Source organism: Globicephala melas, chromosome 2 (genome assembly GCF_963455315.2).
Source record: "Globicephala melas chromosome 2, mGloMel1.2, whole genome shotgun sequence".
NCBI lineage: Eukaryota > Metazoa > Chordata > Mammalia > Artiodactyla > Delphinidae > Globicephala > Globicephala melas.
Genome location: NC_083315.2, coordinates 101,143,824 through 101,211,362, shown reverse-complemented (window position 1 = coordinate 101,211,362; position 67,539 = coordinate 101,143,824). Strand labels below are relative to the sequence as shown.

Below are 67,539 nucleotides of genomic sequence, written 5' to 3'. Positions count from 1 at the left end.
AATAGTCTTCTGTTTCTTTGAGCACAGCACAGAAGATTTTCAGCTAGCTTTCTGCCAAACAGCTCACACATCCATGAGGACCACCTAGGGCTAGGACAGCTGACCGGAAGCAGCACTTACTCCTAATGATGGATGCCCTGCCGCCCTGGCATTTGACTAGCTCTGTTGTGAAACACGGTTGCGATGCTAATTCAGAAAGGAGACTGAGACTGTGAATACTCAGCTCCTCGATTACTCTGTGAGTATGCATAAGGATATCCTCAGGAGAGAGGGAAGAGGGAAAAAAAGAGAAAAATGCAAATAGAACGACAGTCCAGGGAGCTGGGTAGAGGCAAGCTCTGGCTGGAAAAGCCCAGAGGGAAACGAAAAGGACGGGCAGCCTGCAGGGCAGTGTCCTTCTCCGGAGCAGCTCTGGAGGACAGCAGGGCTACCTTGCCCCACTTCTCTGAACATCCTCCTTGCTCTCCTTGCTGAGACCTGTGGTCTTGGCAATGAGTCAACAGCCAGGCCAGAGGAGTTGGGCTGGTCTCAGATTGCCAGAAGCTTTCACGGGGAATCTCTCCAAGGAGTCTCCTCCAAGAGGGGTCCCTGACTCTGAAGCCCCATGGCCATGAGATGTCCTGGATCGTGGTTTCTAAACTCCGAGGCTCAGAGCACTATCACAGGAAATCTGGTTGCTGCACTCCTACTGGGAAGCCTCCTTCCGTACCCAGTGGCTGACCCTCTCTCTTACCAGGTCCATTTTTCTTTACTGTGTAGCTCTTTGGGGCCTGCTCAGGGAGACCGGTGCCACCATGATCTTGCTTCAGTGAGTGGAATGCCTCCCTTAGTTCCTGACTATAGGATCTGTCCTCAAGAAGGAGAGGATGTAGTCTTCAGTCCAGCCAGAGTGGAGGCATGTGGCTCCCCTCACATGTGTCTTGTTGCCTTTGACTTATTTCAAGCCTGTGTTCAGTGTCTGGACCTCCCAGGGACGATGAGGACAATGATAAAAGCAGAGCAAACACTTGCTGAGGGGTTTCTAGGTCCCAGTCACTGTTGTAAGTGCTCGATGTCTATTTTCTCATTTTTTAGCATATGAGGAATCTTCCTATTGCCCTGGCTCCATGGCTACCTTATCTTCCTCATTCAGTTCCTAAAGAGAAATACTGATCAGAGGCATAGCCCATAGCGAGCAAGTTAAGGAAAACCTCATTAAGGCCAGTACACTCCTATCCTAGGTTGAACGCAGATACGCACAAAGTATACACGAAGCCACAAGATAAATGTCTTCTATCCCAATTTTACCAAAACTATTTTTGGGGGGAAAGGAAGTAATTTAAAACATTGTTTTTATATAAAATAAGACTTTGATGGAGTATATTGAAAAATTCAAACCAACTACTTTAAAAAATAATTTTAAATGGTTCTGATTTGAAATAATTTCAAATTTATATATGTTTCAGAAATAGTACACAGAGCTCCCCTATCTACTTCACCCAAATTCCCTAATTATTAACATTTCTGAACTATATGAGACTAAGTTACAGACAAAATGCTCCATTACCCCTTTATACAGAAATGAGTATTCCCTAATTACAAGTACTCTTGCCTACATAACTACAGTACAGTCAACAAAACCAGGAGATTAATGTTGATCCATTATTACCACAAATGATGTTTGAAGATAACATATAAAACATCTTTGGGGGAATTCCCTGGTGGTACAGTTGTTAGGACTCGGCACTCTCCCTACCGAGGGCCCGGGTTTGATCCCTGGCTGGGGAACTAAAAATCCCACAAGCCTCGCAGTATGTGGGGGAAAAAAATCTGTGCATTTGGTTATTTTATAAATATTAGTTAAGCAAAAGAAAGAGGCTTCAGAGAAAGCTCATTCCTGCTGGGCATGACTTTAGGTGCTTAATTCCCCTCGGCCATTACTAGCACTTCAGGGAAAAGTCTGAGAAACATTGCTCTGTGGGCTCTAGTTGACCATGAAAACCCAGTCCTGGATGTGCCAACTTTGAGGGTAAAGAATGTTGATCCTACCTAGAAAAATGGTACAGACGAACCAGTTTGCAGGGCAGAAATAGAGACACAGATGTAGAGAACAAACGTATGGACACCAAGCGGGGAAAGTGGCCGGGGGTTGGTGGTGGTGGTGTGATGAATTGGGAGTTTGGGATTGACATATATACACTAACATGTATTAAATGGATAACTAATAAGAACCTGCTGTATAAAAAATTAATAAAATAAAATTCAAAAAACAAAAAAAGAATGATGATACTTACCAAAGATAAAATATTTTGGATGTTTCAGGCCCATCTGGAGGTCCACCAAATGGGATCTCTGCAATGTTTTCACCCTGGCCCCAAATAGCAGATGGGAAGTGAAGACTTTTGTTCTTGCTGCATGCCCTTATTTATGTCTCCAACAGCCAATGGCATCGTCCGGGGACATGCTTGACTAGTTTACCATCAAGTTCTTGGGTGCTACTTTCTTTTCCATCTCACTGATACAATGTGAGCATTCAGGTGAAGGGGATGTGGTCCACAAGTGAGAGGCAGAAATGTAAACACCTCAGGATCATGGGCACTGAACACTCTTTCTTGAATGAACATGCTTTTGTCTCAATCTGGGAACCTGCCCATTTGCTGATTGATTTGCCAGTCCAGGTATAATGAGTTTGACCTTGGAAGATGTCTGAGATCCATTTGGGACCATTAACTAGAATGACACTTTGGGAACATCACTGGACTGGTTCAAGAAACCTGAATTCTCACTTAAACTAATCATGCGATCTTGGGTCCCCTCGGTCTTATTTTTCTCATTTGCAAAATGCGGAGGGGAGGACCAGATGATCTCTGAGGTCACTGGATACAATCTCTTAAGACATGATTTTATGAATATCTACTGAAAGAGCCTAAAGCTATGCAGATGTGAAGTTCTGTCTTGTGCTAAATGCCATGGCCCAAGCAGGAATTTGTATTGATTCTCACTAGGTCAGTTTGTTTGCTTGTTTGTTTGTTTTGTTTGTTTGTTTATAATGGAAATATAGTTGATTTACAATGTTGTGTTGATTTACAATGTTGTGTTGATTTACAATGTTGTGTTAATTTCAGGTGTACAGTTTATGTTTTAAATGTGTAACTTCAACTAAGTTTCTATGTGAAGAAAGTAACAAGTGTGATGTTTTCCCATTGTAACCAATCCATTGGAAAGCAGTGGACCACCGTTGGTGGTAGTCTTGTGTAATGGAAGACAAACTAGGAAATGGAGCTGAATCAGAGGGTGGGAAAAATACAAGTGATCTTCCACAAGGGAGGTGAAGGGACAGTAAGCTTACCTAAGGACTAGTTTAAATGACTCAGGAGGGGAAGTTGGAAATGTCACTAGAGCTTTCTCTCCATCAGCTGCTGTGACAGTTGAACCCTTTGGAGAGGAGCTGGTAAGGAGGACACCCTCAAAAGTTAGTGGCCCTAAATCCTCTGCCTTCTTTCCATATCTCTGGATTCATGGAAGGTAGAGATGAGAAAAACCCCCTTAAGTAGTCTTAATATAAATACTCAGTAGCCTTTGTTTCCCCCTCTAATTGAAAGCATTGCCCCTACCCACCCCACTCCAAATTACCTTACCTAGAGAAATTAATACACATTGTCCTTTTTGTCTGACCTTGAACCCTACCTTATATACTCTTGGCTGGGAAGTTCTTTTTGGCAAGAGGAGGCTGAGGAGGAGTTTGGCCTCCTTTGTTTAGGTCCTTTGTTCTTCTGTCATGGAAGTCAGGCCTGCTCCATCCATCACAGGTTTGGCTTCTCAACGTTTGACATCACAGTAATAAATATAAATGATTACATCTCTCAAACTTTTCCTACACACCAGCCACTGTACTAAGCCCTTTATATATGTTGTCACATTAATCTGCATAATACTCTATGAAGTAGGTGACCTTTGCATAGATGAGGAAATTCCAATCTCTCTAAATCAAGAGGACTTTTCATCATGGTTGTATTTCCATTACGGGTAGACATCTTTCCTTATCTCACCTCTTGTGAACTTCCTACAAGACCTCACTAGCAATGTTTTCTCATGCCCCCATGGCTTCATGGATGCGCCCAAGCTTACTGGCTTTGGAGTCCTGCACAGGAACACATCCTGGTAAGAGCTCTGACTGCTCTTTCTATCTCTCCATGGTAGAATGCGGGGGTGGAGGTGGGCGGGTGGTGTAGGAGGAGGACTTTAAAATGAGGATCTGGAGTCTTCGAAGCCCTTTTGGAGGCCCAGCTGTGCAGGAGCGTAGGAGGAATGTGGTGAAATGGGCCAGGGTTCTCACAGAGAAGTCTCCCTGGACGCTGTTGCTGCGTTGGTCGGTTTTCTGCTGCTGTAGTTCTAAGGTCGTCCCCTAGGGCCAGAGACACTATGAAGAGGGCTGTCTGAATCAATGTGAGCAAAAGGGTTCCAGACTCAAGGGCACTTCCTCTTCCTACACGCTGCCCTTGAGATCAGGACCCTTCTCTCTCTGTTGACTCAGCTGGTCCTCTTCATAGTGTCTATGGGTCATTTTCTTCAGAGTCTGGAGACTTTGGGGAACTCGGGTCATGTAGAAAGGTATCCTACCTAGGCTATCTCAGATAGTCTCACTCCTAGAAAGCTAGTTCACACCAGCTCCAGTTCTTGGGTTACTTTCTGTACAGGACTCTGTTTCTGCTCCTTAGATCCAGGTCGAAACAATTCTCTTTAGAGCCATCTACACAAGGCTGGGCAATGCTCCCCTAGACACCCTCCTCCCCCACTCCAAGCTCCCACCCCCAGCAACAGAAATCTCATAACTAATCAGTCTCCTTTTCCCATTTTTCAATCTTTAAGTAGGAATGTATCAAGACGCAGCCTTGGTAACTGGCGCAAACCTGTTACTCGTTTTGAACCTCAGCTTCAGCCTTTGAAAGGCCGAATAGCCAAATGCTTATTTCAACATAATTCCTGGCATCCCTGAACTTGGCTGTGATCAGGATCATGTGAAGGAATGGGTGACTGTCAAATCTAATCTGTTAAAGCATCTGTATGAAAACAAGGCAGGTCATTTGGGTTCATTGTTAATATCTGAATAATAATCTCTTTCAGATATTGGTGAGTACTCTGAATGTGACTGGAAGTGAAATTCTCCTTATGAACTTTAAAAATGTTGAAATCCTATCAGTCAGGGGAAATATAAATGCATATTTATTATTTTAAGAAAAATGTTGTAATAATTAATGGTTGTAAAAGCTTATACTACATATAAATTTTATGAAGAATTTTCACATAGTTAAATAGGAAAATTAGTTGACAGTTATACAACTAATAGAAGAACATGGATTAGCTGGATAACTTTAGGAAAAAAACCTTATATACTTTTTGAACCAAAAATATTTACAACAATTTAATAATTAGCACAACTACTATTTAATTTAACAAATGGTACAAAGCAGAACAATAGAAATTAGATTAGATCATGAGTCCATGATTTCATTCTATTATAATCTTTGTGAATTGATATATTAGCATTTCTCATGTTAAACAAACTAATCCTTAAAAACTGTACTTTTTTAGGAAGATTTTTAAATTGAGGTATAATTTGCTTACAGTAAAGTACACAAATCTTAAGTGTACAGCTCAATGAGTTTTCACAAAGTAAACATATCTAGAGCAAGAATAGAACATCTCCAGCTTACCTCTTACACCTTGCCAGTTAGCACTTCCCAAGGTTACCCCTATTCTGACCGCTATCACCACACCATAGATTGCTTTAGAATTATGTTTAATGTTAAGTTATTTAATACTATTTAGATCATGAGTATTTCAAGAAAAAGCCGTATTTGGAAATTCTTCTTATTTCGAGAGGATACATTAAAAGCATAATTTTAGGGCTTCCCTGGTGGCGCAGTGGTTGAGAGTCCGCCTGCCGATGCAGGGGACACGGGTTCGTGCCCCGGTCCGGGAGGATCCCACATGCCGCGGAGCGGCTGGGCCCGTGAACCATGGCCGCTGAGCCTGCGTGTCCAGAGCCTGTGCTCCGCAACGGGAGAGGCCACAACACTGAGAGGCCCGTGTACCGCAAAAAAAAAAAAAAAGCATAATTTTAGCCACTTAAAAAGTTTGTGAGGAGGATGTCTCCAAAACCATAACACCCATAAGAAATATCATCAATAAAGAATTAAAAAAAGAGTTGTGAAGAAAGAATAAAGTGAAAAGAAAAATCAGCTACCCCTAAGAGACTTGGTTTTCTATGCACCTCAGTTGAAAATCATGTATTTAGAATGATAAATGCCCAGTACAGTGACCACAGGATATATAGATTTTACATTCAGTCATTTGGCATTTGACTATAAAGTATATTTATTGTCCCTCTACTTTCAAGACTCATCAACGTATTGACCCCTCACTCTGCTTGAATTGAATTGTTCAATGCTCTGCTCCCCTTTCTTTTCATCATCCCTTCCCTACCTTCTCTCCTCACCATCTCAAACCACCCAGCCCACCTAGCAGGACTCTGCCTGCAGACTTATTCTCCAGCCTACTCATAAACATCATTCTAGCAGAAGAAAGACCTCAAGAAGAATTGAATGGGGTATTTGCCAAAGGGGTATCTGCGTGTTTGCCAAAGGTGAATATGACTGGACAGGGCTATTGCTACTGTTACCTACAGCTAGCTATCATTATTGAATGCTTATCAGTGCCTGGGTTTGACTAAGGTCTCATAAATGTCATTTCTAAATCTTCCTGAAATCCTGTTGGGTAGGTAGTATTACTCCCATACATGGAAACATAGTTGCAAAGAGGTGCAGTTTTCTTGAGGTCATGTAGCCACAAAGGACTGAGCCAAGATTTACACCCAATGGTATCTGGCTCCAAAGCTTACTCTGACTCTGGTAAGGCATAAGGGAGCGCTGGAGTGTGGGAGAGGGATAGGTAGAGAGTAGACCCCACAGCTGGGAAGGGAAGGTCTAACAAGGTAGTATTTGGGTGCTCAAGTAGGGTGGGCGTGGGGCGGGCATGGGGCTTAGTGCAGTTTGTCTGGGACTGAGATTAAGGAAGAGAGAAAGGGCTGGAGATGGTCAAGGCTGCAGGCAATGCTGGGTGTGGGCTAGGAGTGGGAAGCTATCAGGACCGAGTCTACATAAAGCCATAGCTTCTCCAGTTCTGCTCACCAGGAAGGGAGAAGTGGTGTCTGCAGCCGGGGTTTGGAGGGGTGGGGGGGAGGACGGGGAGATGGCATTTCCACATCTCAACCCCTCTGGCCTGGGCGGATTGCCAGAGCAGAGAGCCAGGGAAGCACCAAGGCAGGAGAGATCATTTATCGGGAGGAAGGAAGCTCTGGCAGCTCCCACCAGCTTGTTTGTGACAAGCGGGCACTGGGCCACGAAGTCCCTTGAGGTCAAGGGAAATGTGATCCCGGAGCAGGGGGATGAAGTTGGGACACTCCCCTGACACTGTGCCTTCAGGGCTATAGGCAATCAAGCTAGAGCCAGGCCCAGGGCCCCGGAAGAAAGAGCAGTGGACTAGAGAAGGGGGACGGCAGAGAGGTGGGGTGGGGCAGAGAGAGAGAGAGAATTAGGATCCTTGGAGCAGCTCATAAACAGTCCCTTGGCTAGAGCGGTAATGACCTTTACTGCAGCCAACATGGGGCAACTGGCTCTTCAGAGCTCTCGGGACATTGTTTCACGGGGGAGATCTTAGCTGGTTCCCCTGTGGTCCCTGCAGAGCACTCTCCTTTTCCACCCAGCGGTAAAGTAGAAAGTGCGCTTTCTACTTTAAAGTCCAGCTGCTGCTACTAACCAAGCTGACAAGCTCTTTAATTAACAACTCTTTCTGCAATCTCAACGTCCTCATCCCTAAAGAAGATGAGTAATCCTAGTCATGTCTATCTCACAAGGGAGTCACGTGGACACACTGTGAAAAGCGTGAAATGCTATGTAAATATGAAATGGTGCTGCTTTGTCTTCTTCCCTTCAGGCCACCTCCCTGCCCACAAGCCACGTCACTGCCAATCAGAGCTGGGGAAGAGGCCTAATTTAGAAATAGGAGTGGCTCTCGCCATAAATCCCCTACACTCCTTTTCCATTTCTTTCCTCCTCTCGTCATGCTGCCGTGAGAAGATGGGGTAGGGGAAAGATGTAGGAGGCACAGACCAAGGAACCCACACCCCTAAGCTAATGAAAAAACAGCAATGAAAAGTTGAGAGATCGCCATCTCTTCTGGAGTTTAGCCTACTCATGTATCACCTCAACTCCCCACAGTCCCACCCTCTCAGAGGAGCCTGAGCTAGGAAGGGCCCCAAGAGATGTCAGAAGAGAACCTTCTGGGCTGAGGAGGAGTGGTCCAGAGGCCTGCAGAGGGATTTAAGGAGCGGCCCAAGCACGCGGCTGGCTGGAAACCTAAAGGACATCGTCCAGGTGGACAGGAACCAGCTTGAATTTCCTAGAGTCCCCTTTCTGGGGAGGGTCACAGGCCACGATGTAAGGAGCATTCAGTTGCTTCTCCTTGTACCTGCAGTCTGGGTACCTCCCTGAGGTGAGGTTACACATGGTCAGGGATACAGGCTTCTGGCTCCGGTGGCAGTTTTTACGGCCTCTCTTGCAGGTTATGTTGGGCGTCTGACAAGTGGCGGCCACACCGGAGAAGGATTCATGCACGAAGGTGTTGAGGTCTTTGCAGCGATTGGAGTACTTGTTGATGTTTTGCATCGCCGTGTTGCATCTCTGAGGCCTGGGCTGCACGTGCTGAGTTTCAAACCACCGAGCTGAGGTCATGTTTCCGGGCTTGGCACCGACTGGGTCGTCGGCCATCCACAGGCCCAGCAGCAGGAACAGCAGCAGAGGGCAGAATCCTGCTCTGGCTGGTACCATCTCTCTTAGGGGGAACAGTCAGAAAGGAGGGCTGGGGTCTCTGGGCACAGAGGAGGTGGAAATTAGCCTTGCTAAACCTGCTCCTTCTAGCTAATCACCATCTCCCTCCCCTGCTGTCTCCTTCCTCCCTCACCCTGTGTCTTTCCGCTCCCTTCCCCTCCCTGTGCCCCAAACCACTAAGACCCCACCCCCTAACCCTAGGGCTCCATCCCCCTCACCCTGAATCCCTATCCTCCTTCATTCTGTCCCTCATGCCTCCCACTCCTTGCTCTATCTCCTCTCCCTCAGGTCCATCCCTCTGTGTTCCCATGTCCCTATGTCCTTATTCCTTTCTCTGTGTCTCACGCCCTCCATGACCCCATCCCCATCTCCTCCATAGCCCCATTTTGTGCCTCCAACCCTCAGTATCTCTCTCCTCTCTCCCCTGTGTGTATACTCACCCCCTCCACATTGAGTCCCTCCTTTGTCCACCTTGTCACTCACCTGAGTATACTGTTCTCTGGCCAGAACCCATCCCTTCCCTGTCCTCTCTCCTCACTCACGTCCCGCCACAGGCCTTACCTCCTCCCCAAATCCTCGTGTTGTGGCTTCTGCTCACCGGGACGCACCTGCCTTCCGCTGGGCCTCAGATCTCTGAGGGCCTCTTCTCACCACCGAACTCCTTAAGAGCTGGCCTGGCTTGTGGTGCTTCTGTTTGGGGGCAGGCTGGGGAGTAGCCGTGGATCAGGAAATGAATCAGGTTCATGCCTCTTCACTTACGTGTCCCAAGTAAGTGGATATCTGTGGAGCTGGTACATCTGCCTAAACATCTTCAGCAGTGAGGATGCCTGAAGCCTGAATCCTCACACTCAGAGGCTAGACCTGGTCCCTAGCCACATGGTTCTAATGACTAGTAATGCACCTGACTCAGGTGTCAACCCCGAATGAGAGCTGTCATTTATCATCTCCTATATACACCTCTGGTTCTGATTCTGGGAAGAGCCAATCACTGTGGTGGTAAGGATTGCTTTTTCTGATCCGAGATAAAGATGGAATAGCCTGGAAAGTTACTTCCTGTCATCAGGACTTACTGCTGAGCTTTTGGAGGAGATGGAGGAGACAGGGAAGTGGACCAATCACCAGAGTCACAAGGCGCAGCACCATCCCACCTCAGCTATTCTACAATGATTCATCCCTCTGGGTCCCTCCCGTTCCAGGGTCAAGCAAGGTCATCTGGCTTTACCTGGAGATGGCGCCCAACACCTGTCACCCTTCACTCTTTCCCTTACTACTTTATTAAAATTTGCAACGCTTAGTGTCCTAATTTGAAAATGCTATTGGTGGTGGTGTGCTGTACAGCCAGCCTAGACCTTCCTCTACTGTGTATTCCCCGTTCCTTGTGGCAGTTACAGTTGTGTGGAGAGCTTGGGTCCGCGCTGCTCCGGCGGCTCCAGTGAGCTTGGCATGGGAGACTCAGAAGAACTGAGACACTGAGGAAGAGAAGCATCACTATCTGTGGATGGGAAGGCCTGGAAAACTGAGATGAACAGTGTTCTTGTTTTCAGGTTTCACCTGTAAGTAGTAGGTGGTCTCAGAATAGTGGTTTCAGGTTCATTCACGTAGTCAATATTTATTGAGCATCTACTATGGGCCAAGGTGCTTGGGATATATCAGTGAATAAAAGATACAAAAATCCCTACCTTTGGAATCCTTACATTTCATTGGAGGAAAGGTAGTAAAAAATACACCATTGCTAAGGAAAAAAGAACAAATGGAGATTGGTAGGCAGTGATTTTTATTTTTATTTATTTTTCATTGGAGTATAGTTGCTTTATGCTATTGTGTTCGTTTCTACTGTACAGCAAAGTGAACCAGCTATACTTATACATATAACCCCTCTTTTTTGGATTTCCTTCCCATTTAGGTCACCACAGAGCAGTGAGTAGAGTTCCCTGTGCTATACAGTCGGTTCTCATTAGTCATCTATGTTATACATAGTAGTGTATATATGTCAATCCCAGTCTCCAATTCATCCCACCCCTCCCTTCCTCCCTTGGTATCCATACATTTGTTCTCTACATCTGTGTCTCTATTTCTGCTTTGCAGATAGGTTCATCTATATCATTTTTCTAGATTCCACATATATGCATTAATATACAATATTTGTTTTTCTCTTTCTGACTTACTTCATTCTGTATGACAGTCTCTAGATCCATCCATGTCTTTGCAAATGGCACAATTTTGTTCCTTTTTATGGCTGGGTAATATTCTATTGTACACGTGTACCACATCATCTTTATCCATTCCTCTGTTGATGGACATTTAGGTTGCTTCCATGTCCTGACTATTGTAAATAGTGCTGCAATGAACATTAGGGTGCATGTATCTTTTTGAATTATGGTTTTCTCCGGGTATATGCCCAGGAGTTGGATTGTTGGATCATACGGTAATTCTATTTTTAGTTTTTTAAGGAACCTCCATACTGTTCTCCATGGTGGCTATATCAATTTACGTTCCCACCAACAGCGTAAGAGGGTTCCCTTTTGTCCACACCTTCTCCAGAATTTACTGTTTGTGATTTTTTGATGATGGCCATTCTGACCAGTGTGAGGTGATACCTCATTGTAGTTTTGATTTGCATCTCTCTAATAATTAGTGATGTTGAGCATCTTTTCATGTGTTTGTTGGCCATCTGTATGTCTTCTTTGGAGAAATGTCTATTTAGGTCTTCCTCCCAGTTTTTGATTGGGTTGTTTGTTATTTTGATATTGAGCTGCATGAGCTGTTTGTATATTTTGGAGATTAGTCCCTTGTCAGTTGCTTCATTTGCAAATATTTTCTCCCATTCTGAGGATTTTTTCGTCTTGTTTATGGTTTCCTTTGCTGTGCAAAAGCTTTTAAGTTTCATTAGGCCCCATTTGTTTATTTTTGTTTTTATTTTCATTACTCTAGGAGGTGGTAAAAAAGATCTTGCTGCGATTTATGTCAAAGAGTGTTCAGGCAGTGATTTTTAAATAGGGTCATTAAAGTAGGTGACTCTGGGACAAAGATTTCAAGGTGAGAGTGAACTTACGCTTGTCTGGGGAAGAATGCTCCAAGCATAGAGGACAGCACTGTAAAGGCCCTAAAGCAGATGGATGCCTGGGGAGTTGGAGGGACAGTAAGGAGTCCAGTGTGGCTGGAGCGGATGAGTGATGGGGTCGGAGAGGGACCAGAGGCCAGATCATGGGAAGCCTCAGAGACCATTAGGAGTTTTGCTGTGCACACAGTGGGGAGCCCTAGGAGGGTTCTAAGCAGAGGAATAAAGGGAGTTCCCTGGTGGTCTAGTGGTTAAGATTCCCGGTTTTCACTGCCATGGCCCAGGTTCAATCCCTGGTTGGGGAACTGGGATCCTTCAAGATCCCACAAGCCATGCGGCATGGCCCAAAAAAAAAAAAAAAAAAAAAAGAGGAGGAGTAAAAGCTTTATCTGTTTAAAAATACCCTGGCTGTGGGACTTCCCTGGTGGCGCAGTGGTTGAGAGTCCGCCTGCCAATGCAGGGGACACGGGTTTGAGCCCTGGTCTGGGAAGATCCCACATGCTGCGGAGCAACTAAGCCCGTGAACCACAACTACTGAGTCTGCGCTCTACAGCCCACGAGCCACAACTACTGAGCCCACGTGCCACAACTACTGAAGCCCGCACGCCTAGAGCCCGCTCTCCACAACTAGAGAAAGCCCACGCGCCGCCACGAAGACCCAACGCAGCCAAAAAAAAAAAAAAAATCTCCTGGCTGTTGCATGGATGTGACTGCAGAAAGGCCCACGCAAACCATATGGGTCATACAGTTTGTGTTCCGGTCCAGAAGTTAGGATTTTGAGTCAGGAAGATGCGTGTTTGTTTTGAGGTCAGGGGACATCATTTTAGCAGATAGAGAGCATAGCTGTGGGTCAGGATGAAGTATCTTTGGAATAAAAAATGGTGTTGGAGGGAGAAGCACCACTAGGTGGCAACAGAGAAGCAGGAGCCAGTGCACACAGGCCTCTTGCTCCTCCGGTTCCCGCTCTGTGAGGCCTTGGCTGGGGAGCGCATTCACTGCTTTGTTCAGGTGCCTGAATCTTTGTAGTTGGAACTTCTGGGTAGAGAATTATGCCTCTGCTGCTGTAGAAATGCAAATGTTTGGAGATAAAATCCATGGTTTAAAGCAGACTGTGGACAGAATGTGGATCAGGCCAGCCCTGGACTGGAGGCTGGGGTGAGAGGAGTGGGTGGGAGGCCAGGACCTCATTTGGATTCCTCGCCTGCCCGGACTCCTCCTCACTTCTCATTATTCTAGGGTGAGATGTTTCCAAACCATGGCTTGAACTGCCCTCTGCTCTTGTATTTTCCTGTCATTATAATTATCCCAGTTTGCCCTTTAACTTCATCATGCGGGGTTCTCCAGAAGCCTTCCTTAGTGCTCTGTGAAAGTCAACACAGCCATGCTGTCCCAGTTCAAAGGGAAGAGGGAGTAAAGGGTTAGGTTTGCGTGTGAAAACTGAAAAGTCGAACCTACTATTTGCACAGTTCAAGCTGAAACCCTTATTTCACCTCCATTATTTGGATAAGGCAGGTGATTTTGTTTATTTTTTCGCTGAAACTATCCAGCTTCCAAGACCCACTTCACTTTGCACTCGGTAGGATAATTTTGCCATGTTTCCTTCGCTACATTCATAGGGCGAGAGGAAAGGATGGAGGAAGGGGAACAGGGTTAGGGAGAACAAAAGGAGTCAGGCATCAGGCCAAGGACTGGGCAGGGAGTCTGGCAGAAGAGAGAAGAGAAAAATTAAAGAAGGGAGAGCAGAAGACAAAATGGTGGGAGACAGGCTTCCCTGGTGGCGCAGTGGTTGCCAATGCAGGGGACACGGGTTCGTGCCCCGGTCCGGGAAGTTTCCACATGCCGCGGAGTGGCTGGGCCCGTGAGCCATGGCCGCTGGGCCTGTGCGTCCGGAGCCTGTGCTCCGCAACAGGAGAGGCCACAACAGTGAGAGGCCCACGTACCGAAAAAAAAAAAAAAAAAAAATGGTGGGAGAGAAGATGGGGGAAGAAAGCCCCTCACATGGCAGCCTCTATCCAGGGATGTGAGGTAGCTCCCCAGCCTCCTTCTCCTTCTAGCGGCATAGTCACTGCTCTTGGCCTAACCTCTCCCCAGGCTGCTGCTGCTGCTGCTGCTGCTGCTGCTGTGTGTGTGTGTGTGTGTGTGTGTGTGTGTGTGTTTAAAGTTGTTCGGGTGGGTGTTGTGAAAATGCCAATAGTGCCAGGTGGACCTCTGCCTGTCTTCCCCACAGGACCACAGCTGCTACTTCCTCTAGCCTGCATTGGGAGGGGGTGAGGGGGGCTGGAAGAGACGAGGGCCAAGCCTGGATTGGTGCCCACCCTTCAGAGCCCAGCCTCTCTCTCTTCCGGAGTTCCACACAGCCTCTGGATACCGACGGAAAGCCCGTGAGAGTTTCCCTCCAAGCAGGAGCAGATCCAAGTTCTGTTATCCTGATTGTGTTGCTCCCAGGATAAATAAAGGTAGTGGACTCATTTTTGTAGACGGGGAAAGTGAAAAAAACAGCAAGTCGGGGTCAGATGTGGGATTCACTTTGGGTCTTTGAATTCTCATGACCTTTCCTGGAACAGCTGTGGATCTGGAGGAAGCAGCAGGGACAGAAAGCTGGAATCTTTGGCTCCCAGACCAATGCCTTTAGACAAGCCAGGATGTAGCAGTGGGGGACCTGGTCTGGGATTGAGAGGCCTTACCAGGTCACTCTGTCTCATAAGCCATTGCCAGTTCCTCATTTATCTCTAGAATAAAATATAAATTCCTTAGCCTGATATTCAAGGTCTGCCGTAATCTGGCAAACCCATCTTTCTAACTTTATCTCTGACTTTTCTCCCACTGATTGCCTCAACCCCAGCCAGGCTGGTTTTCTCTCTTTCCTCAAACATACCTTTCATAATTCTCTTTATCTCCACTTAACTCAACTGTTCCTTGAGATGTATCCCGAGGTCCCAGGTGACTCCCTCTCTCCCCAGAAAACTTTCTCTGACCCTCCTAATTCAGAGGGATCTCTCTCACCTCTAAATTCCTACAACATTTACTGTCTTCAAGATGTATAATTTTCTGCCTTGAATCATTGGTTATTTCTTCATATATATGTATTGCTTTCCTCCCGTTTAGACTGTCAATTCCCAGAAGACAAGGACCATCTGTTATACTACTTCTGTACCTCCCACAGGATGTAGCATAGTGCCTTGCATATAAGGGACCCTAAATGATTCAAATTCTACATTAGAAGGCATTCATTCTGCCCTTGAATGATCCCAGTCCCAGTTGAGGAACTAACAAGGCACCTCCTGAAATTTAACCCTGGGGTGGAGGTGAACCTATGACAAGAAGGTTGAAATGGCTGAAGCAATCCTTTGGGTTCAAGGACAACCCAGGACACAGTTTGCTATTTGAACAATATGAGTTGGACAGGGCAAAAGTGATGCCACTGAGATTGTAGTGGGCTCACTTGGGGCAAAATCTTGGGGCACCCCCTCAATCATAGGGAATCATCCCTGCACTTGTCACTCTAGCCAGTGGTTCTAGAAATCCTACCATTGGGGAGGGGAGGAGGGAAAGAGTGTGTAGATGGCTATACGCAGAAAGTCACTTCTACGGGAAAAATAACAAAAAGTTGTCTCAGTGATGAACTATCAATAATCCTTTTGCTGGTAGAAGAACCAGCACCATCACAAGCAAAGTCTAACAAAAATATTTCTAAGTCTTGGATATTTACCAATCCTTTTCAATATATAAAGTATAAATAAGTCTGCTTTTGCTAGGAAATCTGATTCTCTCATTAGACCAGAATTTCTCAACCTCAGCACAATCGACATTTTTGTCTGGATACTTCTTTGCTGTGGGAGCCGTCTTGTGCAATGTAGGATGTTTAGCAGCATCTCTGGCCTCTACCCACTAGATGCCAGTAGCACCTCCCAGTTGTGACAACCAAAAAAAACGTCTCCAGACGTGATCCAATTGCTCCCCGTTGAGAACCACTGAATTAGACATATGACCTCAAGCAAGCTACCATCCCTCTCTAAAACTTAGTTTCTTCATCTCTAGGATGATTCTTGCATATGTAAAGTCCAGTATAATGGGGTAACAATTCCACAAATCTCAGCCTTTGTCAGAATGGATGAAGCAATCCTATGGATCAGCTCCTCTGGGATAGGATTTTAAAGACCAGACCAGTAGGACTGTAGGTGGGAACCTGAAGGCCATCGCACACTCAGCACTTTTCCTGGTCCCGTGCTCATGCCTTTGTAACATACGTTCATACGTGTGTTGTTCCTACTGAATTGTAAATTTAATCTGTACTGGAACTGTCTTATTTACCCTTCTATTTTCCCCAACATTTGTCATAGTGTTTTCAGATAGTATTCAACAATTTAAAGTATTTAAAAGTAATCAACGTGGGGCATGACTAATAGAAAGCTTGGTGAAGATGAATTTAAGTCAGGTGTTAAAGAGGGCTCTAGATTGGCAGAGTGGGGATGTGGGGAGGTCACTTGGCTCATTTGGGGAATATAAGACTTTACAGGGCTTCCCTCGTGGCACAGTGGTTAAGAATCCACTTGCCAATGCAGGGGACATGGGTTTGAGCCCTGGTCTGGGAAGATCCCACATGCCGTGGAGCAACTAAGCCCGTGAACCACAACTACTGAGCCTGTGCTCTAGAGCACATGAGCCACAACTACTGAGCCCACGTGCCACAACTACTGAAGCCCGCACGCCTAGAGCTCGTGCTCTGCAATAAGAGAAGCCACTGCAATGAGAAGCCTGCACACTGCAAGGAAGGGTAGTCCACACTCGCCACAACTAGAGAAAGCCTGTGCACAGCAACAAAGACCCAACGTAGCCAAAAATAAATAAATAAATAAGGCATTTGCAGATGTTAAGTGAGTTGGAGAAAAAAGTGAGTTGTTATAAGACCTAGGAGACCATATCCAGTTTTCCATTTATATATTGTTTAACGGCTAAAAGTCACCTCCATATTGACCATCTCATTTTATTCTTGCAGCCTCATGAGGTAAGGAAGGCTTCCATTTTATAGAAGAGGAAACGGAAGCTCAGTAGGTTATCTGAGATCAAGTCCTAAACTCTTTCCTCTACTATGTCTGTAGTAACTGTGTGCAGAGGTGAGCGGTGGTGGGTGGGTAGGAATGAAGAAAGAAGAAGACCAAGAGGGATGAAAAGCCCGTTTCTCTTCCAAGGGAAGCTGCAGCCTTGAGCAAATAAGGAAGAGGTGGCACACTCTGAGCCTGGGGCCACAAAGTGCTAGCAGCTTCCTCACACCAAAGACTTGAGTCAGCCGGGCTCTGGCAACACCCTGCATGGATTCCCACTGGGTGTTGGCTGATACACCAGCCTGAAGGACACAGATGAGCCACCTGCCTGTGTGGGCTTTATCCTCCCTTACTTGGCTGTGCACACTTCCCTGGGGAGGTGCTCCGAGCAGACGCTTCTTAAACAGGACGTCCGGCATGAGCTGGCCCAGCGGAACTGACGGGGGTGAGAGCGGGAGGAGAGAGCAGCATGCTGGGTAGAGGAGATAACGTGAGCGGGAGGTGGGGTGGGCACCGCTGGGGGAAGCAGGCAGAGATGGAGATGCAATTGGAGACATGGTGGCGGCCAGGTCATGGAGGTCTTCTGTCCTATGAGGTGTAGAGTCCTCCTGGAGTTGGAGAGTGTGTGGTGTCCAGGAGAGGGGAAAGCCTGAGCAGGGGAAGAAATAGGAATGGAAGAGACTGGTTCGGGAAAAGTTTTAGTTAAGATTGTCAGGGCTGGGACTTCGCTGGTGGTCCAGTGGTTAAGACTCCGTGCTCCCAATGCAGCGGGCCTGGGTTCAATCCCTGGTCAGGGAACTAGATCCCGCAAGCCACAACTAAGAGCCGCATGCCACAACGAAGATCGCCTACGCCACAACTAAGAGCTGGAGCAGCTAAACAAATAAATAAATATTTTTAAAGAATTAATTTAAAAAATAAAAAGATCGTCAGAGCTGCGTGACTGATGGACTCATGCTCGGATTGAGTACTCACCGTGTGCCAGGCCCTGGGCTAAGAGCTCTTGATATGCATCTTAACGAATCCTAAGACTGCCACGAGGTACAGAATATTATCTGCATTAACTGATGAAGAAACTGAAGCTTATACCGGTTTAGTGAACTTAGACTGATGGTGTACAGCCTGGAAGCAGTAGAGCCAGGATGCAATTCCTGGTCTGTTTTACTCAGAAGCTTTGCTCTGAGCCACCATGCGGTACCGTCTCCAAACAGGTGGGATTAAGGAGAGGGCGGGGTCGAGGACCACTCTCAGATTTCTTGCCTAAGTAACTGAGGAAAGGGACAAGGCAGGAGGGAAAGCGAGTTGGGGAAGGATGGGTTCAGCTTTGGACTCTGCTTTGTGATGTCAGAAAGAGCAAGTTTAAGGGGGCTGTGAACGAGGAACACCCACACGACTCTCTCACGCGCCCCCCCACCCTTCCTGAACTACACACTGGCCTTGGGACACTCAGTGTTCTCTGTTTTGATTCTCTTCTCCCGCTCTCCAGGGAGAGAATGGTAAGCTGTCCTAAGCCCACAACCTGGACAACAGGTGCGTGGAGGCAAGGCTGAGACGCCTGTGGGCATCAAGGACTGTGGCTGGCAGGCTCTGGGGAGCCAGCTCTTTGGTTCTGATGAAGGGGCAGGTGTTGATGAAAAAGAGTTAGGAGCCTGGCCCTTTTTTCCAACATGACAAACTACAGCAAGATCTGCTGGACACAGGCGGTCCACACCCCCTCAAGTCCAGGCTGTGTTGTCTAATCCCACCTGACAAGTTTGAGGCTTTGGGGTCGGCATGCATAGGTTTCCAGGAGTGCTGTGACTCTGAGAGGGCCTGAGGTTACAGGTGAGAGTGTCAGTGTGATCACGATTGGAGTGAAGTTGATGGTGTGGGGGGGTCCACACCGAGGTCTTTGATTCTCAGCCCAGCACTCAGGCGGGAGGCCCTTGCGTACCTGGCCTCCGGGGATCTAGTGAGTGGGATGAGAGAGCGGAAGACTCTCTGTTCTCTGAGGGTCAGGAATAAGCAGCACTTTGTTGCTCAGGAACATGACGGTGCTTTCCTTGTCGCCTTTCCACAGGATCATGGCCTGTGAACCAGAGAAGACATCAAAGGAAACCCAAGAACTTCGGGACTTCTTGCAAGGAGGCTGGAACTAAGTGTTCTGATGACACCAGAGAGGAGGAGACCAGAAAGCAATGTCTCTTTCCTCCCCCCCATCCACCCCCGTCAGCACAGGGGCTCCTCAAACCCAGGGGACACTCCATCGTCTCAGACTGGTCTTCATCCAGAAACCTTTCTAGCCTCTTCTTACCTTTGGGCTGTCCTTGGCCTCAGGAAGGAAGAATCCCACCCCTGCCCTGCTGTCCTCCAGCTCCCGTCCTTCCACTTCAGTCAGAGAAGTGTAGCTGAGCCTGTCCCTTCTGGAATTTCTGCATTTTTACCAGAAGGATTAACTGGGCCAGGGATAAACGGGAAGCGTCTCTCACCCAAGGACCAGTTGGACCTCGTATTTCGTAAGTGTTACAGCTCCCGGACTGGGTGAGGCTGAGACCCTAAAGTAGACCAAGCTAGAGGTGGCTGACCAGATGGGTGACCTTGGGCAAATGTCTCCTCTCTCTGAGGCACGAAGACTTGGGCCGGATGATCTCTGAAGGACAGTCCGGCTTTGAGGGCATAGGGGAAGGCACATGGGGGAGACTGGGGGCACACTGGAAGCTCTGGGAAGGGGCGGAGAGCCACTCGAGACCCACCTCTGCTTCCAACCACCTTAACTCTGCCAGCAGGAAGAATGGCACCCCGTGTGGTCCAGCTCCTGTTCCTCCGGCTTGTTCTAGAGCCAGCTTTGGTCGAAAACATCCAGCTACAGCTCGCTATCACGAACTTCCGTACCTTACATATCGACTATCCCAAGGTTAACTACGCAAAGCGTTTCCGGGGCTACTGTAATGGTCTGATGTCCTATGTATGGGGCAGACAACAAAGCTGGTATTGCCCAAAGATCCATTATGTCTTACATGCCCCGTGGACAGCCATCAAGAAGTTTTGCAAGTACAGCGAGAGCTTCTGTGAGAATTACAATGAATATTGTACAGTCACCCAGGACTCCTTCCCCCTCACAATCTGCTCCCTGAGCTCCAAGCAGCCACCCACCAGCTGCCACTACACCAGCACCCTAACCGACCAAAGGCTCTATCTGCTCTGCTCCCAAAAGTATGATGCTGAACCGATAGATATCATGGGTCTCTACTAGGGATGGGACATGTTAAGTCTGAACTAGCCCCCCCTACTGCCGCTACAGACCAGCCTGTCCCCACTCCTGAAGCTCTGATCCCTGGTACAAGGCTTCCTTCCTGGCTTCAGATGTAGGCAGGATCCCCTCCCAAGAGACCAGGGAGATAGGAAATATGTCCAGAGCTTTGGTCACCATGCAAATTTGTACTGTCTTCTAGGCTCTTTCTAACTTGTTTATCTCCCCCTATCACTCCTGCCACCACCCTCCCTCTCTCACAGACAGTTTCACCCACCCAAGAAGCTGACTGTGTCCAGTTGGCAGTGACAGTCCATCTACTGGGCCAGATCCTGTATCGTGGCTGGAGGCCCAGAGCCTCAGCTCACACCATGGTACCAGTTCCGAGTCTCAAATCCCCTTCCCTGCCACCCTTCCCTTCTCAGTCTTCCCCATTTCCCTTATGATTCCCTCTACTCCCTCACCCACATGGTAGGTATCTCCAGCTATAGGAACCTCCCTGAGCGTCTTAGAGTCATATTAGCTTCATTTCTCCAGGCCACGCTCCCTCCCCCGAGCTCTCAGTCTGTTCCTCTCTATGGAATCACTGATTTCCTTTTCATGTAACCTGTCCTTTCTGTCCTCCTTCCACCACGGAGCCCATTGCAGTCTCTTCCCTACACACCCAACCTCTTTAGTCACCCTTTATTCTTCTCTGACCTCTTTTCCTTCCATCCGTCTCAGCTTGGTTCACTGGATTTCCAAATTATCTTCTCTGACCTATTCCCCCCAGATTCCTGCATCCTTTTATTTCCCAACCTCCTCCTAACATCCCCCAAACTCCAGAATCTGCCTCTGACAAGGCAGGGGTGAAGTGGGCCCAGCTGTAGTCACAGAAGGATTTAAAACCATATCTGAATTATGTAAGATATAACCATTGGATGAAACTGGATGAAGGGTACATGGGACCTGTCTGTACTTTTTGCATCTGCCTGTGAATCACTGCAAAATAAAAAGATAAAAAAACACATCTGAATTAGTTCTGATTTCATTCCTTTTTCCTCAGTGCACCAGAACTCCTACTCTCAGAGTCCTGGAGGCCACCCACCTCTGGCCATCTTCCTGGGCTACCCTTGGCAGTCAGTAGGATCTTCCATTCCATGTCTACCATGATGGAGGTGGGGTGGGGTAAAACTCACTTCCAGGCTGGGTGTTGAAAATGGATTCTCCCTCCCCATCAGCTCTAGAATAAACTCATAACAGGAGTTAGGCTAAGTAGATCTTTGGCCCACCCTCTCTGGTTTCTATTTCTCCCCAAACAAAACATGGATTGCAACAGATTAGGAAGGTGGAGGGACCGGGAAGGGTCTAGTTGCTAATACCTGGGTCCTACTAGCTCCAATCAGGAATTTCTACTCCCCTTTGGCAGGTCGAAGGGGATGGATATCAGTATTATGTGAACACAAGTAGCAAATACTTTTGCCTCCACATCTAGCTTCTCTCTTATCTCCAAATATATTCCTCAGCCGTGTTCTTAGAAGCTGCTGTTGAAGGGGATGCTACCTAATGGTGGGGAGGCCAAGTAGAGTAAAGGGGGTGGTGCTGAGAACACCCATCCTTGGGTTTCTCAGCTCCTCTCTCTGTCTCTGCACCAAGGGGCCCCTCTTCCCTCACCCTGGTGGAAAACAGAGCCCATGAGCTGCTGCACACACAGATGTTTATTGTCCCCCAAGCTTCCCGGTGTTAAAGATGCAGGGTCGAGGGCCGGCAGGCTAAGATGACGCTACTCCCTAGTTGCTGCCCTTCTTATCATAGGTGCCAGCACCCTTGTAGCCACTCACGTAGCCTGAGTTGTCAGTCACGTCCTCGCGTCCCGCGATGCCTTTGCCCTTGCCGCTCTGGTCAAAGCGCTCCTTGTGGGTGCCCGTGTACTTGCTGGTGTCCGTCAGGTGGCTCACCCCTCCCACCGTCACTGCTTTCTGCAAGCCAGAGGATGAGGCGTCTGAGCCCTCTCCCTTCCCCTCCACTGTCACGCCCCTTCTCTAGAGATGAACTTCTAGCAGTTCAACTAGTTCTCAGAGCTCTTGTTCAACCCTTGGCATGGTGCTGTTTGCTTAGGGCCCAGGTGCAGCTGGAGGCAGGAACTATAATAAGAACCATCCACTTGCGAGGAAGAAATCTGGTTTATGGGAATAAGTGGGGGGAGGTGTGTGTGTGTGTGTGGATTTTTCTGCTTCCAGAGGAGCTAGTTTGACTAGGCTGCAGCCAGAGGACTTCAACCCCAGACCTAAAACACAAAGTCTGTCCTGTTGGGAAGGCCCTATTTGAAACCTAGAATAGGAAGAGCTTTTAGTAGAGAGGGGACAAGTAGGGAGCAGAGGGCGGGTGACAGGGGGGAAGTCAGATATTTCACCTTACATAAGAGCGAGAAGAGGAGTGGGGATCAGGTACCAAGTCGTCTGCACTCAGTGTCCCCCCAAAGCCGCCAGGCCCTAGTTGCCTGGCCCAGATCCTGGACGCTTGGGAATGAGTCTAAGTTTTACTATTAAAATAGCTGTGGACGTTGGGTAAGTCATTTCCTCTCACAGTTTCCTCACCTCTGAAATGACTCGATGATCTCTAAAGCCTGTTTCAATACCAACAGTGCCCAGAGGCCTTCTGCCCTATCTCCCTGCAGTGCTGCTGTTGGCAGGGGTTAGGGACATCGGCATGGAGGAAGGGACACAGGAGCAGCAGGGACTCAGGGAAGTAGGGTCAGGGGTCAGGAATGAAGACTCACTCACAGTAACACCGGTGGTAGCTGGCTCCTTGCCCTCCATGAGTTTATAAATGTTCTCCAGGGCTTCATCCGGGCTTTTCCCCTTGAACTGCTTCTGGCCCAGTTCTTTCATTGCTTCCTGGAACTGTTGGAAAGTGATGGTTCGGGCATTCTTGGCCCTGATCAGTCAGACAGAAATTCAGGAACTCAGGAACATGAACTCATCACCTTCCAAGGTCCAACCCTCCCCTTACTCAGACAGGGCCTCTACACACTGAGTGCCTTGAGGATAGGGGCTAGCACAGTGCCAGAAGCCCTCCCGCATCCCACCACCTCGTTAGTTCTACTCACCACCCCCCGCTCCCGTCTCTGGTCCCTTACTTGACTTTGCTGAACACGATGTCCACGTCAGTGGAGGTGACCTTCTTGTCATCCATGATGCCACAGTCTTTGCACAGCTTGGAGAAGTTCCTGTTGTTCATTTCAGTGCCACTGCTTGACGATCCTCCAAAGACAGCAAACCGCTGGAATGTTCTTTCTGCTTCTGACGCCATGGTCAACTGGAGGTGGGGGAGAACAGTATGGGGGGAGACTCGGGGGTGAGGGAGGAGGGGAAGGGAGGATTAAGGAGTAATAATGATGAAGGTTCAAGTAAAATCAGGGGCTTCCCTGGTGGCGCAGTGGTTGAGAATCTGCCTGCTAATGCAGGGGACACGGGTTCAAGCCCTGGTCTGGGAAGATCCCACATGCCACGGAGCAACTAGGCCCGTGAGCCTCAACTACTGAGCCTGCGCATCTGGAGCCTGTGCTCCGCAACAAGAGAGGCCGCGACAGTGAGAGGCCCGCACACTGCGATGAAGAGTGGACCCCGCTTGCCACAACTAGAGAAAGCCCTCGCACAGAAACGAAGACCCAACACAGCCCTAAATTAATTAATTAATTAAGAAAAAAAAAGAGTAAATCCTATAAAAACAAAAAAGTAAAATCAGAATCAGCAACAGGAACAAACCCCCTTTTCCCTCTCCCTCCCTCCCCCCTTCCCTCTGATTCCCATCTGACCTACTGTTCCCAGTACAAGCGATACTAGTGTGGATCCTACATACTGAATAATCACCACCACCACCCACTGCCCCATCACTTCTGTGTACCTGAGAGTACCCAGATGGTGTCTGACCCTTCCCAGCCTTTGTAAGTAAGTGTGTGCAGATCTGTGAGAGCCGGCTGGCTGGGGAGACTATGTGGCAGTGGGAAGACTGGGGAGAAGAGGGAAGTTCTATGACCTCAGCAGTGTTTCTGTGACATAATTTTCAGCCCTTGCTACAGCCCTAATCTTTGGGGGTGGGGTTCTTAGGTTCCTACCTTGCATGCTGCATTGAGCATGTTGCCAACCTCCTGATCTCTGCAGGTGATCAAGCTTCCCTCATGGTTTCAGCCCCGCTTGACCCAGTCCTCTGGGTCTTGATCAAATTGCCTTATGCTCTGTCCCTCAACAAAAGCTGAGGAGAGCTCAGGGAAGGAGTTAATGGAAACAGGTTGACATCAGTCCAACATTGTCCTGTTTTCTAGTCTCCAGGCCCAGGTTCGTGACCAACATGGAGAATCCCGCTGGGTTTGGCAGACCAGGTGTAATAGGAGCTTAAGTGGCTTCCAAAGTTGGGCCCCACGTGGAAAGAGCACGGGCCTTGGAGGGTCACACATCTGGGTGGGTCAGGGTGAGGTTGAGCCTCAGACTCTAGATAATTTTCTGTGCAGGTCAAGGATGTTCCTTTTTTGTTTGTTTGTTTTGGGCTGCGTCGCATGGCTTGTGGGAACTTAGTTCCCCGACCAGGAATTGAACCTGGCCCCGGCAGTGAAGGCACTGAGTAACCACTGGACCACCAGGGAATTCCACCCCCCGACTTTTCTTTTAAAGTAATGCTATAATTTTATTCAGTTTTTTCTAAATGTGTTGTTTCTTCTTTCAGAAGGGGTTTCTCTTTGGCCTTTTCTCTGGCTGGAAACCATACAGATGAACGAACTTCAGGGCCCCTAAAAGAGAGGAACTAGGTTGGTGACTTTCCTCTCCTTCCCATCTAATCAGTCACCGATTCCTATAATCTCCCTTGTCTTACAAATCCACTCCTTTCTTTCCATTGCTATTCCTCCCACACTTTATTCAAGTCCCTGTCATCTCATATCTAGTTGATTATCCTGGCTTCTAAATGACCTCTTTCCTAAGTCAAATGCTTCACCCCTATCCACCCCATAATCCATCTCTTTTAATCCCCCCATCAGATTAATTTTCACAGAACAATTATTTATCCATTGCTCCTACTCAAGAACACTCTATGGATCTTCAAACCTTTCTGAAATGCCAAACCTTTTTACCTGTCATTCAAGGACCTTCACACTTGGCTCCACTCTACCTTACCAAACATCACCCACCTTTCATCAACATTACTCTTCATCTGGGGCCATAATGGCCTAATCATTATATGCTTCAGAAGCTACCTGAAGCCTAGTGGAGAGGGAATAACCTTGGAGTGGAATGAATCTGGGGATTTCAGTCTTAGGTAAGTCATCTACTAGCTGAGTGGCCTTGGGCAAGTCACTAAACATCTCTCAGCTTTAATTTCTTCATCTGTATAGTGAGGACAATAGTACTTACTTTATATAGTATTAGGGGATAATATATGGGAATTACCTTGCACATAGTAGCTACTATTCAATTCATCCTAGTAACTTGTGTATTTCTGTCCCAAAACTTTCCTTCATGATCTCTCTCTGCCTGGATAGAATGCCCCTCCTTACCACTCAAGTACTCCATTGTTGTACTCTTCATAGGGTTTACCCTAGGAACTTTTCCTGGGACTTCCCTGGTGGCACAGTGGTTAAGAATCCACTTGCCATGGCAGGGGACACAGGTTCGAACCCTGGTCTGGGAAAATCCCACATGCCACAGAGCAGCTAAGCCCTTGCGCCACAACTACCGAGACTGCGCTCTGGTGCCCGTGAGCCACAACTACTGAGCTCGCGAGCCACAACTACTGAAGCCCGCGCGCCTAGAGCCCGTGCTCCGCAACAAGAGAAGCCACCACAATGAGAAGCCCGTGCACCGCAACAAAGAGCAGCCCCCACTCGCCACAACTAGAGAAAGCCCGTGCGCAGCAACAAAGACCCAACGCAGCCAAAAGTAAATAAGTAAAAAATAAATTCATTTAAAAAGCCCAAAATGAAACAGCTTGAGCACTGGTTGCTTTAAAAGAAAACAACCCTTTTCCTCCTCTGAATTATACTAAGATAATGGTTCCTAGCCTGTGGGCTGCAGCCTCCTGAGGCAAGGGTTTCTGAGTTATTGCAAGGACCTCTGCAATCTGTATGTACACAGAAGACTGGTTGTTGAGTAAATAATAAGCTTTGCACATGTAGGTGCACAGATGCATAGATGTTGCGATTATCAGAAGACTGAACAAATTTATTTGAAAGTATTGCTGAATTCACGGTTTGTCCCCATCAGGGGATTCTAAAACCTTCATTTGGAAATGGAAATCTCTGATCTCCCACTTGAAAAGGGTGGGAAACTATTGCTATAGGACTTATTGTCTAAACAATTAATTTATATTTACATCACTTCTTAATTTTTTCTATCTTTATACCTTCACTCAACTACTGGATCCTATGCTCTAGAGAGGGTATGACTAGACATCACACTTCTTTGAATTCCATCTATACAGTGGCTTGTATGGAGCAGGTACTTAAAACTGTGGCTTACTGGAAGGTATAGTTTGAAGCTGCTTCTGGCCCAAGAGAAGGAAATTAGAGACAGAAGTATTCTTGTTGGGCCACTGACACTGGGCCAGGCTGAGACCTGCCCTGACAAGGAGGAACCCCATCTTAGATCAGAAGCAGCCTCATTACTGCCTGTGGCAGGCTGAGACCCCAAGCCTAGGACGCAAACAGATCCCAGTGGAAATTTCCCAACTCCTGTCTGCCCCTGCGTTGGCCCCTTATCAGGTTCCCCCTGAGTCATCCTGACCCAGAGACGAATTTAGATGCTGGAACCTCCAGGTCCTTCCCTCCCCCACTCCAAGTAACACTACTTCAGACACATCAGAGGAGGCTGCCGGCAGAAGCTCTCACCCTAGGCTCTCTTTCTCCCCCAGTTGCAGTCGGGCTGGAGAAATCTCTCTTCTGTCTTATGCATCTTTATCTACAGTCCCAATTCCAGCAGGCTTTTCCTTGTCCGGGAGAGTGTTAATATGACATCCAGAGGGGAGAGGGGACTAGGAGAGGAGCCAGGGTACCCAGCTTCTGTGCCAGTTTCTGGGTAAATAGTTATGAAGGGAGTGGGGGAAAGGAATGGAGGAAAACTTGGGTGCTCCAAATTGGGGGATCTAGGGGAGATCCTTTAGATGTGGGGCTGCTGAAAGCTGGGCTTGATCCTGACCGGTTCTACTCTGGGTCACCTCCTCCCTCTTGGGCCCTCCTTTCCAATAGACCCTGCCAAGTGGGGATGAAAGGGGCATTGATGTTCCTTGGATGGGATTGGGTCGTGAGTGGTGAGGGTGGTGGTGGTGGGCAGTTCCCAGGCAGGAGGGGGCAGGCAATTTGGGGGTCTTGGTGGGGGCAGTCTGAGCTGGTGTTGCAGTTGGCAGCTCCAGTTCCATTGGCCATTGTTCCCAACTGGCCTGGGGCCCAGCCCCCGAAATGGCAACTCGGGAGCCAGGCTGAAGGAGGACAGGGTGGGGACCTCAGGGGGGGAGGGGGCCTGGAAAGGGTGCAGGTGGGGAGAAATTCAGTCTGGTGTCCTTTTGTCTAAGACAACTTTGAATCCCTTTAGCCACATAACGATCCCCTTCTGGGTGGATTTCCTCTTAGGGGCACAGGGAGGGTGCATATAAGTGGGGGGAGGGCAGGGCGAGTGAGGGGTCCAGGACGTCAAACCCACCCAGGCCCTGAGAGACACAGCAGTGCCTGAGAAACCAGCGCCTGGGCGATGCGATTCCGCCGGGCCGAGCTGGCCTCACCGTCCTCTGGGCCAGACTAGAAGGGGTTAGCTCGGAAGCCACAGGGTCTCTTGGGTCCCAGCCCAGGACACTGCGTCCTCCCCAAGCCCCCACTCCACCTCCACAGAGTTAACTCCACCCCTGCGCCTGTTTACCCAAGAGTCAGAACCCCTGGGGGTCCCTGGCCCCTCCTCCGGCCCCCCCTTGGGGCCTTGACCCGGGAGTCCCCGTTGGCCATCCTCTCCCCGCCTCCCCCCGCTCCCGCGATCTCCCTCTATTTATAGCAGCCCCCCGCACTCCCCGTCCCCCCCTCCCCGCCTTGTTTTCCAACTCCTCAGGGAGCGGCCGGAGAGAAGGCGTCGGGACACTGCGGAGAGAGAGGAGGTACCAAGGGCCCTGGGAGCCCCCGAGCTGGAACTCCTGCGCCCTCGACGCTCCCACCTCCAGCCCCCACCGCCCAGTCCGCGCAGGCACACCTTCCCCTCCCAGCGGGCGAGACCCCCGCCTCCTCAGCAGCGATCCTCCCTTAACCTAGTACTCTGTTTCCGGGCGGGTGGAGTCAAATTCGTGGGATGCCAGCGCCCTGGATTCGCCTCCCTTTTACCCGTCCCCACCTCGGAGTCTGGGGGCGAAGTAAGGAGCCTGAGTGCGACAGGCAGAGCCAGGTCACGGGCGGGGGCAGTGCTGCGGGCGGGCGTGGGGATCCCCCGCGGGATTAAGGGATCCCCGCGTACCCCACAGCCGCCCCGTTGCGGATAGCCGGGACCGGAGCCTGGAAGCACCCAGCAGTTTGCTTTCCTTAGAGCTCCCTTCGGGACCCCAGCACAGGCCCTCCCAGAGCGGCAGGCAGCCTGGGGCGGGGGGAAGGGGGGCGTGTTTACAAGGGGTCTGGGGCGGATCTGCTGGGATCCGGCGGCCCGTGGGCGGGCGAGGGCGGGCCGGGGGCGGGTCTGTGGGGAGCCCGAGCCGGGGCGGGCCGGGGAGTCAAAGGCAAGTGAAGGTGGAAGCGGCCGCGGCGGCAGCGGGTAGGGGGAAGGGCGGGCGAGGGGCGGCGGGGCCTGGCTGGCGCCGAAGGGGCCGGTGGCGGGTGGAGGGCGGTTTGATCCCGACCCCTCGGAGATGACGGCTCGCGGGAAGGGGCCCGCTGGGAGGGCCGCTGGGCCGCCGCGCACAAAGGCGGAGGCTCCGCGGGCTGCAGGGCGTGTTTGGGGCGTGCGCGAGGTTGTGTCCGGGGTCCAGGGCGCTCCGCGCCAGCCGCGCGAGCGTGTCAGTCCCCACGCGGACGCGCAGCGGAGAGACTCGTAGGGACAGGTCCCGGGGTCTGGGCCCAGTCAGTCCCTTCTGTCCTACTCATCCCTTCCCAGTCGGCGCTCGGCCTTTGCAGGTCGTCGGGGCAGGCTGGGAAGAGATTGTGGGACCGCCCCTCACTCCCCGCTGCCTCACCCCTTCTCCACTCGCGGACCCACACCGAGACTGCGTGGAGGAGAGAAGCGAAGGCACGAGGCTTAAAAAAAAATTTTTTTTAAATAGTGGAGAGAAACAGCCGTGCTCTGCTACCCCATCTCACTCGAGAGCTGTCAAAAATCAAGGGGATCCCCTAGCCCCCACTTGTAGTATGCAAATGAGAAATTGAGGGCAAGAGTAGTGACAGGCTGAGCCAAGGTCACACTGGTAGCAGCAGAACCTCGGACTAGAATCCAGAGGTTCTGACACAAGCCATGCTCTTTCCTCCACATCAGCACTTCCTTCTCTCCTCTCCCAGCCGCCCCCCGCTCCCCGCCTGGACTGATACCTGCTCTCTGTGTTGCCCCGAAGACCCCTCCAGCCTGTACTGATTCTAGCTGAAGCCTAGGGAAGACTTGTTCACTGGACTTGGGGGTACAAACTGGGGAGGGTTAGTGACCTGGCAAGGGTTGGTGACTCAGGTAGTCCAGGTCTTGGCTTAGGCTTTCTGTCCCTAAAAGACCCAGGGTCTGTCTCCCATGTCATTCACCTCATTGCCTTGTTTTCTCAGACCCCAGAGCCAGGAGGAGTGAGAACCCTGACCCTTAACCCCACTGCATACAGCCAATAGGAGCCCAGTAAGTGACCCCACCCCCAGGCTGCTGGCCCTTTACTGTGCTGGTCTGCACAGGTGCTCTGCTCCTCGCCCTGGTCCCAAAGATTGAATATATGCTAATTTATTCACAGTCAGGAAGAAGAGTCTTGAGAGGAAGGGAGGCACTGAGTCAGTTGGACACAGATGTCCCTTGTCCTTCTTTTCTTGTTTCCCCCTCCCCCTCTTGGTCATGTTACTCAGGTCATTTTTAGCCCCTTTCCCTTTGCGCTGCTGACTTTGGGGCTTTAGTTGAAGGTCACAGTCCATGGTGAACTCTCATTACCCATCCTTAGTATCTTTAGAGTACCCAGTCACTGAGCCACGAGTTTCACCCCCTACCTAACTAACTAGGAGTGTGGGGTGGCCCCTAAATATAGCCTGGGACACCCGAGCTGCACTGCTGCCCCACTCAGGTATTTCCATCCAGGACAGGGGAGAGGGGTCCGGAGGTGTGGGTGTTGAGGGGGGTTGGGGATGGCCAGGCTAAAAGGAAGTGGTGTCCTGAGCCCTCCTGCACAAGCCCTCCTCCCCAGATGCCTGGATCTGGAGTTGGGGGCAGGAAAGGCTCTCTCTGTGTCCCGGAGTAGTCCTCAGCTCCTGGGGCCCTCTGAGCCCTATTGTCCAGGGCTGAGAGAGGAAGCCAGCTGTTCGAGGAGGTGCGGGGGTATGGAGCCAGCTTCCCCAGTCTCCGTGTTTCCTCACCCTGCCAGGCCACCATGGCGGAGCTGCAGGAGGTGCAGATCACGGAGGAGAAGCCGCTGTTGCCGGGGCAGACACCTGAGGTGGCCAAGGTTATCAGAGACCCTCTGACTCCCAGGCCCGAATTCCAGACCTTCAGGCATCCCCCTCACTCCTTACCTTCCCAAATTCATGATCTCCGTCTAACCACACCCCTGCTTTCTCCACGTCTACCCGCGTTTCTCTCCCCATACACCACAATTGAGAGTCCAGGCTTCTGTCCTGTAACTACGCTAACCTTCATCCTCTCCGTGTCTCTTTTTGTCAATCTCTTTCTGTCTTTGGTCTCTGTTGTTCTCTTTACCTACCTTTCTTTATCTGTATCTGTCTCTCCATCTGACTCTGCGTGGCTGTGTGTTTCTGTGTGTATCTGTCCGTGTGTGTCTTTCTCCAGGAGGCTGAGTTAGCTGCCCGAATCCTCCTGGACCAGGGACAGGTAACAGCTTGGGGCAGCCGCAGGTGGGAGGAGGGGCTGTCCTCTCCCCAGGAAGGAAAGGGCCGCTACCTGGCTCTCTCACCTCTCTGCTTCCTCTCCTTCTATTCCAGTCCTTTCCTGTCCCCATCTCTCCCTTTCGTTCCTTCTCCTCCCTTCTCAGAGTTCCCTGATGCTCTGCGATCTTTCATTATTCTTTTCCACCCTCAAAATCATCTTCCAGTGTCATTTTTACCTAAACTGAAATCTTGCCGATCCTGTTTCTATTTTTTGGTTCCCGTCTCCTCTCTTTCCCCGCCTCCCCTCAACTCCCTGACTTTTGTGGAGGTTCCTCCCCTGCCTCTTTTCCTCTTAGCCTAACTCCTACCTGATGGTGTGACCTGTTTTCCTGCAGACTCACTCTGTGGAGACACCTTATGGCCCAATCACTTTTACTGTCTATGGCACCCCCAAACCCAAACGCCCAGCGATACTCACCTACCACGATGTGGGGCTCAACTGTAAGGACCTTCACTTCCCCTCCCATTTCTTTCTGGGAAGAGGCTGCGGGGAAGGGTAAAACCCTGGTCGGTGTGAGGGGAAGGGTCAGTATGGGAAGGGAGCCATGTGGCACGTCAAGGAAAAGTTCTCTCCTAGCCTGACTGTGGCATGAAAGAAAGAGGGTGGGTTCTGACTTGGGGACATTTTCCCTGTCTAATTCTACTGTTGGGGCGATGGGGATTCTCTTTAGATAAATCCTGCTTCCAGCCGCTGTTTCAATTTGCGGATATGCAGGAAATCATTCAGAACTTCGTGCGGGTTCACGTGGATGCCCCTGGAATGGAAGAGGGGGCTCCCGTGTTCCCTTTGGGGTGAGAATTAGCTCCTTCCCTCCTCATCAGACTGTGAGGCACATGGCAGGCATGGAGAAGATTGGACCGGGGAAGAAGGAAGGGAGGGCGAGTGGTAATTCTGGGAGAGGAAGAGTAGGATACTTGAGGTGGGGGCCGTAAGGGCAGGTTGCTATTTTCCTCAACATTCCTTTCTTCCCCAGATATCAGTACCCATCTCTGGACCAGCTTGCGGACATGATCCCTTGCATCCTGCAGTACTTAAAGTGAGAGGCCTGGGGACCCCTCCAAGCCAGAGTTCTCTTTCCAGCACAAGGTGGCCCTTAGAGCTCCTGTGCCCACCATGGCTCCTGGGCGAGTTCTGTGTGGACTAGAAGTACCCTCCCTTCTCCACGCTCCAATCTGATTGTTGAGAGGAAGTGGGTGGGTGTGGAAAACTGACTTGAGTCAGCAGAGTAGCCCTAAGGGATAGAGGAGAAGAAAAGGAAGCTGTGTGCCTGGCCCTGCCTCAGGCTGAGGAGGGGCTTCTCTGATCTGGAAGCTAGAGAAGAAAGAGGAGGGGGTGGCACAACCCCCGAGGAACCAGACAGACCTGTCTTTCCCTCCCACCCCCTCTGCCTCCTCCAGACACACACCTGGTGCCCTCGGCACCCTGTGTGTGAGGGGAGTGGGAGAAGGAAAAGAAAGAAACCAGGCAAGGCCTCCTTGCTGCGCATGTAGTGCTGATGATGCTGGGCTCTGTCCTTGGCTTGGCTTTTCCTGGGCACCAGGGCCCTGGGCAGCTCTGGTTCACCCTTTGGCTCTCTTTCTCCCCATTCTTCCTGTTGTTCACTAAAGTAGTATCTTTTATTTAACATCTTGCTTCAAGTTCCCTTCTTCCCAGTTCCTCTAGAGGAACCAGGAACTAAAACAGAACAAGTTGAACTAGCTCCTGAAAGTTGAGGATGGACAAACAGCTACATAAGAAACAGTGTCTGGTTGGTTGGCGAACAGGTGTTTCTTTTCAAGACACTCACTCTCCCAGAGGGAGCTGGGGGAAGACTTCAGGGACTGACGCTGACCACCAGTGTCCATTTTTAGCTCCTTGGCACCTTCTTTTACAGCATCCCCCAAAGGAAGGTCCCTTTCTGTCCTTTGTGCCCGTGGCCTTGGGAAGGAGGGTGAGGAGTTTGGAGAGTCAAAGTTTTGGACACCAGGACCCATTAGACCTACATTTCCCTTTCACAGTTTCTTCACAATAATTGGAGTCGGTGTTGGAGCTGGGGCCTACGTCCTGTCGCGATATGCTGTAAGAAATAAAAAACCCCAGACGAGGGAAAGGCAGGTCCAAGGCCCAGGCAGAGTATTGTTTACTAGTGTGTGTTTAGGGGGAGGACGTGCGTAAGAGGGTGGGGAGACAGGCCCCGTGCAGCCTGGGGTGGATGGAGCTCACCGGGGAGGGGTAAGGCCATGTATGCCTCTGATTTCCATTCCTTCTACTGCCCCTCAGCTTACCCACCCGGATACTGTCGAGGGTCTTGTCCTCATCAACATCGATCCCAATGCCAAGGGCTGGATGGACTGGGCAGCCCACAAGGTTTGGAGGGGCCTGTGCGCTGAGATCTAGGGCGGGCTTCCCCCGTATGGGTCCATTCAGGCTCTAACAACATAACTGATTGGCCTGTGAGCTTCAAGGAGGGAGGATGGAGCAGGAAAGAAGCCATGTCACTTTGCCTAGGTCTTTTCTCCACCTAATGTCCTGAGCTTTCTTACCTGCCCTTTCCACGTAGCTAACAGGCCTCACCTCTTCCATTCCGGAGATGATCCTTGGACATCTTTTCAGCCAGGTAAGTGGTTGTGGAAGATGGAAGAAGTAGAGGGGACCAGCAGGGACTGGAATGCTTGGGGTGACTTCCTTACTTGGGATAGGATCTGGGGAGGGAAGAGGGCTTGCCTCTTCGCATCCAGTAACTGTTGACTTCCCTTCCCAGCCCTAATTATTCTCCCTCTTCTTTCCTTCAGGAAGAGCTGTCTGGAAATTCTGAGTTGATACAGAAGTATAGAAATATCATTACACATGCCCCCAACCTGGAGAACATTGAACTGTACTGGAACAGCTACAACAAGTGAGTGGGCATGTAAGAGAAATGTAGAAGCAGTAACGGGGGTCATGGGAGGCACAGAGAAGGGGAGGGGAGGCTGGGAAGTAGGCCGTGCAAGGCGGGCAGGATTCGGTGGGGAGCTGGGGCAGCTGCAGGACAGACCCGGGGGGAGAATTAGGAGGAGCCGGTCCCCTTGCTCCTGTTACTTCCTTAGATTTTTGGATTCGCAGAAGTTAGATGATCTCGTGTCTTTGTGCCCTTCATCCCCTTCACTGCCCTCTGACCAGGGACCTTGGGCACAAATGACCATAGGGCTCATGCTTGAGGCCTGTCTGCCACCTTCTCCTTCAGTTCCCACCTGTAATCACCAATATTTGACTCTAATTTTGGGGGACCTGGCTTCTGTCTGGATGGATAGCACTACTTGCCTAAAATTCCTACTCTTCTTTTGCACCCTCTTTAGTCGCCGAGACCTGAACTTTGAGCGTGGAAGCGATATCACCCTCAAGTAAGACTTTAAGGGATAAAGCTTTGCCTCTCTCCCTGGATCTTCCCTAGGTGCTTCCATCCTTTAGAAGGAGAGTCTTTTGCCAGGGAATTTTCTTGTCACCTGCCCCCCCGCTCCATCCTATTTAGCAAATCACGACCCTCTAGGTCTTACCACTTTGAACCCTGTTAGTGGGGTCAGTGAGGTTCAAAAGGCTGTTTCCTCTTTGGAGCCAACATCTTCCAGCTGCTCTTCTGGGAGAAGACGGGGGAGGGAGTGCCAGGGGCTCACCGCCGACTCCTCGACACTATGCCTCTAGGTGCCCTGTGATGCTGGTGGTAGGAGACCAAGCACCCCATGAAGATGCAGTGGTCAGTAGGGAATCTTGGGGTGGGTGAGGGAGGGTGGCAGTCAGAGGGCTGTCTTGCCAAGAGGCAAGCTCTGTTTGGGACAGGGAGAGCAACTTTGGGGCATAAGAGTTTGATTCCTGGTAAGAAGGAGATGGGTAGGGGGCTGATAAGAAAGAAACTGGGTCTGGGTCCCTGGGTTCCTTGTTTGAGAGGGGCCACAGGGAGTGTGGCCTCATTCATTCAGCCTCTTCCTTACTTCAGGTGGAATGTAACTCAAAACTGGACCCCACCCAGACTTCTTTCCTCAAGGTCAGTAACCGTACTCCACGCCCAGCCTGACTCCTGGCCCCCTGTCCAGAGCCATAGATCCTCTCTACATCCAGCTGCTAGGCTTCCAGGGTCCTACATGGGAGCAAGTGGGTGGGTGGAGTAAAAAAAAATAAAAAACACCCTAAAGGCCTGGAGTGGGGAACCTGGGGAAGAGAGACCCTCTTCTACCTCTCGGCATGGCTTTTTATTTATGTGTGTATCACTTTTTCTGGATGGCTGTCTCCTGAACAGATGGCTGACTCCGGAGGTCAGCCCCAGCTGACTCAGGTGAGTACCCCTGCCATCTGTGGGGTGGGATATTAGTGGCCCTGAACGATAGCCTTTGCCACACACCCCATCTCTAACGTGCCACGGCCACGAGCTCTAGCTCAGCTTCTAACCTCCCCTCGCTGTCTCCCTCTCCTCGTTTTACTTTTACAGCCAGGCAAGCTGACCGAGGCCTTCAAGTACTTCCTGCAAGGCATGGGCTATAGTGAGTATGTGGGTCAGAGGCTGTCATGAGGACAAGGGGTGTTGGCACAGGAGGAGGGAGGGGCGCTGAGGGGAGCAACCCATTTAGGCTTATTCCTGGATTTACAACCATCTGCAAAATCAAGCTCATTGACCCCCGGCCCCATCTATAACTCTCATCTCCAGCCAGGCACCCCACTCTGAGTTCCCAGCCTCTCTTCCCCTCTCCTCTCTGACTGCCTGCTTCTCCTCCTGTCTCCACAGTGGCCTCGTCATGCATGACTCGCCTGTCCCGGTCTCGCACAGCCTCCCTGACCAGTGCCGCATCCCTGGATGGCAACCGATCCCGTTCTCGCACCCTGTCCCAGAGCAGCGAGTCTGGGCCTCTCCCTTCAGGGCCCCCAGGGCACACCATGGAGGTCTCCTGTTGAATGACCCTTGTTGCCCTGGGTGTAGGACCCAGCCCTCATCTCCCCCAGCACTAACCTGGGAGGTGCGTAGGGCACTGGGCCAGAGTGAGCAAGGGAAGCGGGGCAGATCGTGTGTGGAGAGGAACTTGATCTTTGATTGCTACCCTAACCTTGACCTCTAACCTGTGATTCCCCTCAGCTCCTGGGAGAGATGTCCTAATATCTCTTAGGGACCCAGACCCCTAAATGACCCCCCTCCATCATGGTGTTAAGGCAGAGAAGGCACGTATCCCCTCTCCCCACTCTGGGTGTCTGTAGCTAAGGGATGAGAGGTTGTTGTAGTTGTCCGTGGCGTCTCCTCCAGACTCTGCCTCCTTTTGCCATATTGCAAGAGTCGGGGGCTCGCGGCCGGGGTACCACTCACCAAAGCTGATATGGCTTCTCATGAACCCTTCAGACTGCTGAAGGGCATGGGCCTAAATGAATGTGTGTCGGGAGAACTGCTTATGGGTTCGTGGTCCTCAGGATGTGACAGAAACATTCAGTGTGGAAATGGAAGCTGGAATGGGAAGTGGTGGGCAGTGAACAAGTGTGACAGAAGGATTGGAGCTGGGCAATAGGAAGGGGGCTGGGGCCATTGGCTGCTCTAACTTTGGTAGCTGTCTAGACAATGTGTGTCTAGAGTGGGAGGCGGGGAGGGAGCCAAGCTGGGCAGGGCTGCTTGGGGTTTGGCATCGCGGTGGGAAGGGCTGCCTTGGGGCTCTGACCACAGTGCGTTATGTGTGGGGGGCACCCTCCTGTCTCCCACAACTTCTGCTGTAACAATAAACTGTAGAGGAATCCGAGTTCCATTCTTCTTCTTTGTCTGAGTATGCCTGCCTCATGCCCCTTTCCTGCCCTCTCCCTGCCCAGCTCTCACATTCTCTTCTCAAAGTGACAAAAACCATGGGAGAGGGCATATATAGCATAGACACACCACAAAATGTGACCTCATAGTTACTGGTCCCTATTCCAATAGGATGGTATTGTCCTCGATATTGATAGTATTTTCAAGTTTGGGGTGGGAGGAGCTACTCAGATCTTAGGATACTTCATATCTGTGGAATGGACCATTGAGAAATGCCACAGGATTTCAGAGACGTCACCAACATCGTGATCTTAAAGAAGGAAGTGTAGAAAGCTGACTAAGTGTTCAAGGACATCTCGTGACTCATTTTCCGGCAGGATCCTCCCTAGGGTCACCAGATTCCATTTTAGACGGTTCGATACAATCAGTAGACCAGGCCTCATGCAGTTGCTAGAGGCGTTGGGTTGCTCACAGTTGATCCCAATAGGAAGACTCCTTCAGGAGAGTCACAGCCAAAAAAAGACTTCCTCTCAGAAATCTCTCCTTTGAATCAGGGAGTTAATTAGACTATGTTTGTGATTCTCTGAGAAGCTTTTCAAGTATGAACAATCATCAAGAGGACTTCAGATATTTTGTGGCTGATGCAGGCTGATTCTTGGGCTCTTGGGGCACAAGAAGTATAAATGAGGGCTTCCCTTGTGGAGCAGTGGCTAAGAATCCGCCTGCCAATGCAGGGGACACGGGTTCGAGCCTTGGTCTGAGAAGATCCCACGTGCCGCGGAGCAACTAAGCCTGTGTGCCACAACTACTGAGACTGCGCTCTAGAGCCCGTGAACCACGACTACTGAGTCCACGTGCCACAACTACTGAAGCTTACATGCCTAGGGCCTGTGCTCCGCAACAAGAGAAGCCACTGCAATGAGAAGCCTGCGCACCACAATGAAGAGTAGCCCCCGCTCACTGCAACTAGAGAAAGCCCGTGCACAGCAACGAACACCCAACACTTAAAAAAATAATAATGAAGTAAAAATGAGACGGAACCATATAGCATTATTGGCAAGAGGATTGTGGGTAGACTATTACAAGGTCATTTGCCAGACTGCCTTATAGAAACCCCACAGGCAGTTTCGTCAGTGGAACTGAGCTGAGGACTAATGCAGCTTGGTGTCTGGTGCCAACACACTGGCATAAAAATGGAGCATGGAATATGTTCTTGAACCTTGAGCTTTTCCTCACTCTCTCTCCCAGGACCAAGTCTATTTTAAATACAGTAGGCCAGGAGCAGAAGGGGGCAGTATTAGGTGACCAGCAGAGTTATACAAGTTATAGAGCTAGTTATTGATGGTGAGGGTGTTGGCTAACCACACACAGGGCAGACAGCAAGCAGTGCTTAAATGCCACACTAAAGAAAAGAGACAGCATCATTGGACTCAGTGGACCAAACAGCTCCTAGATAAACATGAGGAAAAGGCAAAGAACTCACAGCCTTGACCGGCAATAGCTGCTGTTGCTCGTTATGGAAGGGAAGGCAGGTCCTCTCGGTACATTTGCCTAAAAAGATAACACTCTTAGGGTAATCTTTTTTTTTTTCAATTTTTTTTGTTTTTTGAGGTACACGGGCCTCTCACCGTTGTGGCCTCTCCCGTTGCGGAGCACAGGCTCCAGATGCACAGGCTCAGCGGCCATGGCTCACGGGCCCAGCAGTTCCGCGGCATGTGGGACCCTCCCGGACCGGGCACGAACCCGCATACCCTGCATCGATAGGCGGACTCTCAACCACTGCGCCACCAGGGAAGCCCTGTTAAGGTAAGCTCTGCAAGAGGGAGTAAATTACAATTGTGCGTACATAGGAGAGAGCGTGTGTGTGTGTGTGTGTGTGTGTGTGTGTGTGTATCTGTCATGGAGGATGTGTGTGAAATGGGTGGTGACTGTGTGTGTCTCTCTCCTACAGATGCCTCTGCATCTATAAGAAACCCAAGAGTTAGGTAGAGGGAGAGATGCTGTCTGCTGGGAGCAAGGGAGAAGGGCTTTGCTGTCCTTGACTGACCTCTCTACTTTGTTGGTCCTGCACACTCCAGGTTAGCCCATGGGAATTCAGTGCCCCCCTGTGGTTGGCATGGTTCTTCCTAACTTTCCCCAGCTCCCAGGTCCCTTCCTGAGTCCCCCACTGTTCTTTGTGATTCTAGCAGTAGCTATGGCGGGAGGGCCTGATACCATGGTCAGCAGTGGTCTGTGGCTCCTGCCCATTCTCAAGATCGGAGCTCAGAGGCTCAGAGGAGAGGTGGGGCGACTTCACAGACGTTGAACCGCAAACTACCGCCCTTTTGTCTCGGCTTCAGGCTTAGGACTCTGTTTCTCCCTTCCTCTCATTTTCAAGGAATGTTTCCCTGACTTTAGGAACAGAAGCCCAAGATAGCTAAGCAACGGTGCTATGGGAAGGAGATTAAAACTAGAAGAACACGGTCATGAGAGCCTTGGGTTGTCAGCTTGAAAATTCTGGAACTCATAAAGAGATATTAAAGGGTGATTCTCTAAAGGAACACACAAAGCAGTGAAACTACAGCAGGAGGGCTAGATGTTAAGCTTTAATGAGTACTCCTCTAATAGGGAAAAGCCAAAGTGGGAGACATGACCTTTCTAGAGAGATTTTAGGACTAACTGGAAAGTGAGAGTCTATTCTGACCAGAGGCCAGGGGTGTGGTCAGGGTAAACCATGCCCAGAACAATGTAGTCGTTTGCACACTTTCTCCTCACCAACATCAGAATTTTCGGCCAGTTGGATAAATATACAGTAAAAGTAGAATGCTTTCTGTTTTTGACATTCAGTGAGTCTAAAGACAGTAACTCAGAATAAAACTGAAATAAAAAGGAAAGCATTGACAACTGGCGTCTTTAGATTTAGTCCTTAAGCATCCCCACAGACTGGGGGTGGGCATAACCCCTGTCTGCACCCCTTTGGCTTCACCTTTGCTAGTAACCATGGGCTCCTCCTCAGGTCAGCGGGGGGAATGTGAGGGTATCTGGCCGGTCGGCACACTCACACGTACCAGCCCACTCCAAATCTGGCAGCTGTTTCTTGTACCCTGTCACCCAGAGCCAGGGACCGTTTCCTCTGGTGAGGGAGACAAGACACTGGAAAGCTGTCGTTCAGGGGAGGGCGAAGTGGCATGAATTGTCTCCTAAGAATTAGTCTGGAGCTCTTTGGTTTTTGTTCCTGGGTGTATCTTGTTGACGTGTGTTCTCTAACTGGCCTCCTGCCTGGCTCTGGGGTATTCACAAAACTCTGGTTTCCCTTTGATGCTGTTCCCCGTCTCCCCTTCTTCACAAATTCTTATCTTACAACTGCAATATCCAAACCCAATCCTCAACTTGTAAGCAAAGGAAAGGTGGAAAGCTCCAGGCGGTTGCTTCAGAAAATCATTTATTGGTGCAGAAATGGAAAGCTGGCTCAAAGCGGGAGGGCAATTGGAGGTCTCATTCTTTTGTTTTTGTTTCTGTTTAAATATAAAAAAAATAGATGGGGTGGAGAACGAGGGATGGGGAACGGACACAGGAGTTGAGAAGACTTGAAAACTGATTCACATAAACTCTCTTGTGACTATTCCAACTAGCTTCCCCTCTTATCTGCTTTCCTAACCTGTATATCTTCGCTCCTATTTTTATCTTTCAACTCTCATGATTCTAATTTCCTTCAGTTACAACCTATCTCTCAAGGATGAGACAATCAAGGTTCACTCCTGAATCTGGCTTCTAGTCACCATGCCCCAACTGACTCAGCTGTCCCTCCTGTCCTATGGTTCTCATGCCTGTTCTTATTCCATTCTTCCTCATTTCCAGCTCATTCAGAAATCACGTTCATCTTCCGCTCCCTTAGAGCCCTCTCTGGCTCCTTGCTGGAGATTCAGAGCTTTTGAAAATGATCAAGATTGTTCCTTTTTCTGATCCTGATGTTCTCTCTCTGCAGCATTCCCTAGCTCTATTCTAGCTCTCGATACAATATAGTTCAAACTAAAGATGGTTCCAGTCCTGGTTGGTAAGGATCTTGGGAAAGGAAAAGGAAATGGTCATTGGAAGGATGGCTGAAAGCAGAGGCTACAGGGGAATCTACAGGCCCCTGGGATGGGAGGGGGCAAAAAAATGCATGACCCACCCATGCTTGAAATCTCCAGCCTCTGCTCACTGACCTCAAATGCTGATAGCATCAGTGACCCAGAAACATGTGAAAAGCCTCAGAATCTGGTTTTTTTTTTTTTTGCGTTACGCGAGCCTCTCACTGTTGTGGCCTCTCCCGTTGCACAGGCTCCGGACGCGCAGGCTCAGCGGCCATGGCTCACGGGCCCAGCCGCTCCGCGGCATGTGGGATCCTCCCGGACTGGGTCACGAACCCGTGTCCCCTGCATCGGCAGGCGGACTCTCAACCACTGCGCCACCAGGGAAGCCCGAGCCTCGGAATCTAATGTGCTTCTCCTCAAGCCTCCTTTCTATAGTCATACAAATCCTCTGTACCAGAAATGCTCTCTAACTTCCATATAATCATGTCCTTCCCAATTTCTCCTTCCAAAGTCTGGGCAAGATCACTGGAGTTGAAAGCAGCAGAGAATCGATGGTGTGTGGGACGTCTTCTGTTTGCCTCCCCAGACTTCTTTAGGATCTGCACCTCACAAGGCTAACCTGTCTGCAGTGCACCAACAGACATTTTCGTCCTTAGCTTCTTTGGTTTGGCTTCTTTCATTCTTGGTTTGGGTATGGCCGACAGGAGACGTTGGCAGTAGGTCAGAGAGTAGAAGGAGAGTGAGGGTATTCCTCTGGCTTCCTCCTGGTCAAGTCCCTGCAGGTTGCTTGCATCCCTGCACCAAGGCCACACCTCTTACTGGATGGCCCTCTAGTTTCTGGTAACTGCTCCCTCTGTTCAGCCTAGGTAACTGCATTATTATGCAGCCCCAGGGAATTGCACCATCCCTTGTTGCTCTAAGCCCTGCCCGCACCTTTCTATATACTCCCTTTATTAAACTTGCCTCACTTATCCAATGTGTTCTCTGCTTTCTTATGAGACCCTAACGAAGAAGATGGGGAGGGAAAGGTAAGGAAGAAGGGAATCTACATCTTGAGCTTTTCTTAGAATCACAGAAACACGGGTTTGAACCCCAGCTAGCTATCAAGTCATTTCACTTTTCTAAATGCACTTCCCTAGACTTAACAGGGATAAGATCTACCTGGCAGGGTTGGGAAGGGGAGATAATGTATGTGAAAGCAATAGCACAGTGCCAGGTGCTCAATGTAGAAATTCTATTATTACTACCTGTGAGTGTATTCCATGTGAGAGCATTTAATACTGAAGGGAAAATGGAATAGGATGGTGCTTCCGGGAAATTATTTCCCATGTCAGACATTTTTATTTAGCTTTGCCTGAAGCTTGCCTTCTCACTGATCCCTGTGTGTGTACGCTGGGCTGGTGAGGAGGTTTGTGTATCTTAATTTATGGGGAGGGGAATGGGATGGACAGAGGACAGACTGAGACAAGAATGAAACTCAGGAGACCTTGTCCATGTTAAGGCCACTTGGGCTTCCACACCGAAAATATGAGAAGGGGCAAAGTGGTAAGCTGTTGGGCTCACAGGGCACACCTTCTCTTTCCCAACTTCTCCACTAAGTCTGATATATTCCTCCATCTCGTGGGTCAGGGGCTGGGCAACAGCCACCCTGCTCCTCCTCAGTTGCACATAATGTATATGACCTTAGCAGCTTTTAAGAGAAGCAACACATTGTGGGAGTTACTCAACTGAAAGGCAAACTGTCCAGCAGGGAGGGGCTGGAGCCCTAGCGGCAGGTCAGGCATGCAGAAGGAAAAGCGCTAAGTCGTGGCAGAGCCAAGCGATCACCCCAGGCATTTCTCTGCTGCCTTTCTCCCTCTCCAAGCACACTGCTTCTTAATCCCTCAGCACAAGGCAGCTGGAGGGAGAGCAAGAGTGGCCCTGAAGCCACACAGGGCTCGGCGTGAAACTTAGGAACCAGATGGAAATAGGCTCCATTTAGCCTTATCTCAAGAGTCTGTTGGACACTTTGTGGGAGACTGGGAGTGGGGTGGGTGTGGTTAGCATAGGAAAAAAATCTAGATTCCTGTGGTTTCTGTTTTTTAACCTCTTCTCTCTAAATGCTGGGAACTCTGGCTCAGTTTCTCAACACCTGTACATAAGGTGGTAGTAGGTTGTTGGAATTTCAGCAACGCTCCCATGTCTTGAGAGGCATGACCTGCAACTGACAGAATGGCTGGGGGCCCAATTCCAGAAAAGAAGACTGCATCCCACACTCACCCTTCCTGCTCTCCACTCCACCACCTCCTGTACCAGGTACCTCCTAGGCAACCCGGAGAAATGAAGTATAGCATGGCTGAAGGGGAAGGATAAAATGGACATTTTATTACATACAGTAGGATAAACGGGACAAGAGTCAAATCTGGAGTGATGGTCTTTATATCAGTCCTCCAATTTACAGGCACTCAACTGAAACATCCTTTTCTCAGTCCTGCATGAGAAATGGCATCTCGCGTAGCGAAAAGTTGGGGTCCAGGTTACGCAATGATGCCTCGTGAATGTCACTTTGTCTCAGTGAAGAAATGTCAGAGGGCTAAGGTCATTTGGGAGGCATCTCTTGGGGGTAGGGAGGTCATCTTAGATCCATCAGAAAAGTCAGGAATCTCTCAGGCCCACAAGGCAATAAAGGCCATGAAAGCAAAACCGGCAGCTACACAGCCCCACTTGGCCAGAGGGGCTTCAGGACCTGCGAGCTCCCGGGGCAGAATTTCCAGGAAGGTGACATATAGGAAGGTGCCAGCTGCCATGCCTTCTAACACAGCCTGGGCCAAGCCTTGCTCCCCTTCAGAGACTCCCTGAGGCACAGCCAGCCCTAGGGCTAGGCCCAGGGGGGACATGAGAGCTAACGACAGTATGGAGAGCATGGCCCAACGTGATCCAGTGCCTACCTGCACCAGCCGCAGTCCTACACCAAACACTACGAGCCCCTTGTGAGCCAGGATGGCAAGACAGAGCTGCACGGTAGCTGCGACTGTTGGCTGCAGTCCCACAGCTAGACCTTCAAACACGGAGTGAAAGGAGAGTGAGAGCAAGAGGACGAGGGCTCGCAGGGGACCTCGTGATGGTGAGGGTAGAGGTCCGTGGCTATGGGGTTCAAGGACATTAGCCATACCCCATTCTTGCTCCTGCACTTTTGATCTTCCAGCAGCCCCAGGACAGCACTGCAATGCCAGTGACTCCAAAAGGAAGACAAAGAAGAAGCCCAGGGAGATGATGAGCTCTCCATAGGGATACTCCATCTAGGAACAGAAAGAGGGGTTGTGAGATGGGAAAGAAAGGGAAGGAATTGCATTGGATGGACATGGGATTGGGAGACTGAAGAGAATGGGAAGTGTGGTAATAGAACGAAAAAAAGGGAAATGAAGCCAGGAGTAGACACGGACATTCGACAACAAGAATACCACAGGGACTAAGGGAAACAATATCAGTAGGTTTAAAAATATGGGAAAATGATATGAAGCATGTCAAAGGGTCCAGAGAAAGAATGGAAGGCTAAACAAGAGTTCTTTCTGGGGTTTCATAAGCCCAAAAGGATTGGGTGGCTCCTCTTCTCCCCCACAATGCCGCAGCTGAGGAGCAGAAGGAATTCCTGGAATTCCACACATAAATCCTCTCAAAAAGGTCTGGGCATTAAAGGCATCTCTGGTTCTCCTTACTCTCCAGGTAGGGGCTGGTGGGAGATACTTACATAAGCTGAATCAGCATCATCAGAATTCCCCTCACTGTTTGTGCTGTTCTAGGGAGAAAAAAAAGCACAAATTAGACGAGGGAAAGAGCAGCTCAGCTTCCTGTCCTGTGCCTTCGGCTCCATCACTTTCCTTAAAGGCCAATCTGACCTGTTTCCATCATTCCGCAAGAGCTGTCATCTTCCCTGTTGTTCCTCCCGTGTCCTTGGCTTCATTACTTTCCCCCTTTCTTCATTACTCTCCCTGGTTCTGTTCATCATTCTGGCCTCACAGCCCTGCAGCTCAGCAACTCTGCTGCTCACCTGTATCACCAACTTCTGGATCTCTGATTCAATTCCCTCCAAGGCTTCAGCAGTCATGTGCATGAACCCCGCTCCCAGGAAAACGCCAGCAGAAGTGCAGCTCAGGAGGCTGAGGACCCGGCGGTGACGACCTAGTAAACAGCAGGAGTTACAATCCAGCTGGCAAAGAGGAGACAGACAACAATGACTAAAGAGCCACAGGCAGCACCCCATGTCCCAAGCTTGGGGATGATGAGAGAATCAGAGCAAGATATCAGGACAGGGTGACAAGGCTGAGTCAGACTTAGGTTATGGGGACAAAGACATGGTCGGGCTGTACCTGTGGCAGTCTGGAACCATTTGAAGCAGATGGGGAAAAGGCCACAGACCAGAGTGAGAACCAGCAGGGAAAACAGGCAGCCAACTTTTACTCCTAGTAGTGGCTCCATCCTTATGGTACAGGGTAAGTAGAGGCCTCAGGATAACAAATGGAGTGACAATCTTCGCAGCAGGAGTGGGGTCTCAGGTGGTCAAAGCCAGAGCCTCCACTCTTCTCCGTTTCAGAAGGCTATTGGGTCTTCTGGTCTGTGTGGCCTCTTCTTGCGCAGACTTGCATAGAAAACTTGCTCAGCCCCAGCTTCCCGCCCTTCCCCTACATGGAGGCCCCTCCCCTGGCTGACGCCTTCCTGAATTTAGAAATCAGAAACTCCGGACTCCCTGCCAGGCACAGCCTGGTGCTGTGTCTTCTCCTCCTTTTGAATGCTCTGACTAACCCAAGGGCTGTGGAGTCTTAGTTCTCATCTGGGGCTGTTCTAATCCAAAAAGGGAGTCTATGGTAGCTCTCCCCGGCTGTTTTGTGTTGGGGACAATCTGGTCCTGCCTCACTCAGGACATTTGATCTAAGTCTTCCATACCCTCTCTACCCCACCTCAAGTCTTATAGGTTGCTATGCTGATACCTGAACTGCACCCTTTCAGAAGGGATTTGGGGCCACTTGGGGTGAGGAGGAGGGCCTGGGAAGTGGAGCTGCCAGCACTCTGTGGGAACTAGCAGAGGAGGGGGACTCCCCTCTCCCATAACCCCAGAAAAATAGCTCCAGGCATGGAAATGTCTAGAAGGAAGATTTCTAGTATTACAACATCAATACTGTTATAACTTTTGACTATGCCTGTTTCCTGATATAAATTATAGGAGAGGGACTGAGAGTTTTAGGACAAAGAAAGTTGCTCTAGCTCTGAAACAGCAAGGCCTAAGGGAAAACTGAAGGCTCCTGCCTGGATATATGAAGGTGGAGATAGATTCAGGCCTGAGGGGAATCAACTCTTGAGAGAAATTTATGAAGTGAACTCTGAGGGAGCTGAGAAAGTTGAAAGGAAAGGAGAAAAAAACAGAAGCCAAGCAGCTGCTGATTCCCCTATTCAGGTGGCCTGCCTAACAACCCTGAGACCTGTTGAGCCAGTTCTCAGGGAGCTGGGGATGGCTTCCCCCACTACTCCAGATTATCTCCAGGACTCCGTGGGAAGTCCTGGAATCTGGTGGCAGCAGCAGGATTCTTCCAGGACAGGGTGAGCTGGAGATGTGTGTGGGAAACACTGAAAATCTGAGGATTCTCTTCATTATAGGATAGGCCATGACAACAGACTTCTACACCTTTTAAGAATCACAAGATCCACTTCCATTCTTTGAAAACTTTTAATTATTATTAAAACCTAAGCAAACACAGCTATATAGGGGTACTGTTGCTGAAACCCAGCCTCTGTTCACCAGTGCTGAACAGAGACACAGAGACAGAGTTTTCGGTGAAGTATAAAAGAGTAGCTTTTATTGCTTTGCCAGGCAAAGGAGGCCACAGCAGGCTAATGCCCTAAAGACCGTGCCCTCCCTCAAGAGAGAACAGCAAGGGGTCTTATAGTTTGGAAGTGGAAAATAGGGCCATAGATAAGGATAAGGGTAGATGCAAGCTTGCATTCTTCACTTCTGGAAAATTTCAAAGCTCGTGTTAGGTGCTCTCCTCTCCAGACTGGTTCTGGTGGTCCTTGAGATTATCGCACGGTGACCTTCTTTCTGGAATGAACAATGCTCACAAGGGAAGGGAGTGTTAGGGAGTGTTTCCTTGGAGGAATAAACACCAGGTGCATAGTACAATTCTAGCTAGAAGGCAATCATTTGCAAAGTGCAATTAAACAAGAAAGAAAAGCATCTGTGAAAGGATGGCCGAGTGAGCTAAAAGAATAAGGCCTACTATAATGGAGGCTATTTTAACTAGTTTTTTGCTGTAAAAGTACCAGCACTCCCATCCTGGATACCAGGTAGCTTCAGCCTTGGCAGTCATGATAGAAGAAAACACATGTTACACATCCTTGTCAACTCTCAGGGGGATCTTGAGCAGGTGATGGAGGAAGCTCAGATGGCGTGATCACAGGTAAACGATCTCCCCAGGAGCTGACACGGGCACAGCGATACAAATCCCTATATAAAACAGAGGGTCAATGTGGGCTGCAGGTTCTTGCTACCTTCCACTAATTTTGGTCACACCCTCTATACCTGCCATGTCTGCGGGCTGTGATCACAGCATGCTGCATATGCCCATCTGGACAGCACAGGTGACAATGCACATGGCGTGGCCGTTTAAGAACAGGCTGAGTGATTCGGGGCCAGCGATTAGCCTCCTCCGGAGACCCTCGAGCAAGGATTACCATCGAGAACTTTTCCTCCTTTGGCTTCTTGTTCTAAGATAAGGATATAGAGATGGCTTAGAGGTAAAAGACAAGGGAAAAAAAATTTTTGAACCCCACTCACACAGCGCTTTTCATATTCTATAAGTCATGCACATTCAGGGCCTAAAATCTCCAAGCTATTCTCTGAATTTTCCAAATCCTCCCACCTCTGAGTCTTTTTCATTGTGCCCTCCCAGGCTACTTTATCCCTACCACAGTATTCCCAGAGTACATACCCAGCTGAAGGGGATGGGATGGTAGGCCTGGGAAAAGCTACAGGCCAGGGGCTTAGAGGCTGTCAACTGGGGACAGGGAAGTTCATGGGGACACTGTGAACACAAACAAAAGACATGACGTAAGACAAAAGAACAGATCATAAAACCGAAAAACTAAGGGTGAGAGTCAAGAAGGGCTAGGGATAAGGGAGCACAGGAGCAGAGGGTAGGAAAGCCAGAGGAATCACTAAGAAAGAAACTGGACAGGGACACAAAGTAGTGGAGGTGGCTTAGCTTTACTCTCTTACTTTTCCTGGCCACAGCTGAGTTCAGATCTTTGCATGCTGGGAAAGGGAGAAGTAATACTCACCGGGGCAAAGACAAAACCAGGTCGAGGGTCCAAAGGTGACTTCTCTTTTCCCTGAAATCAAAAAAATTAGGTTGGGCCTGAGGGGTCTATTCTCATAACTCAATCTCTGCACTCAGTAAATTGAGGACTCCTCTAACATTCAATTCTGGTAATTATTAACTATGTTCTTTGAATTAAGCTGGCTGCTTCTTTAATACTCCAGACAAAGAACTTTCTCTTTGCAGCAGGAGAAAGGCAGAAACTTGGCACATAGTATGGTGCTCTCCCTTGTCAGCAACCTCCACTCTCAAAAAGATCCCACTCTAAATAAAACAATTAAATTTATGATTATACACTGGCTCATACTGTCCCAAAGAGATAAGGTTCTCGGCTCAGAAATGCCCTGGATCAGGAGTCGGCAAACATGTTTTTTTTTAAAAGGCCCGGAGAGTAGGCAAAATGTTTCTTTTCTAACTATTCAACTGCTGTTTGTACTGTGAAAACAGCCATAGACAACAGGCATACAGCCACAGACATACAAACAAACACGGCTCATATAAAAACAGGTGGCGGGCTGGATCTGACCCACAGGCCCAAGTTTGCCAACCACTACCCTATATCATAATGACTTCATATGCCTACTATCTTGAGAATTATCCTCACCATTGTATGACAGAGTCCCTTCAGTTTTCACAGGCGTGCCAGTAACTGGTGAGAATAGGTAGGGTATGGAGGGTAAGGTGAAAAAAGAAGAAAGAACCTTACGTTAAGGACCAGGTCCCTGGCGTCCATGAGAAGGGAGTGCCCAGCTTTTGTTCCATTCTCCACCAATATCTGATTACAAAAGCGGAAAATAAGAAGCCCCAAATTACATGAAAACATAAATGTCAGTAGCTCTGTAAGCACATTCCCAGATGGAATAGGGATCCTAAAGAAATGGGCATTATATACAAGATGTGGATGGGGACCCTACAAGAGGGACAAAGGGATCTATATAAGAGAAAAATGGTCAAGAATGAAGACAAGCTCCAATGGGGAGAAGGAAAGCCATGAAACCCATGAAGCTGTTTTAAAACTTGAAGGGAAAAAGGGGTTTCTACTCACCAGAAAATGACCTGTCTTGCGCCACAAGGTTTGGACTACGTCAGTGCGGTTGGCCTTGCTGGGCAGTTCACTGAGAGAAAAGGCTGATACCACCACATCAAATTGTACCTGGTGCACAGGACAAGGAACATGACAGACCTGACATCTCCCTCTTCTAAGAGTACAACAAAGGTCTATCCCACTAAATTTCTTCTGCTTTCTTTTATTTTCTAACACTTAATGCTAGGTTGCAAAGCCAAGGCCACAGTTTTCCATGTGCATACTCCACATTTAGCATACTTTAAACATTGCCACTTGCCTTGGGTGATACAGGTAGAAACTGTCTGAAAAAGACACCTGGCACATAAGGCATCCCAGATCCTGAACCACCTGTAGAAGTAGAGATGTGGCAACTATGAGTGTACAGGTGTAAACTGAAGTGACATTCCGATAAGAAACATGGCCCCGAGAACAAAGAAAAACGCTAGCTGAGGGTGAGATGCAATAGAGTAAGCAACTATAAAAAAGGGCCGGGAGAATACTGGGTCACCTGTCCTGTTATTCTTGTCCTACCCATTCACAGTCCAACAAAGGCCTCCAGCACCTTCTGCTGGACTATCGCATTGGAAGATCAGACTCATTTTTAACTTTTAGTCCTCTCCACTACTCCCCAATAAAAGACCCTCTCTTGTACTCCTTTGCTTTTTAAATTCCTTCAACTCTGGAAAAGCCCTTCCTTATACTTTGTCCTCACCTTTCAGTAGCTTTTCTGCCAATTCCAACATGGCTGCTGAGCTGTCCACGCACATATATTCCCGTAGGCTCTGGCCCCAAGTACTATGAGCAGCCCTAAAATGGCAAAAAATAAATCGCCAGCCCTCATGACAGAATCACCCTTGCGAGAGACCCCTCTGTTCCCAACCCACCCCTGGAGAAACACAGTGCTATGTTAAAATAGTTGGAAAAACTAACAGTGTTATTTTCTTATTTCATTTACAACTCCTTAAAAAAAGGCAGACTCAAAAATTATTTGTGCACAAAAAAATCTTGATGATATGTAAAACCTCCACCCTAGACTAAATTCCTTTCCTTTTTTATCCTTCTAATCATGGATCTTGTTTTCACTTGACATTTCTTTATGTTCTGACCCTAATCCATATACCTTCTCATGCCTTGTCTCATCTGAGGGAAGAAACATTCCAGTCCCCAACTTCCCTATTCTCCCTCTGGTTCTCCAGTCTCTTGATATTGATGTGGTATAAGCATGGCTCTCTAGAACTAGAAGTGACAGAGAAAGAGAAAGAGACTCACCAGGTGACAGAGCCAGTACCTGAGCCAAAGTCCATCAAGGTTTGCGGCTGGAACTCTGGAAGTCGAGCTTGGATCTAAAGAAATATACAACACCCCACAGTAGACGCTTGGTAAACATGAATTAGGGGGCCACAACAGAGAAAATGAGATATGAATGCCTTTTAAGATTCAATGTAAATGCTTTATAGAATAGAAAGCTCTTAAAACAGTGCTTCTAAACCTTTCTTGGGTCAAAAATTCCTTTCAGAGGATAGAGAACCTCCTAAAAAAAAAAAAAATGCACATGCAACGTCCCAAGTATCCTACCCCAGAAGACTACTTTATGAATAAAAGAACTGACGGTAGGAAACTGAGCGAATTTCACCTCATGGAATGCCCTGGAGACTGCTGCAAAGCCACCATCCAGTCTTGCTGCCATATACACCAGGCTCAGTCCCTCACTGTAGCTGCCAGAAAAACCAGAGTCACACCACTGGGAAACAACCTCTATCCCGTAGCTACCCTCTGACTTTTAGGAAATGAAATCTTTGGAAAGGGCTCTTCCAGCTCAACACTTTCACTTTTCAACACAGAAGAGTCCTAGGGAGGCTTACAAGCCAGGTCACTTTTTTCAAACACAAAATTGTGTAACTGTACTTCCCCAAGTCTCCTTCTTCTGCAGCCCTTCTAGTCTCCCTTACCTCAACTCTTGCCAATGATAGGTAGTTCTACGCAGAGCATGCAGCACTTCTCCACAAAGTTTTTCCATCTGACATGAGTCTGGGGTGAGAACAAGGACTGGAAGTGAGGACCTAGGAAGAACAGGGCTCAGATCCAATATTTGAATAGACTGCCTGCCCATTCATCCCCAATTCCCACCTGGGAAAAGCCTCAAAGCTTAAGAGAGAAGTCAAACCTAGAGAAAAGTTTCAGGTAAGAATAACAATGACCACCACCACCACCAAAGTGTATCAGATAGTATATTTCCTCTAACAGCAGTTTATTCAACTCAACCAACTCTATCCCACAGGTTTGTTCTATATTAAAAGGAGGTATAACAAAAATTTAAAGGATAGGATAAACACAGTATTTTGTGGATTTCTTCACCTCCCCAAAACTTAATATTGTGACGTCTCCAATCCTCCTATAGGGAGGAAAGGGGCTTGAAAAACTAAAATCTCATGATTGTGTTTTGTTCAGTACTATCTTATCTACCGAGCACCTACTATGAACCAGATCCTATGAGAAGTTCGGAGAATACAAGATGAATAAAAGGCAGGTCTCTTAATAAGAGACAACTCATAACCATAAAATAACCTGATAAGTTATTCTCCTTTCCCTGCAGTGGGTTTTAGTACTGGACATGAAATTTATTTTACTTGAACAAAAACTTAGATGGTCTTAATCCAGTGGACTGGGAGGACAAAGCCAAAGATCTAAGTTTCGACAGGATACTGAAGCACTCACTGACTTTTACTCAAGCCCCACGCGCAATCTCTGAAATAACGTCTTCTCTTAGTAAGGCATCATTGTAATAACTGCTCTCGCCAAAAAGTCACATAAGAAATTGCAGTATCTATTTAAGAGGCTGCGAAATTATTTCTTGCTCTTCATTTCCCTCTGCTTTTTCAATTTGGCCTACTCTTTATTCTTAAGCCCTACCTGCATTTTCCAGGAATTTTTTCTCAAGATGGACAGCCCGTCTTTGCAACTCCTCTGGCTCTACAGGTAAATGCCGACTCCAGAGATAATTGGTCAGTGCTTGCACCTGCTTCTCCATATTGGGCATCGAGCTCTCTAAGGACCAAAGATGAAAAGTGGAATCACTTGCACGCAGGCCCACTTTCCGCTTCTTCTCGAGCCTCCATTTCCCCCCGTTACTCACCCAGCAGCAGTAACTGCGCGGCGTCAACCAATACTTGCGGCAGCCGCACGCGCGACAGCTGCAGGATGCCGGGGTGTCGGCGATGGGACCTCTTCCCCAGGAAATCAGACTTGTTATCCACCTGGGATACGCCGGGCACGAGGGCAGCGAGCGCCTGCAGGCCGGGAAAGAAAAGCTGATTGGGGGGGCAGAAAGCATGGCTGCGGACGCTGGCTAAGGGAGGGGCGGCCGAGAGCGGTCCTCCTCGGAGCGGAGCTGTTTCTGAGACCCACAGCCTCTTCGACAGCAGGGAAAGTAAGCACTCACTCGGGACTGGGTAGCTAGTCCGAGGCCGCGGCGCCATCTGCCTAATGTCAGCAGATACGCCGGTCCTCTAGCGCTCGCCATGGAGCCAGAGGTGAACCGGAACCGGAAATTTAGGTGCAGTGACCCTCTCTCTCGCCGCGGCGAACATCCTCCGCGGAACGTCGGCGAGGGACAGAATCAGCCAATGAGGAGAACGAGTGCTTGCTAGTAGCCAATAAGCAATCGATATGTAAAGCTCCTTGAAGAGCGTACGTGCGCCTCGGTTCGGACGTAGCGAGCCGGAAGCGAGGTGGCCTCGACTCTGTGTTGGGATTTGTCTCCTCCTCCAGGAATCTAGAGGGCGGGAGGGGGAAGGGGCGGGCCCTTTGCTGCGGTCTCTAGAAACGCGTCAAAGACCCGCGGAGTTTGTGTTTGTATTAACTACCTGTGGTGTTTTTTTTTCTCTTCTGGGGAACGCTGAAGTCTTGGGATTTTTACCTTCTGTGTGAAACGGAGAGAATGCAGTATCGGAAAGGTGAAATAAAGAAAGCCAGATTTAGGCGTCCGAATTTAACAGGATAATAGGTAATACTAGATATAATGTTTTTTGCATGTTAGATTCTCTTAATATTAAACCAGTACTCTTAGATAAATAGCCACCATGAGAACATTATGTTCCAGGTAGTGTGGCAAGCACTTTTATATGGTACTACCTCATTTAGTCCCCACAATTCTATAGGGTAGATTACTTTAACCCCATTTTGCACCCAGTGAAAGTGAGTGTTCAGGTGGCTCTTACGCCCAAGATCACAGAGCTTGTTAGGTGAAAACAAGATTTAAACCTCGGCAGTCTAAGTCTGATCGTTACCTTTAAATATATGCTCTACTGCATAATGTTGGTACTTAGAATGCAAGTTACCAAGTGCCAACTACAGATTGGCACTTGCCATCTACCTCTACAAGGATTAAATCATGAGCTGCTGCAGCTGCTGAACTTTAACACTCTGAAAGGAGTTCAGGGTGGAGATCAAGAATGAGGTACTCTGTGCTCTGGAAAGAACTGGCAGAGAAGACCTTCAGAGAGTTAGATACTTTCAGGAGATGATTTTTATGAGCCCAATTCTTGCATCTCCGCATATCTAGAAAAGCACTAAAATATTTCTTGGTGAAGTCTGCTTCTCATGACTAGCAGTGACCTTCACGAGAGTAGCAGCAACCTTCTGCAAAAATGTGTGCTTGGGACCTCCTGGCGGTCCAGTGGTTAAGACTCTGTGCTTCCACTGCAGGTGACACGGGTTCGATCCCTGGTTGGGGAACTAAGATCCCACATGCCGTGTGGCTTGGCCAAATAAATAAATAAATAATTTAAAACGTGTGCTTGATTGCAGGTATCCCCCGCACCCCTCACCAAAATCACATATATACTGACCTAACCCCCTGCCTCTTTGGAACAGAGCTATCTGAAATGCTGTCTCCCGGGCTATACTCCTCATTTTGCCCCCAAATAAAACTTAATTCACAACGCTCACATTGTGCTTTTTTTTCAGTCAACACAAGTTAACTAAGAACAATAAGCTAAATGTTCTGAAGTATTAAATTAACATGTAGCATTAAAAAGAACTTACCCAGTCTAACCTCTTGATTCCTATAGCAAACACATTAGTTAACTATGGTGTATTTTAACCTTTTGGGATAGAAATCTGGTGGCTGGATGGGTAGCAGTATTGTCTTTGGTGTAACTGCAAGCGTCCAAATATGAAAATTATGTGATAAAGTATGGGGAACTATATCAGTTGGAGAGTTAAATGTCTGGTTTGCATTTGGGTTAATAAACTTTGCTTCTAGTAAAGGAGGCCTTTCCATAATCTGAGTGCTCTGGAAGGAGACTTAAGGGGCACTTAAGACCGCTGTTGTAAATGCCCCACTCACTGCTCTCCTCCCTTTCAGGTTCACCTTCTCTCCCCACCACCCCACCGCTTTGATTCATGCTGCCACACTTAGTCTCATTTCTTGTGACACTTTGTTTTACTTTATATTGCTGGCTCAAGTGTTAGCAAGATAAACTATATCACTGTAGGTTAGCTATAGCATAAGATTGGCTATATTATTTTTTGACATAGGGAGGTAGCAGAACATAGGGATAAAGTGCTTGGCATCTGGAGTCTGGCAGTCTGAATTTGAATTCTAGAGCAGCAAGACAATAATAGTTGCTATCTCACAGGGTTATTGGAGTGAGGATTTAATAAGATAATGTCTGGCCCAAAGTAAATGCTCAATGTGTTTATGCTATTATTATTATCATATGTATTTGGGGAACTTAAAGGGACATGATCACATTTTAATTTTTATTATGAATTCATGTCTTATTTCCAAGACAAACTTGAAAATGGGGATATTTGGGACCAAGCAAGACAAGGCACTGGAGACTGAGAAGTAATGAGCAGGAGAGCTTGGTGGTGCCTCTGAATGTCCCTCCTGCTTTTCCTTTAGAACTACCAACATAGATGTGGCTTCATTTATTTTGACACTGGCCTAATTAGGATTGTTCCCTTCCTTCAATAATACAACATCTCAAAAGCTGACATAGTTCTGAATTTATGTGTCTTTGTTCTTAAGCCAAAGTGTTGTTCATAAAAACAAAATAAAACAAAAACCTCCACGTCAGCCTCCTCAGGGATCAAGGATGTCCTTGATCGAAAACAGTGCACATAATTTTTTGTGCATTGATGATGCTTAATCAATATTTGTTGATGATGTTAATAAAGTGATATATTTGTTTCCATGCTTGGAAAATCTCAGCAGGATAGACTAGGTTGAGGAGCTGAGTCTAGTCATTTAACCAGGTCACAATCCCATAAAGCATAGATGAGCCCATTTCATACCTAATCCATGAATTCTACCAACTTAACACTGATCATACTTTGACCTGGGTCATATTTCCAATTAGTGGCTCTACATTTAAAAAACAGATAAAAGTATGGAGAAACTAGACAATATTAAAGAGAAATACCCCCCAATTAAGTAAAGGAAAATAAGAAAGATTCTTTGAGGAAGGTTTGGATAAGTTGGTTAGAGATGGATAATGAGCAATGGAAAGAGCTAATAATTAGATCTAGAGAAAGTCTCGGTAATGAAGATGTGAAGCACCTGGAATAATATCTTGGGAATAAAGAAATTCTACCATCAAAGATCCCAAGTAGTGCCCTTTTTGTCGCTTTCTTCTTCTTGTTTTCCTTTTTAAAATCTTCTCTTAAGGCATTATTTGTTGTGTTTATTTGCATTTGTGTGTCTTCTAGATTAGTCTTTATCTTTTAAACAATTTTCACTTTTATTTTTAACTTTCCTGAATATGTCACCCTTTTTTCTGAATTTTTTATTAATTTTGATACATGTTCTTTCATGTCTTGTATTATTTTCTTAGCTTGTTTTGAAATCATGGATTACAGTTTTAATCTGTTTTGTGGACAGGTCTATGTTGGTTTATGTTCTTAAGGAAGCAGACATTAAGATGGAATTAGATTTATATGAGATTTATTGGGAGAATGCCTGTGAGGGGGAAAGAGAGAGGAAGCCAGAAGAGGCAGGATGAGCTGTCAGACTGTGATGCAGGTCTGACCTCTGTGAAATAGGGAGGGAAGGAAAACAGGTTGGATAGGCACAGGTCTAAAAGTTTCAGCCGGGTTAATGGAGGTTAAGGTGGCCATCAGAGGAGTCTTGCATCCTGAGAAATGGATCTGACTTAGTATCCCTGCTACACTCAGTCATTGTCTGAGACAGCCCATGGGAAGCGTAGCAGATTCAGAGGGTGGCAGTTGGGGCCATCAGTTAATTATGATCCCCACAGCGGGAGATCTGAGTAGTTCATTTCCACAGCTGCCCTAGAGCCACACAGATCGACTTCTCCAGATAGGTTCAAGAGACAATTCCTTCAAGCTTTGTATGGGACTCTGTTTTTGAAGAGAAACTTAGAAGATGGAGGTTAGTGGGGAAAATTATAGTCACAGTTACTGCAGTTGATCTCGGGGCTGCAACTGGCACCCATCCTCTCCCTCCTTTACTATCCATTCTCATTTCCCCTCGCCCCCAACTATTATGTCTTAGTGGCTTGTCTGGTGTTATGACCCAAACCCTTGTTCCTGAGTGGTCCAAACTCTTGATAGTCATATCTTTCTCTGGCTGACGTTGCTGCACATACACACTCACAGCTACAATGGAGCATGGGAATGCTGGGAAGCACCCAAGTAGAACACTTGGGTTCCATCTGAATTCTTCTCTACTCCCGTTGTGTAAAAACAGCCCTACCTCTTCCTGCTAACTAGGGTTACTTAGCCCTGATAGTATGGTAACTCCTCTTCTCATCTGCTGCTCCCTAGACCCAAGAAATCCGAAGTGTCGTGGCAGCAGCTGTAGCTTGTAGTTCAGTGAGACCCTTGATATATCCCCTGGCAAGGGTGCATCCTCTTTGGGGACCTGGACCTTTGACACTGCAGAGCCCAGAGTTACAGAGATGAAAGCATGAAATTTCTGTGGGTCAGTGGGAGTGATGGTAAGTGAAGCCATTCCTGCTTCTACTTCTTGATTACCAGACCTGTGTATTCTTCCTTTTGGGGACACAGTGTCATTTAGAGGTTTCTGGTTCAATAAATACACTGCATCCTGAAGGACCATACCCCATCCTTTCAGAATGTTGCCTCCAAACTGTTGCTTCAGCTGTGCCTTTAGAAAGCCAGCCTGTTACCCTCCCGTCTCCTCCCCTTCCTTTCCCTTCCTTCCCCTTTTCTTCCTCTCCCTTCTTCCCTTCCTCCCTCCTTTCCTCCTTTTTTCTTATCTATCTATCTATCTATCTTTTTTGGACCTGGAGTGACCTTCACTTTCTCTTTTGTTTTGAAGTAAATACCAATGAACTCTTCCCATTAGTCCCTTACATTCCTCTAGAGGTAAGTGATATTGTTGAAGTAACTTCAGCAGAAGTTAGGGGAGCTCTTATGAACTGTGATTAAATAGAATGTGGTAGTTTAGCTAATTCTCCTTGGTTATAGCCCTCTGTATCTTTGATTTTACTTATCAAGCCAGCAGAGCCGCCTGGTGATGACTGCACTACCTTTTCGTCTTATGATATTTGACTTCTGTCTTTTTCAGATTGGATAAATAATTTATCCTCACCTGATTCACTGATGCAGGCCACATAGCAGGCCCCAAGCAATAGTCTTGATGCCAAAGGCAGGGTCATTCTTCCCCTTGCAGTGTCCATGGTTATGATGGTAATGAAAGTGGGCTCTCACTGCGGGTATTTAATTGCTGCAACAGAAGGATTTTCTCTTCTTAGTTCAAATATACCCCACTGAACTACTTTGAGAAATATCCAAGGTATGTGGGTGAAACCAAGCGATGCACTGTGGGGCTCCTGAGCACGGAGGCCGTTTTCGTGCCCTGTTTCTTGTAGGCAAGACTCCAGCCTCCAGGACCTTCCCTGAGTTCCAAAGGGCAGATTCAAACAGTTGCTAATCAAGGGAACGGCAGCCAAGAAACCACCTGAGGCCAGATTAAAGGACCAGAGGAGCTCATCCAGATTAGGGGACCGACCACCTGAGACAAGATGAAGGGAACGCAGGCCCTGCTCACCCCTGACCTTGTCAGAGACCCCACCCTTGAACCGTTGCTATAAAACTTCTCCTCCAATCCTCCCGGGTTGGGACACATAGTTTTCAAGGACAGGAGCCCACTGTGTCCCCCTTTGCCTGGCAAAGTGATAAAGCTATCCTTCTCTACTTCACCCAATACTCTGTCTCCAAGATTTGATTCGGCACTGGCGTACAGAGACGTTGAGTTTTGGCATCATGGGGACAAAATTTCTAAAATGCAGGCACCTGTCTGTTTGCTCACTATACGCACAGCACTTAGAATAGCGCTTGTCACATCAAAGACACTCAGAAATGTCAGGGGCTTCCCTGGTGGCGCAGTGGTTAAGAATCCACCTGCCAACGCAGGGGACACAGGCTCGAGCCCTGGTCCGGGAAGATCCCACATGCCGCAGAACAACTAAGCCCGTGCACCACAACTAGTGAGCCTGCACTTCAGAGCTGGTGAGCCACAACTACTGAGCCCGCGTGCCGCAACTACCAAAGCCAGCGTGCCTAGAGCCCGTGCTCTGCAACAAGAGAAGCCACGGCAGTAGCCTCCGCTCACCACAACTAGAGAAAGCCCGAGTGCAGCAACAAAGACCCCCACACAGCCTAAAACAAATTAAATAAATAAATAAATTTATATATATAAAAAAAGAGATAGCTTGTGCACAAGGGAGAAGATGGGGAAAAAAAGTGCTAGCTCCCTGAGTAGAAGGGGCAAGTTGCTTTTATAACAAAAAGGAGAGTTTGTCTCATGATTACCAGTAATTTCCAGAAATCATAAACTTCTTTGATCAACAGCAGGTGGCTCTATGATGGCCAGGAACGGGGAGGCTAACCACACACAGGGCAGGCAGCAAGCAGTGCTTAAATGCCACACTAAAGAAAAGAGACAGCATCATTGGACTCAGTGGACCAAACAGCTCCTAGATAAACATGAGGAAAAGGCAAAGAACTCACAGCCTTGACCGGCAATAGCTGCTGTTGCTCGTTATGGAAGGGAAGGCAGGTCCTCTCGGTACATTTGCCTAAAAAGATAACACTGTTAGCAGGGTAATCTTCGGAAGAGGGAGTAAATTACAGTTGTGTGTACATAGGAGAGAGCGTGTGTGTGTGTGTATCTGTCATGGAGGATGTGTGTGAAATGGGTGGTGACTGTGTGTGTCTCTCTCCTACAGATGCCTCTGCATCTATAAGAAACCCAAGAGTTAGGTAGAGGGAGAGATGCTGTCTGCTGGGAGCAAGGGAGAAGGGCTTTGCTGTCCTTGACTGACCTCTCTACTTTGTTGGTCCTGCACACTCCAGGCTAGCCCATGGGGATTCAGTGCCCCCCTGTGGTTGGCATGGTTCTTCCTAACTTTCCCCAGCTCCCAGGTCCCTTCCTGAGTCAATCCTGAATTTGGTTTCTAGTTACCACGCCCCAACTAACTCAGCTCTCCCTCCTGTCCTATGGTTCTTATTCCATTCTTCCTCATTTCCAGCTCATTCAGAAATCACTTCTGTTCATCTTCTCTTTCCTTAGAGCCCTCTCTGGCTCCTTGCTGGGGATTCAGAGCTTTCGAAAATGATCAAGATTTTTCCTTTTTCTGATCCTGATGTTCTGTCTATGAAGCATTCTCTAGCTCTGTTCTAGCTCTCGATACAATATGGTTCAAGCTAAAGATGGTTCCAGTCCTGTTTGGTAAGGATCTTGGGAAAAGAAAAGGAAATGGTCATTGAAAGTATGGCTGAAAGCAGAGGAGGCTATAGGGGAATCTACAGGCCCCTGGGATGGGAGGGGGCAAAAAATGCATGACGCACCCGTGCTTGAAATCTCCAGCCTCTGCGCACTGACCTCAAATGCTGATAGCATCAGTGACGCAGAAACATGTGAAGAGCCTCGGAATCTAATGTGCTTCTCCTCAAGCCTCCTCTCTATAGTCATACAAACCCTCTGTACCAGAAATAGCTCTCTAACTTCCATATAATCATGTGCCTTCCAATTTCTCCTTCCAAAGTCTGGGCAAGATCACTGGAGTTGAAAGCAGCAGAGAATTGATGGTGTGTGGGACGTCTTCTGTTTAAAGGAAGCAGGGCAGACAGATCGACCTTCTAAAGGCACAGCTGAAAAATTTTTTTTGCCCTCATTTCAGCAAAATCACTGTGTTGTTACAGTCCAGATTTCTACATAATTTATGTTCTTTGGACAGCAATTGATGTCAAATGAGCCAGTCGTTCTTGAATCATTGTAGTTATTAGTTTTTAAAAATTAATGTAGTTTGAAAATATTTTGCTCTGTTAAGTCCGTAGCAACTGGTATTGTTAATACCGTCCTTAAAGCAATACTTAGATTTGGAAATGAATTGGTAGTTTTATATACCGTGTTCTCACACTGTAATGGGCTTGCATATGTTAAATTAACATGATCACATTAAATATTAAGGACTATTTTATTATATAAAGTACTATAACTTACATTGTGATTTTTACCATTTCTTAAAGCATTATCTAGATACATAGATAAAGAATTCATATCAAGTTCACACATATTGTCCAAACCTACATATACAAATTTAAGAGTAAAGACATTGTTGGCTATTGCAAACTGTGCCTCAGCTGCCATGTACAACTATTGGGGATATCGTGCTAATTTTTGAGTACCTTCAGAACTGTGCATTGGAACATGAAGGGAAAAAAGAAGTAGGTGCTTTGTACCATGTTACATCATAGTATAAAAATGCACTGCAGTCATGCTCTCTGAGAGGAAGAATTTGACAAATTTGTCTTTTTTTTTTTTTCCTATATGCTTCTGCTGCCTAGTCCTTCCTGTATTTGGAAGCAGTGCCTGTCTCCTATCCTGGAAGAGGCACAATCTATAAGGAGTCTTGTCACCCGACATAGTCACCTTTAAGGATTTGGGTAAGAGATGTGGAAAAGTGTTTCGCCTGGATTAGAGCCATGTCAGTCCCGAAAGCAGAAGTTTAGGATGATAGGTTGCACTGGATCCCAAGTAACAGAGGCACATCTGTTGTTTAGTAAATTCATTATTTATATGTCTACATTAGTTACTTGTGGGGCTTCCTCAAATGTGAGGCCCAGGGAAGGGGCTCTCCTTTCTTGGGCCTAAGGGTAGTTCTGGCTATATCTTCAGCACTTAGGCAAAACCAGGCATATAGTCATAGCAGATTCCTAATAAGCATCTGATCAAAAAATTTTTTGAGTGAATTGGATGAGTTCCTGAAAGAGATGTGTTGCTGGCTCTCTGGATGCTCTATGGTTGGTGAACTTTTAAAAAAGAAGAGAATGTTTTCAGGGCAGGAAAAGGTTAGAATTGTCAGCCAGGAAGAGACTAGTTTAGAAATGTTTTCTAAACAGAATACAGATGAGCTCTCAAGTTGACTTTGTATGCACCTAAGGAGGGTAGTTTCTACTTGAGCCATGAAGGCTGGACCCAGAGTTCTGATTGAAAGAACCCTGTTTCTTCAGAGATCAAGGGATAAAGAGCTCTGGCCTAAAATGGGGACTAGCCGTACATGTGAACCTTGAAATGAACTGCAGCAGGCTTCACAGCCTGAATGGTGGCTGAGAGTGTGCGAAGCACATTGTGTGGCTTGAGACAGTCCCCAGAAATTTGCCCTAATGCTCTCTAGTTAGCATGTACTGTGAAAAGTCATTGTCACCATGGTGACAACGTGCTTCACATAACTATGTTTCAGAGGAAATGGGAGAGGCCTCCCTCATGCCAGAGAGGTATAGGGATAGAATAGGATGTCAGGCCACATTTTTTGGAGAAAAAGACTTTGCCTTTCAAATTTATATCGCAACAACTTAACCCGCTGACTGCAAAGCTGGCTAAGAAGTTTTCAGCGTGGGCATGTCCTTGACCCGTGCTCTGGCAAAACCACCTGCTGCCTACTCCTGCTTTCCCTCTCTATCTAGAGGTTTAAGGGAAGAAGTTCTAGAGAACACACTTGGCAAATTTCAAGGGATAGATGGGATGGATCTTTTTTTTACAGACTTGCACATTTCCATAAATTTTAGGCATCTGCTGAAAACTGTCAGACTGTAATTCTTATCTGTAGCTCCTACCAAGAAAATAAAATCTGTAACGTGGAGAATCTTACCTGTCTCGGGCCTTGTAGCAAACTTAGGTTGTAAGCTGCCCTTCTGGGCCATGTTGATATGGATCCTCAGAGCTTAGGAAACAAGTCCTTCATTCAACTGCAAGGTTGGGCCTGTGGCTCCTTGCTTAAGGGGAGAAAGAAATTTGGCTGTAGCCTTGGCAAGCTGTCAGAAAATGATTGCTAAGATATAAAGAGACAGTTCACAATAGAGGATTATGAGTAGTGAAATAAACATTGGGGAAACTATTTAATCTCACTAGTAAAGAAATGCATGTTAAAACATTAGGATGGGGACTTCCCTGATGGGCCAGTGGTTAAGACTCCGCACTTCCACTGCAGAGGGCACGGGTCTGATCCCTGGTCAGGGAACTAAGATCCCCGCATGCCGCATGGCACGGCCCAAAATACCCCCGCCCCCAAAGAAAGCATTAGGGCACAGTTTCTCCTATTAAAAAAGCAAGGTTGCAGTGGAACTTATATTCCACAGCAGATGGCATTATAAATAGGTGTTAACGTTTTGGAGGGCAGTTTGCAATATATCAAGAGCCAAAAGAATTGTTTGTGTTCTTTGATCCATTGATCCCAATTTTGTTATTCTGTAAACATTTATAGAGTCCCTTCCAAATGACAACATTCTAGGCAGAGACATCAGAGATTGGTGTTGCATACTGTGCCCTTCAGGAACTGACGGTCGGCTGGGGGAAAACATACCAATAATCAGATAATAATAATACAAAGATGAACGGGGAAGATGGGGGCCTAACTGCAGGTCTGGTGAGTGTGTGACCGGGGACAGGGAAGGTTTCCTGCAGCAGATGACACCACACTGAATCTGGGAGGATAAATAATTACCCTAGAAAACCACGTGGGGAAGGATGTTCCAGGCAGAGCCAGAATAAGACCTGGAGGTGGCTGTCCATGTTCAGCTTGGCTAGAGGATAGGCCTGGAAGTGATTTCAGAAAGTTATTCAACCATTCTCAAGGCTGACGTTAGAAAAACTTTTTACACGTTTAGTGTCTTTCCCTTGACTCTGGTTTTTATTTTCTGCCTAGAGGTACATATTCATCCCTTCACTTCCCTGGGATAGACATAGGCAAATCATGCCACCTTGGCTACAAACTCCCCTGTAGTAGCAGCTGGCAAGCATGAGCTGCATTCCCTGGGTCTCTTTAACACAATGCAGGACTTCAGTGTTCCCTGAGCCCCTAATAAGAAGCAGAGATGACTTCTTGGGTAGGAGAGACTGGCAGCTGGAGCCACAGGGCACAAGACAGGCCAGACCTACTGATCCTTTCCCTTTCCCATGGCAGCTCCATCTGGCATGGGGCCCCTGGTGCCTTGGCAGAGCAGAGAGTCAGGCCACAGTATAGGAGAAAGTGATGGGAACACACACTAACTGTCTCCAGAGAAGAATGGACTTAATCCTGCTCACCAGCATTGCCAAGAGTGAGATGGGAAGATTGAAAGCCTGAGAATTATAACCTAAAGGAAAAGTTAAAGGAGAGTGCCTGGGGAAGAAAAAGTTTTGCAACACTAAGAAGAGTCAACATGTAGTTTGTTTTTATATTCCATCTCCTCCAAAACAAGAACAAGCTGAATGGGGTCACAACTGCAGTACATTGGTCCCAAAGGCATTTAGACATATGAGAAAGCACTCTCTAGCAGTGGTCATGTAGATGCCAGCATAGGGAACCCGGGAGACCCTGGAGAGCTCTATGAATAGGAGAAGCCCTGTTATCACCCCACCGTGCTGTGAATGGCTAGATGGCTGAGGTGCCCGGGCTTAGGGACTCAGGCACTCTCCTTTCGCCTTTCATTCGGTAAAGATCTGCTTAGCAAGTGCTATGGACCATGCATCATAAGTGAAAGTGTATCTATCTTTTACTTCAATTTTCCAGATGAGGGATAATGATTCTTGTCTAAGGGCCTGTGGCAGATCAGAACAGGGTCTGAGTCACAGGGGGAGCCCTGAATCCGGGAGGAAGAAGGCCCATCAGGGCTGAGTGGTCAGGCTGAAAGAACCAACTAATGGAAAAGCAAAGACTTGGCTGAGCACGAGGGTGACCCAGCCTGCAGTGCACGAGGTTGATGAGGCATTTAGAGAGCTGTCCCCAAGTGCGGACTGTGACCAAAAACGTCTTGAGACCGAAGTTCTGGCTCTCGTGATGGAAGGAGAAGAGGACTAGGGGGTTAGGATTTTTCTTCATGGAAGCTGGGAGGGCATTAGAGGGAGCAGCGTTACTTATGCAGTCAGCACCAATTCTTTTCCTCAGATCTCAGTTCCTGCTCTTGCTGCCTTCCATCCTCAGGCCCTCTTGCCTTCCTTCCAACTGACTCTGAGGGACTCTTCTTCACTGGGAATCTATGAATATTCTTTTCCCCAGGCCCTTGGATTTCCTGGCTTCAAATGACAGAGCCCCAGGGCTACTTAGGGGAGAGGACAGTCAGGGTGGAGGCTGGCGTGTTGCTCAGACTGGGTTGCATTTGCTGAAAGGATTTATGCTTTCTAGTTAGACTCTTCTTCCTTACCACTGCTCTTCCAGATGAAATGGAACAATTGGATGCCTTCCCCTTATAACCTGTGGCAAAAAAGAGGCTCAAGGAGAGGAGACAATTATCTGGGGAGTCCGGGAGTTGGGGCTGCCTTCTCTTTGCTTCTTTTCACCCTCCAGGCCATGCCTGGGTCTGATTTCCCCCAAGGACAACTGGGATCCTGCTATGCAGTCTCTGTCACGTATTGCTTGAGGTCCTATTTGAGTGTCAGGACTGAAAAGTCTCCACTTTCATCCCTGGAAGATAATGGGACAGTACTCCTTACTCAGCCCCACCACATCCAGTCCCTCCCTCCCTGGGCAATATAACAATACACCTTGGGAGGAAAGACCCTCAACACTTCTCCAGCCACAGAATCCTCAACTCTAACTCTGCGAGATCCTCAGCCCCAGGGCCTAGTAAAGGGGGCTGCACACATGAGATCAAGATTGTGGAAGTGAGGCTTCTCACTGGAGGGGTAGCAATAGCTGTGGTGACCCTTCTGTGGTCCTGGGGAGAAGAGTGGGTAAGGGGCTGAGTGAGGTAGTTATAAATAAGGCAAAGTGAGCATGAGAGGAAGAGGAGGCTGGGGAGACTTTCTTAGTTTGCAGCATGAGGCAGGTTTCTAATGGTGGAGAACTTTATTTTTATTGAATTTGAAGGGCTCTCCATTATTCTAGCCTGCCTCTCACTTTTTAGCTGTCTGACTTCGGGCAGGTCGCTGAAACTTTCTGAGAGTCAGTTATCCCTTTATAAAATTGTAGGGCTTCCCTGGTGGCGCAGTGGTTGAGAGTCCGCCTGCCGATGCAGGCGGCGCGAGTTCGTGCCCCGGTCCGCGAAGATCCCACATGCCGCGGAGCGGCTGGGCCCGTGAGCCATGGCCGCTGAGCCTGCGCGTCCGGAGCCTGTGCTCCACAACGGAAGAGGCCACAACAGTGAGAGGCAAGCGTACAGCAAAAATAACAATAATAATAAAAATAAAATGGGATTGTAAAAATGCTTGCCTTAACTCATAAGGTTGTGGTGAGGATCAGATGGGAAAAAAAAGAAAAAAAAAAAAAAGCTCTGTAATCGCTAAACCACTTCACAAATGTAAGTTATGGCAATTACTGAGGAGCGATTAGGTGAGGATCATAGATGCTTTGGGATACGATGGGATCTCTGCGCCACGTTTAGAAGGAGGTGGGATGTGGCCCTCTTCTTGTGTGACAGCTCCCTCTACCTCAGTTCCTTGAAGAAATCTAGACCCCAACACTGTGATTAGGAATGTGCTGGGCCAGTGCAGAGGGATGGGAATAAAGGAAGGGGAAGCCCTAGAGAAGAAAAAGAAGGAGATGGGCCAAGTAGAAGAGGGTGTGGCCAAGTGAGTGTCTGAACTGGTACAGAAGAGGGAGTGTCAGAAAATTCCAGCAGAGAGTGGCGAGAACTTGCAGTACCACATTTCCTGAATAGGAGGATGGAAGATACTGTGTCTCGGGGAAGAGACATTCTCACTGCGTGCCTTTCACAGAAAACACAGTTATGACGTGGACCCTCCTCCAGTTTCTGCTGCTAGATCAGACTGTTTTTCTCCCAGGCCCAGGACTCCCACAGCGTCATCATGACCACCCCAGGTCCAGGACCCTGCGTGGGTCCAGTCAGTACTGCCACGTGATGGTGCAGCACAGGGAAGTGGTCTCTAGGGTCTGCAAGTCCCTCAACACCTTCCTTCACCAGAGCTTGCAAAGGATAAATGATGTGCAGCGCCATACCTACCAGGTGCCGGAATGAATGAGTTTTCCGCCTCTGAAGACTCACCACCAAGTGGTATCTCTGGGGTCCTAGCGCTCTGACTGTCCTTACAGGTCTTAGGATCTGGTCCTGGCACATCCGAGTGGCCTGTGTGCCGAACCAGCAGGTTCATCTGGAGGGCTGGACTCCCGGGTCCCCGGGTCCTCCGTGGGCCCTCTGAGGATCTCAGCGCCCCAGCGCCTTAATTGGACCGCCTTTTGTCGTGCTCCCCCTCGTTAGACTTCTTCCCCGAATCTGCACAGCTTACTGACCCCAGCCCACCATCTCTCTCAGGGCGCCTCAAGCGACAGGGAGTGGGATGAGGAGACATGGGTGTACGACGGGAGAATGGCTATGCTGTCTCCTCCGCGCGTGATTGCCCTTCCTGCCAGATGAGTGCAGGGCCCCTGTGACATCCTAGGCTGAGACTTGCCACTTGTTCGGCTTTTCCCTGGTCCCCCTTTCGCCTGGGGAATCTTGGCAGGGTTCGCAGTGCGTGGGGTGGGAGCGGGGCAGCATCTACTTCGGGAAGCCTTGATCCCGCTCTAGGGTTACGCTCTCTGAGTCATGGAGGCAATTTGTTCACGAGCTGTTCTCATAAAACTGATCCTGGCTGGCAGCGTTTTCTCTGGCGGCTCTACCCTCTTCTCTGGCG

At 48.4% G+C, this 67,539-nt stretch overlaps 6 protein-coding genes and 1 long non-coding RNA gene across 19 annotated transcripts; 3 read left to right on the top strand and 4 right to left on the bottom strand.

Moving 5' to 3' along the window:
* Positions 1–8,396: 8,396 nt before the first annotated feature.
* On the bottom strand, positions 8,397–9,477 carry RNASE8 (ribonuclease A family member 8). The gene is made up of 2 exons (XM_060293594.2): positions 9,429–9,477; positions 8,397–8,871 (listed from the first exon to the last, which is right to left on the bottom strand). The coding sequence occupies exon 2, from the start codon at positions 8,865–8,867 to the stop codon at positions 8,397–8,399; it is 471 nt and encodes a 156-aa protein (XP_060149577.1). The 5' UTR covers positions 8,868–8,871; positions 9,429–9,477.
* A 7,416-nt stretch (positions 9,478–16,893) lies between these two features.
* TPPP2 (tubulin polymerization promoting protein family member 2) lies at positions 16,894–31,140 on the bottom strand. Of its 8 annotated transcripts, XM_060294548.2 has the most exons (8): positions 27,861–28,161; positions 27,053–27,235; positions 24,293–24,961; positions 23,315–23,493; positions 22,959–23,112; positions 22,017–22,154; positions 18,901–19,035; positions 16,894–17,616 (listed from the first exon to the last, which is right to left on the bottom strand). In XM_060294548.2, the coding sequence occupies exons 3-7, from the start codon at positions 24,311–24,313 to the stop codon at positions 18,916–18,918; spliced, it is 612 nt and encodes a 203-aa protein (XP_060150531.1). In that variant the 5' UTR covers positions 24,314–24,961; positions 27,053–27,235; positions 27,861–28,161; the 3' UTR covers positions 16,894–17,616; positions 18,901–18,915. The 8 variants fall into 8 exon arrangements, 7 of the variants coding, with proteins under 7 accessions (XP_060150531.1, XP_060150534.1, XP_060150533.1 ...); XM_060294551.2 differs by lacking the exons at positions 24,293–24,961; positions 27,053–27,235; positions 27,861–28,161 and adding an exon at positions 31,063–31,140; XM_060294550.2 differs by lacking the exons at positions 24,293–24,961; positions 27,053–27,235; positions 27,861–28,161 and adding an exon at positions 28,653–28,767.
* On the top strand, positions 19,632–20,917 carry RNASE13 (ribonuclease A family member 13 (inactive)). Its single transcript, XM_030844211.2, has one exon. The coding sequence runs from the start codon at positions 19,738–19,740 to the stop codon at positions 20,197–20,199; it is 462 nt and encodes a 153-aa protein (XP_030700071.2). The 5' UTR covers positions 19,632–19,737; the 3' UTR covers positions 20,200–20,917.
* Positions 28,172–36,970, top strand: NDRG2 (NDRG family member 2). Of its 5 annotated transcripts, none has more exons than XM_060294544.2 (17): positions 28,172–28,302; positions 29,933–29,999; positions 30,727–30,807; positions 31,149–31,190; positions 31,582–31,687; positions 31,918–32,038; positions 32,221–32,283; positions 33,245–33,305; positions 33,507–33,593; positions 33,787–33,843; positions 34,019–34,122; positions 34,562–34,606; positions 34,905–34,956; positions 35,197–35,244; positions 35,497–35,532; positions 35,686–35,737; positions 35,980–36,970. In XM_060294544.2, the coding sequence occupies exons 3-17, from the start codon at positions 30,733–30,735 to the stop codon at positions 36,144–36,146; spliced, it is 1,116 nt and encodes a 371-aa protein (XP_060150527.1). In that variant the 5' UTR covers positions 28,172–28,302; positions 29,933–29,999; positions 30,727–30,732; the 3' UTR covers positions 36,147–36,970. The 5 variants fall into 5 exon arrangements, with proteins under 5 accessions (XP_060150527.1, XP_030699977.1, XP_060150530.1 ...); XM_060294545.1 differs by lacking the exon at positions 28,172–28,302 and adding an exon at positions 28,874–28,943; XM_030844117.3 differs by lacking the exon at positions 31,149–31,190.
* Positions 36,971–40,227: 3,257 nt separating this feature from the next.
* SLC39A2 (solute carrier family 39 member 2) lies at positions 40,228–45,514 on the bottom strand. Of its 2 annotated transcripts, none has more exons than XM_070044938.1 (4): positions 45,371–45,514; positions 45,052–45,182; positions 44,752–44,799; positions 40,228–44,302 (listed from the first exon to the last, which is right to left on the bottom strand). In XM_070044938.1, exons 1-4 carry the CDS (start codon positions 45,477–45,479, stop codon positions 43,670–43,672), a joined length of 921 nt encoding a protein of 306 aa, XP_069901039.1. In that variant the 5' UTR covers positions 45,480–45,514; the 3' UTR covers positions 40,228–43,669. The 2 variants fall into 2 exon arrangements, with proteins under 2 accessions (XP_069901039.1, XP_069901040.1); XM_070044939.1 differs by having other exon boundaries at positions 44,168–44,302; positions 44,752–44,794.
* A 190-nt stretch (positions 45,515–45,704) lies between these two features.
* On the bottom strand, positions 45,705–52,984 carry METTL17 (methyltransferase like 17). Its single transcript, XM_030844277.3, has 14 exons — positions 52,876–52,984; positions 52,570–52,723; positions 52,347–52,481; positions 51,386–51,464; positions 51,070–51,151; positions 50,706–50,779; positions 50,149–50,243; positions 49,714–49,784; positions 49,416–49,523; positions 49,077–49,145; positions 48,333–48,383; positions 47,984–48,076; positions 47,575–47,759; positions 45,705–47,499 (listed from the first exon to the last, which is right to left on the bottom strand). Exons 1-14 carry the CDS (start codon positions 52,954–52,956, stop codon positions 47,394–47,396), a joined length of 1,383 nt encoding a protein of 460 aa, XP_030700137.1. The 5' UTR covers positions 52,957–52,984; the 3' UTR covers positions 45,705–47,393.
* A 274-nt stretch (positions 52,985–53,258) lies between these two features.
* Positions 53,259–61,376, top strand: LOC132596667 (uncharacterized). The gene is made up of 3 exons (XR_011377291.1): positions 53,259–53,439; positions 57,228–57,400; positions 61,278–61,376. It is a non-coding gene; the product is annotated as an uncharacterized lncRNA (long non-coding RNA).
* Positions 61,377–67,539: the final 6,163 nt, after the last annotated feature.

What these genes read in the sequence shown, in the direction of transcription:
- RNASE8 (XM_060293594.2), bottom strand. Translation starts at nt 8,867, where the DNA reads ATGGTACCAGCCAGAGCAGGATTCTGCCCTCTGCTGCTGTTCCTGCTG.
- RNASE13 (XM_030844211.2), top strand. Translation starts at nt 19,738, where the DNA reads ATGGCACCCCGTGTGGTCCAGCTCCTGTTCCTCCGGCTTGTTCTAGAG.
- TPPP2 (XM_060294548.2), bottom strand. Translation starts at nt 24,313, where the DNA reads ATGCTCAATGCAGCATGCAAG. An exon ending in CAGCTACCACCGGTGTTACT is followed by an intron (nt 22,155 to 22,958) that starts GTGAGTGAGTCT and finishes TCTGGCTTGCAG; the next exon opens with AAAGCAGTGACGGTGGGAGG. An exon ending in TGACTGACAACTCAGGCTAC is followed by an intron (nt 19,036 to 22,016) that starts GTGAGTGGCTAC and finishes TCTGGTTCACAG; the next exon opens with GCCATGATCCTGTGGAAAGG.
- NDRG2 (XM_060294544.2), top strand. Translation starts at nt 30,733, where the DNA reads ATGGCGGAGCTGCAGGAGGTGCAGATCACGGAGGAGAAGCCGCTGTTG. An exon ending in TTGGACATCTTTTCAGCCAG is followed by an intron (nt 33,844 to 34,018) that starts GTAAGTGGTTGT and finishes TCTTTCCTTCAG; the next exon opens with GAAGAGCTGTCTGGAAATTC. An exon ending in CCTGCAAGGCATGGGCTATA is followed by an intron (nt 35,738 to 35,979) that starts GTGAGTATGTGG and finishes CTGTCTCCACAG; the next exon opens with TGGCCTCGTCATGCATGACT.
- SLC39A2 (XM_070044938.1), bottom strand. Translation starts at nt 45,479, where the DNA reads ATGGAGCCACTACTAGGAGTAAAAGTTGGCTGCCTGTTTTCCCTGCTG. An exon ending in TCCAGAAGTTGGTGATACAG is followed by an intron (nt 44,800 to 45,051) that starts GTGAGCAGCAGA and finishes TTTTCTCCCTAG; the next exon opens with AACAGCACAAACAGTGAGGG. An exon ending in ATGATGCTGATTCAGCTTAT is followed by an intron (nt 44,303 to 44,751) that starts GTAAGTATCTCC and finishes TTCTGTTCCTAG; the next exon opens with ATGGAGTATCCCTATGGAGA.
- METTL17 (XM_030844277.3), bottom strand. Translation starts at nt 52,956, where the DNA reads ATGGCGAGCGCTAGAGGACCGGCGTATCTGCTGACATTAGGCAGATGG. An exon ending in AAAATTCCTGGAAAATGCAG is followed by an intron (nt 51,465 to 52,346) that starts GTAGGGCTTAAG and finishes TTCTCACCCCAG; the next exon opens with ACTCATGTCAGATGGAAAAA. An exon ending in TTCTACCTGTATCACCCAAG is followed by an intron (nt 49,524 to 49,713) that starts GCAAGTGGCAAT and finishes CCTGTGCACCAG; the next exon opens with GTACAATTTGATGTGGTGGT.